Source organism: Panicum virgatum, chromosome 3K (genome assembly GCF_016808335.1).
Source record: "Panicum virgatum strain AP13 chromosome 3K, P.virgatum_v5, whole genome shotgun sequence".
In the NCBI taxonomy this organism is placed as follows: Eukaryota; Viridiplantae; Streptophyta; class Magnoliopsida; order Poales; family Poaceae; genus Panicum; species Panicum virgatum.
The window spans coordinates 37297171-37368859 of record NC_053138.1 but is presented as its reverse complement, the minus strand read 5'-3'; the positions used below and the strand labels follow the sequence as shown (position 1 = coordinate 37368859).

The following is a 71689-nucleotide window of genomic DNA, read 5'->3' as shown; positions in this document are numbered from 1 at the left end:
CAGTTCATCAGATCCGCAGTTTCCTTGGTTTGGCCGGCTATTATCGTAGATTTATTCCGGACTTCTCCAGAATTGCAAAGCCAATGACAAAATTGCTAAAGAAGGATGTAAAATTCAAATGGGATGCGAAATGTGATGAGGCATTCCACACTTTGAGAGCCCATTTAACCACAACACCAGTTTTGGCTCAACCCGACAATAGTAAGCCGTACGATGTATATTGTGATGCATCAGGTACCGGTCTTGGCTATGTTCTTATGCAAGAAAATCGGGTTATTGCAAATGATTCTCGAGCTCTCCGACCTCATGAACTCAATTATCCAACTCATGATCTTGAGCTAGCAGCGGTTATTCATGCTCTCAAGATTTGGAGGCACTATCTTATGGGTACTCATTGCAACATCTACACTGACCATAAGAGTCTCAAATATATTTTTACTCAGAGTGATCTTAATATGAGGCAAAGAAGATGGCTAGAATTAATCAAAGATTATGATCTTGAAGTTCATTATCATCCCGGCAAAGCCAATGTTGTAGCTGATGCTCTTAGCCGAAAAGTTCATTGTAACTGCCTCTCAGTTGAATCACCCAACGAGACATTATGTGCTGAAATGTAGAAGCTAAATTTGGAGATTATTCCTGAAGGGACTTTGAATCATATCTCCATTGAACCAACCTTTTATGATCGAGTCATCATGGCACAAGTACATGATAAAGGTGTTGGGATTATCAAACGGAAAGTGTTAGAAGGTGAACGAAAATACAAGTGTTTTCGTGTAGATCACAAAGGGATTTTGTGGTTTGAAAGTCGCTTGGTCGTTCCTAAAAATCAGGAACTCCAAAAGCAAATTCTTGATGAAGCACATCTCTCCAAATTTTCAATCCATCCTGGTAGCACCAAAATGTACCAAGACCTTCGGCAAAATTTTTGGTGGACACGAATGAAGAGGGAAATTGCTAAATATGTTGCAGAGTGTGACACTTGTCAGAGGGTAAAGGCCAGTCATTTGAAAGTTGCTGGAACCCTTCAACCTCTGCCAATTCCATCTTAGAAATGGGATGACATTAGCATGGATTTTATTGTGGGCTTACCCAACACATCTCAACACCATAATTCTATCTGGGTTATTGTTGATCGGCTCACAAAGACCGCTCATTTTATTCCAGTGCATACTGAATATCAAGCCAAGAAATATGCAGAGATTTATATCGATCGCATCATTTGTCTGCACTGTGTACCCAAAACAATCATCACTGATCGTGGTACTCAGTTTGTGGCAAGGATTTGGGAGCAGCTCCAAGAGGCTCTCGGAACTAAATTAATTCGAAGCTCTTCTTATCATCCACAGACTGACGGGCAGACCGAAAGGGTGAATCAAATCCTAGAAGACATGCTTAGATCATGTGTCATTCATTATGGCAAGAATTGGGACAAATGTTTACCTCTGGCGGAAATTTCGTATAACAACATCTATCAAGCCAGTTTGAAAATGGCACCTTTTGAAGCCTTGTACGGTCACAGGTGTCGAACTCCTTTGAGTTGGTCACAAATAGGCGAGCGTAGAATATTCGGACCTGATTTAGTGGTCGAGGCTAAGGAACAAGTAAAAGTGATACAAAAAAATTTAAGGGCGGCTCAGTCCAGGCAGAAGAGCTATTTTGATAAAAAGGAGGAAGCCTTTGCAATTTAATGTGGGTGATCATGTCTACCTACGGGTTTCTCCAACCAAAGGCATTCAACGCTTTGGAATCAAAGGCAAATTAGCTCCTCGCTATATCGCATCTTATGAGATCATCGAAACGTGTGGACCAGTGGCTTATCGATTGCGACTTCCCTCGCAACTCGACGCAATTCATAATGTGTTTCATGTATCTCAACTAAAGAAATGTGTCCGAGTTCCTACGGAAATTATTGAACAACAAGACATCTTCGTGGAACCCAACCTTTCTTATGATGAACATCCTATCAAGATCCTTGATCAAAAAGAAAGGAATACTTGTTGAAAGGTCATTAAAATGTACCAAATTCAGTGGAATCATCACACTAAAGCAGAAGCCACCTGGGAGACTGAAAGTTATCTCAATCAACACTATCCGGGTTTTCTTCCCTCTACCCCAAGTACCTCCATATCTATCTCCGTTCATTTATCCAATCTCAGGACGAGATTCTTTTTAACGGGGTAGGCTGTGACACCCTAGGTGTTTAAAAGTCAATCAAAATACAAAGCAAACATTTAGTTGAATTAAAGAGAGCAAACAAGTATTAAATGGCAACAAAAGATAAAGGAAATTCAAAGTCAAATATTTGTTTCACTTTTGTGAGGTTACATCAAGGGAGTTACAACTATGTTTCATGTCCAAAATCCCCACACCAAAATATTGTACACAAAATTCTAGTACAATTAGTAACATGTGCTTAAATGGAAGTGGGCCCAAATTCAGCCCAATTAAACAAATCAAATTGAAGCCTTTTATAAAATATTTGAATCTTTTAATTTAACTCACAAACCGTCCCTCAAATGAAAAAAGTGCCTAAAACAAAAGTTGTAGATCTCGAAAAACTGAGCAAGATTGGTATTCAATAGTTTTTCATTTGAGCCCATCTGGGAGGAGAAAGATTGAAATTACAAAACTGAATCTGGAAGTTCAATCTAATTACGAAATTGTCATTGACAGTAGCTCCTCTCTCCCTCACGGCAGACCGTACGCCGCCGGCAGCCAAACCGGCCGGGTTCAGCCATGTGGGCCCGCGCACCCACGGTTTCGCACCCTAGCCATCTCCTCTGGCTGCACGGATGAGGGACACGTGTCCCAGGCCATCTGGACGGTCGCCACGACACCCGTCGGGCGCCACGCCGCCCAAACGGCGTCGCCGCTCGCCGTTGCCGCATTCGCCCCTGCCCGGCCAAATGGTCCTCCCCCAGGAGCTCCTTAGCTTAGCCTCGAAGGCTCTCAAGCCATAAAAGGAACCCTCCCATCCCTCGCGCGCGTAGACCACTGTACGGCCCTCCATTGTCACCGCGCGAGCTGTGCTTGCCGTGGCGCCGCCTCTACAGACCCACATTGCTCCAAATCGGCACCCCATGACCTGCGCCATATGCTCCCGAAGCTAAAACATCCCACCATCGCCCTTGCTCTTCACCAGGACACCGCCGCCGTGGAGCAGAGCTTCCGCCGGCCGCCGTCCGCCGTGGTGCCGCCTCCTCGGTCCATCTCTGCGAGCCCCAAGACCCTCCAGAGGTAGCCCTCAGTCCCCTCTCTTTTTCCCAGCGGAGCCCCCACCTCCAACGACCCTCCTCACCGGGAAACGCCGGCGCCCTTCCCCTATTTCTTCCCCATGCGTCCAGGGACCTACAGTTAAAAGAAACAAAAGTTTCAGGGGTCCAAATGAAAAGTTGTAAATGAACTCAAAACAGCAAACTTTAGAAATGCCTAGAAAATCGTATAAAAATCAGAAAAATGCAAACTAAAATGTTTTGGAATCCGTGCCACAAGATCTACAAGTTCTGTTACATGCACATGTTCAAAATCTGTCTGCAATTTAATCTAAGAAAAAGGTTAGATTAAATAGACTCTAAATGTTCTAGGAGTTGTGCTCAGTAACTATAGCTGGTTTTTGGCTAGGTGATGTCTTGCAATGTTACTAGTACCTGGTAAAAATTTGAACACCTTTTCACACCATTAACTAGGTCAAAGTTCCAAGATTCCTAGATCTACTAGCTTTGTTCCTATATTAATTCTGGTAGAACTGTTAGTGATCTGTGTATGAATCTTTTTTTGTGTATGCAGGTCACTAAATCCTTTCGGTTGCGCAAGTTTGAGAAATTATTGATCTGACTAATTATAAATTTGAGTTAATGCTTGATAAGTAGGCTTTATTTGTGATAAATAGTTCCTTTGCTTAGAAAAATCTGAGAATGTTTGTGGGACTCCATTTTGGTCATATATGAATGTCTAAAAAAGTTGAGATACATTTGATGACAGGACAGTAGATACAAATTGTACATTTTATGCCATGATTAGATTTGTTATTTTTGTTCTGGTAACAATCATGCTTGAATGCTCATAATATTTTCGCCCATGACTAATCAGTATGTCTAGATGCTATGTAAAAAGTTTGACAAGCTTTACTGCAAAGTTCGTAGTTCGAATAATAATGCATGTGTATCCCTTGCTTTATTCCCTGATAAATTTATTGGTGATGAAAATGCTTTATATTTTTACTGAGGCATCATTAGATAGAAACTAAGCTCTGGTAAAAATTTGATGTATAGAAACCTGGTAGAATTCGCTGTAGAAATTAAGTTTGATAAATGCATGTTAATTTTGCCGATTTTATATCTCCTGTTATATGCGCAGATTAAATTTGGAAAAATTAGTACAGCACAAATCGTGTCTAGTTGTTGCTGTTAAATTTTGAGCTCCAGAGCTTGTGTATATTAGGCTGGATAAATACATCTTCATTAGTACATACTCAGTTTTGGATAATTTTCATGGCTAGATGCTTTATTGTTTTTACTTGAAATTTTTACTGTGAGTAGCTGAGTAGATGAAGTACCTTGCATAAAAATTGTAGCTCCAGAAACTAATCCTAACTTATGAAGTTAAATAGTCAAACAACTAGGTGTTTACATTTAATATAAAACCCGCCACACAGCTCTTTTATGAAGTAAAGTGAATTTAAGAACTACTCTATAACGATTGCCCAGTAAATAAAGTTAACTAAGCTCACCACAACAAACACATGCAATGTTGGACTACAACTTTATAGTGAAGGAAAGAATAAGTTATATCATGTTGTAACAATATCATTTCTGCATGCATATAGCAACGGTAAATCTACTCGACGGTGATTATGAGTTGGTTCCCGCGGACACTGCCACTCTGGAGAGTGCCTCTCTTAATTATACTAACTTGAATCAAGACCTAGGCCAAGTCCCAGAAGAGCCAAGGCTAACAGTGCTCAAGAAGGCAAGCCCCGGTGCATTTAAATCCTATTATTTTCGCCTATTCATTCATGTATATATATGTGTTGTAATAATTTATGTCTTTGCACATTTAAGTTTTCAGGTGTTGTTTGCAACCATAGATGCATGTTCCTAGGTTCCGCTGTAATGTTTACCCCGTTTACCTCGACTAGGTGCATGGTTATAGGACCGGTAAAAGTCGAGTAGTTTCCTGCTACTCGCGCGATTATAGGAATTGAAATGCTTTACATTCTGCAATAATATAAGGACCACGGGCAGGGATGCGGTACTTGTGATTCCCTATCTTTGTAGTGGCAAATATGTTAAGGTCGCGGTGTGTGGCACATTTTGTTAAGCTTTTGAAAATACTAGCCACATGCCGAGAAATATGATAATCGGTGAGCTGTAGTACCTGATTGGACCGGCGAGTGGAACGATCATTCATCCTCTTCTGAACTTGTTCAGGGTGGTCGCGCCACGCGGCTACTAGAGTAGACTTACTCTGTAGTCGAGGGGGATGACCCAGATCCACGAACTAGAAAGAAAGGGGAAAATTCATGTGGGTGACTTGGTTCCCATACGTGTGTGTTAGGTTCCCCTGGCCAGGTTAACAAACTCGATTCGAATCGTCCGCCTCTCACGGCATGAGACTGGTTAATAATTTCTGTCACATAGAGTAACAAGTGGAATGGGATGATGATGATATTACTGTTGTATAATTAATGTTTTTCACTACCATGCTTGTTTAGGGATAGATGCTTATCTAGAATGGTTATGTGAATTAGAATATGGCAAAGCTAAAATCTAGAATTAAGGACCTACTCTTAGTTGCTTTTTTAGCAAAACAAACCCCTCTAGCCAAAAAGCCTTGCATATCTAGTTAACGGACTAAGGTATATCCGATGACGGGTAAGCCTTGTTGAGTATTAGTATACTCAACCTTACTTGTGGCACTTTTTTTCAGGTACTGACTTTGAGGATATGATCGCTGGTTTAACTTGGCCTTATACTCTACCTCCGGGTTGGTCTATGGAGTGGGAGGGATCCTCAGCTGGTGCTGACGCTTCTCCTTCCGAGTGATGTCTCGTATGGGCTTTATAGAGATGTCATGTTATCGTTAGTTATCGTGCTTTTACCTTCCGCCGAATAAATGAACTCTGATGGATTGTGTAGATAAGACTTCTGTAGTACTGCTTTACTTTCAGAACTGGTTTGTAATAATTTTAAATTTCCGCTGCAAGACTCTGTGATGTATGAAATGCGTGTTGTTGTACTCTCTAGACTCGCCTTCGTGTGAGGTTTGCTTATTCGATCCCAGTTTTTCGTGGCTTTAATCGAGATTTTACTCGAGGAACCGCTGAGGTACGTGCGAGTTGGATCAGAGTTGCCTTTTGCAACAATGGTTAGCGCACTAATCCAATTTATTTTGGGTGATTCCGCCACAACAAGTGGTCGGTCGAACCCTTTCTATGGCCGTTTGGGCTCATCTCCGGTCAGTGTATTCCTTGTGGGCTCCTTGTGGGGATCGCAAGCTGCATTCATGTAGATATGTTGATTTAGCATGTCATTTGGGCCCTAGGATCCATGTGTGCGTCGCTGTGTTTGTCGGGAGTGTCTTTTCTCTTGGGCTTGGGCTAATTTACTTTAGGATGTGGGCCCTCTAACTCTCATGCTCATGCAGAATGCTCTGATGTGTACTTTTCCCTTTGTATGAGCACGGTTTTCACCTGTATGCAAACATGGCTTCCTGTAAACAGCGATTCACCAAAACTTGTGGAAATGATTAGTATCAAAGTCCTAATTCTAGTTTGGTGTTTGTTTTTGCACAGATCTTTGTAAGAGTTGACGGTCAATTTTAGCACTTAAGGACCGTCAACAAGACCCCCACACTTAGCCCTTTGCTCGTCCTCGAGTAAAGGTTGAAGGTCTAATGTGGATGCAACTCCTTTGAATGCAACCTGCATACAAGTTATTCCAAACTTCTTCCAATCCTTGTGAAACTTTTGAGTGGCTACCATGATATCTTGGGTAATTGAAGAATGGAACAATATAGAATTTAGGTTCCTAGGTCTTCCTGCTTAGAAACTTGGGCTTTTATTTTTTAAAAGAAAGAAAGTCTTGCTCCTCAAATTATTCTCTCGGATCACTCTTTTTGTTTCAAATCCTCACCAAGGCAATGTTGTTGCCTTCTTTTCTCCTCTCATTTAATCAGGCTTATGTGGAGCTCAGGATAGGAGTAAAGGGGCATGTTTGCTTTGCTTATGTTGCTAAGTCAAAGTCTAGATCCAAAAAGAAACTAGTCATAAACCTTGATCATGATGTGCAGGTGTGTGGTGATAATTTTTTTTCTTTTGGGTGGATGGTGTATGAACTCCTTTTCATGAACGATCTCTCTCCTTTGTTTTTCTTGGATGTGGGCTATCTTTTTTTCCCTTTCCTTTTTTTTGACATGCCTTGTGGGCATGTGGCAAACCTTCTTTGGGTATGCATCTTTTTTTTCTCTTTTATTTTTTCATTGTCATGCCTTGTGGGGATGTGGCATACCTTCTTTGGGTATGCATCTTTTATTATTTCTTTTTGTATAGCCCACATCCTTGTTGGTAACTTTAGAGAGAGGGGGTCATGGTGTGACTTGGAGTTTCATTTTGTGGTGGATGGAAATGCTTGCTATCTTCCAATGTAGAAGTATAGCATGTGAGTGGGCGTGTACGTGATCTTGATCGTTGGATTATGAAAAGTTTCTAACATGGGTCTTCAAATTTTGACAAAGCTCAAAGCAAAAGGCAAGCTGCAAAAGGTTTTTCATGATGTTCAAACTTTGGCTCTGGTAGGATTTTATATTAATTTGAGGAGACAAGCTATTGCTGTTTTTTTTAAATAAATCCCAAGTTCTTTGCAAGGAAAAACATGGTTCCCTTCATCCAATCATATCACATTAGTCAATTACATTGATAGCATGGGTTCCCTATGAAGATATTTGCTCACAAGAACTAGAAGGAAAGCGAGGAATAACGAGTATGCAAGATTATTCATGGAAGTGCATGGAGTGCATAGGGAGGATTAGCAAGGTTCATTGAGTTTAGTTTTCATGATCAGCAGAGAAATTATTTAAACACAAGAACTTAGGGAGTTTGAGGGAGTTTGTGAGGGGTGAGTTTCACATACCATCGTTGAAGGAGGAAGAAGCGCGAAACGAAGGGAGTCAGTGGTGGCTTGGTCGAACCAAGGGTTCGACCATCCCTCCCTGGATTCCTTTTGTCCTATTCTTCAGTGTGTTGGATCGTCGATGTTGTGCACCGTAATTGGGGGAGAGATCTCGAACAGGTTAGCAATTGGTGATTTGGAGACATCTCCCCCACACTTATTCTTGTACCTGGCTTTATTCAAAAGAAAAACAAAAGTGGAGACAAGGGACTCTACCGGTTTTGAACACCGGGGAGTCTAAACTTTATTGAATAAAAGAATGCTTTCATTTGGAAAACTAAGGGTTTTTTATTAATTTCAAATCTATTTTTTTATTTTAATATGTATATGTTTTTTCCATGGCAAGCTAAACATGAATGGGTAACTTAGCAAGGTGGAAACATGAGGCAATAATGCACAAGGTGTGTGGGATACTTACCTGGAAGAACTCGCCAAGCAATGAACAAAGAAGCAAGATACATGATGAAAGGATCGATGGACCAAGAGGGGGGGTGAATTGGGCCTTTTTCAATTTCTAAAACACAATAGAGCAACCTTAACCTATGCAATGCTAGTAAGGCACCAATTCACCAACCAGATAACTAAGCTACCTGCACAAGCTATGAGAGAAATAACGAGAAGAAAAGCCTAGCAAGGTAGAGTTAAGTTATGATCTCTAAGTTAAGCACATGAATAAATTGCATGAAAAAAATGCTTGAATAAAGAGAGTGGACAAGAGACGACCGGATTTTTTCCCGTGGTATCGATGTGTTGGCACACACCCCTAATCCATGTTGTGACACTCACAAAGAGTTTTGTCACCTCCCATGTCACCGAGATGTGGGCGCTCACTAAGAGTCTCCGTTCACCATCCCGGCGTGGTGGAGATCAAGCCACGTACAATCTTCTTCTCCGGGCTCCCACAATCCTTGGCAAGCTCCACGAGAAACACCTCGATCACCAAGATCGCCTAGGAGATGCCAATCACCAAGAGTAACAAGCTAGGGCCTTCACTTGAGCAAGAACCGATCACCAAGAACGGATGCACACAAGCTTCTCTCTACTCAAGTCCTTAGCCTTGCTTCTTGAATGATTGAATGATCAATTTAATGGAAGATGAAGCTCAAGGTGGCTCTTGACTATAGTATGAGTGTATGAATGTTGCCTGGTGTCAAGAGTAGCAAAATGACCCATTGGAGGGGTATATATAGACAGCTCACACGGATAGAGCCGTTGGAGAAAAAGCTGCCAGAAAACTGCGTAGCGCCGGTTAATCCGACGTCCCTCCAAAAGTCATCGTCGGTTCAACCGGTGCATGTAACTTGCCCATTTGAAAATCTAGCCGTTACTGTGAGGGCCTGATTGGCCGACGACTCATCGGTTTAACCGGTGAGTGTGATTGTCCTGCTGATCAACTGAAATTCCAACTCACTGGACAACTGCACCGGTGTTAACTCAAATCAAATCGTCGGTTTAACTGGTGAGTATAATCTTGAAATACCCTGGAAAAACCAACTCTCTGGACAACTGCACCGACGTTAATTTTGAACATCGTCGGTTAATCTGGTGTTAATGCTGTCCAGACACTGATCACAGTGTTTAACCGACGTATAGAAAATGGTCAGCGTCGGTTAAACCGGTGTATTGAACTTTTTCTGTTTTTGCCTTTTCTGATTTGAGTCTTGAATGAAATCCAAATATTCTTGAGATATGAGTTGAAAACCACTTATTTGAACTTCTAAGAACCTGAGTGACCATAGTGTGCATCCATTTTTGAAAGATCATGTCCATGCTCAAGTTACCTGGCCTTAACCCCTCTTAATAGTGCGACCTCTACAAAACTATAAAACCTATACTAATCTAAGTGTCATTCTCAACCTTGTGACACTTAGTACTAGAAAGATCCTTAGTCTTGTTATAATCTTGAGTTGAATACCGAGATTGCCTTTTTTGAATAATGAAATTGAGGGGCCTCTTTTGACATATGACCAAATGAGCGATAATGATTCATTAAGTTGCACAAACTCATTAGTCACAATAATGGTTGTCATTAATCACCGAAACATACCTTGAGGGCCTAGATGCTTACAATCTTCCCCTTTTTGGTGATTGATGACAACACAAACATAAATAACGAGAGAGCGAGAAAGATAAAACAGGATAAACACAAGCAAACTCGAAAAAAAAGGACCAAAAAGCTCAACGGCTCAAAACGAAATCCATAGATATGTCTCAAATCACAGCATACGCAAGAGTCAAATGTACATATCCATGAACTAACAACAAATGCGATACAAAATAAGCAAAGTCCTACAACTACGAGCTCTCTCTCTATCTCTACCCTCCCCCTGACTCCAACTCCCCCTAACTCTCTGCCCCTTTGGCAACAAAGCACCAAAAAGGCGAGCTACTGATCCGGCTGTCATGGCACAGCAAGGAAGCGGTCCGGGTCGTCATCGTCATCGTCGTCGGACGGTGAACCCTCGGTGACAGACGGGAGCTGCTGGTCTGAGCCGACTGGAGGTGTAGCTGTCGTGGAGGCTTTCGTGCTGGCACTGCCTGGTAGAGGATCTGTAGAAGTCGTAACCGGGTCAGCAGAAGAAGTGTCGACGTCTGAAGTCGTGACTGCTGAGGCTACCGGCTGCGTCGACTGTGGAAGCAGGGACTCCTCTACTGCTCCTCCCCCTAAAGGTGCTGTCTGAGGCACAATGGGGAGGGCGACTGACTGAACTGCTGACGGTGAGTCCTGGAAGAGCGTAGTCGCTGGCAGTGGTGAGAAAAGTGGACGACCGGCAGACCCAAGGAGTGCAGGACATCGAGAACGTGGTCTCTGGTGTCGTCGAGAAGGCTGGAGCTGCAGTAGTAGCTGGAGGAGGAGCTGGTGTGACTGCAAGCTGAGGTGCTGCAACACCCTGAAGTCCTGGCTGCTGCAGGGCGAGTCCGGTGCGAGAGTAAAGCTATGAGATCATCCCGAACATCACCTTCATGCCCTGCTGCATCTGCTGGAACTGAGCGTCTGTCCTTTGAGAGACTCTATCAATAAGCCCGACAAAACGCTCCTCGGTCGTAGCTCGCTCTCGGGCGGCCTCCCTCTGTATAGCAGCAAGCTGAGCCTCATGGGCTCTCCTGGCCTCCTCCTGTGCAAGCCGGTCCTCTCTCTGCTGAGTCACGAGCTACTGTAGAAGTGCGGTGAGCTCGGACGGCTGAGTCACCTGGGACTCAGAGACTGTAGCAGATGCTGAAGTCGGAGGAGCTGGCTCTCTGGACCCTCCTGCCTCGTGGTCGTGACTGGCTGGGGCAGCAGGAGGAAAGTACTCTACGTCCTCGGAGGTGTCTGACTCAAGCTCAGACCAGTGAATCTCATCGTCTCCTCCAGGAAGCTGTGCCTCGGCTGCTAGGAGTGCCTCGTCCTCCTCTGCTACTCGGGCCTGCACCTCTGGTGACAGTCGAGCAATCGCAGCTCTGTCTGCGTGTCTGCCCCTCCTCCTGTCCTGTGGTGCAGTGGGTCGGTACACAGGGAACCTGGGGGCCTCATCGTGATGGTAAGGAGCGCTGATGGGTGACTCTGCTGGCACAATCATAGAACATATATAGCTGATCCAGTGCGCATAGGGAAACTGTCGCACCACACCCATCCCGTCTGTGATCACATCCTCTATCTCAGCCAGAATAAAGTCAACTATGTCAAACGGCTCGTGAGTGAGGATGTGTAGAAGCAGGAGCTGCTGCAGACCTGTAAACCCCTCTGGGTAGCCACTCCTCGGTAGCAAGGTCCTCCGGAGTGCCATGTGTACTGCGTATGCCTCTGGGGTCAGCAGGCTGGGAACTCTGGCGTAAGAGGCAGGGAACGGCTGGCGGAAGCACTGAGAGATCGCCTCGTGAGAAGGTGCAATCCCGCCAATCATCACCCTGCGGGGTGGATCTGAGTCCCCGTAAACCCTCTCGTGCAGTGAGACGGCAACCAGGTCAACTCCAAGAATGCCTGCAATCGTCGCCCTTGACAGACCAAAATCCTGCCCTCCAAACATGAAGTGCACAGCTCTGCGCTCGGGAGCTATCCAGGCTGTAGCGTAGAACACTCTGACCTAGTCCTCGATCTGTTCTGCTCCATCTTTAGCAACCTGGGCAGACCTTTGAAGTGCGCAAAGTGTGCTCTGATGTCTGCTCCCCGTGCAGCTGTCCTCAGTGAGACCCAGTCAAGAACCCTGTGCGGAAAGATCCGGTGGCCCCTCCTCTGGTAGGTCTCGTAGAAGCTGGCCTGTAACAGAGTCCAGAACCTCCTGTCGACTCTGCTGTCACGTGTCACTGGGAACCAGACCTCCTCCTCAACACTCCACCTGAGCCTCTTGACCTTGGCCGCATTGGCTTTGGAAAAGTTCTGGAGCATCACACCTGGATCCAGACGCACAACAGTGTCCATACGAAACACTACATGCTCGGCCTCTAGACACACAACAGTGTCCATACGGAACACCTGGCTCCAGACGCACAACAGGTCCGCACTTCTGCGAGCTGCTGCTGCTACGGACCTGCGAGGCTCCTGGGACTGGTGTCCTCCTCATGTCCTCGGTCCAGTGCGACGCTCTATCGCTGGCGGGGAACCTCCCTCAGATGACTGCTGCGGAGAACTCTACTCCTCTGACTGTGCTGCATCTGGGTCAGAACTGTCTGAATCTGTCACTGTTGCTGCTACTGTCGCAGCTCTGGTGGCCCTGGCACCTCTGACTCTGTCCATACCCCTGCCTCTGCCTCTGCCTCTGGGGTCCTCCCTGATCTGGAATGGATGAGCACGGCCTGATGCCTGCTCCTCAGCGGCCTTGGCCACCATCTCGGCCCTCTCGGCCTCCTTCTCTGCACGAGTCCACTTGCGAGCGGGCTTCTCGACCACAACCTCCTTCCCCTTCTTCTTCTCACGACCCATCTCGACTGACGGTGGCTAGAGTGGCGTGAGAGAACGAGAACGTGAACGCGGCGCGAAAACAGCACTAAAAGTGGCTCGGGCAAAACGTCGAGCACTTGGCGGAGTCGGGAAAAATGAAGGCAAAACAGGGAAGTGAAGCCGGCGGCGCGGGGGCAAGAGAGATATATGACAGGTGGACCCCGCGAATTTTCTTATCGCCGGTTGATCCGACGCTTAGGGTCTGAACGCCGGTTGATTGTGTCGGTGTAGTTTACCTGAGACTCCACCAGATCTGCATCTGAATGCCGGTTGAACCGATGCTCCGACAAATAAACTCGCCGGTTGATCGATTCAAACGCCGGTTGATTACTAGGTCAGATCTGTACTAGCGTTCACCGGTTGATCCGATGATTTGGCTTTTGTATACGCTGGTTGAACGCCTGAAACATGACTGAGCTGAGACAAAACTTAGTAACGCCGGTTGAACCGATGATGAAGCATCATAGAACGTCGGTTTAACCGGTGAACCCGAAAAAACCCCACTCAGCTCACTCTTCCATGCTAAGTCCAATAAACTTATAAGATTCGACTAAAACAAAGTTAATGGACTTGCATAGGCGACTTTACCCCTCAAAATACTTAGGATGGCACACAAGTCTAGTAGTTTTTCTTTTCAAACACAAGGAAAAAGCCGCGGAGCGAGACAAAGCACCAAATAAAATGTATGAGCCATGTCTTAGGAATATTGAAGATAGAGAGCTTCAAACTCATTATGACATGACTCACTAGGCAATAACGCACCTAACACTTTGCTCTTTTCACTTTTCATGAATTAAGATCTTGCATATGAAACAAGTCTCATTTTCATCAAGTGTAACACTCGGTTTATAAAAGGACATAAACCGAGCAATCATATACGTGCCAGGATCAAGTCACACGTATATACAACAGAATGAACAATATATCACAGCACATATCACATAAAAAGATATAATAAAGCGAATACGAATGTTATTTATTACATTAATGACAAAAATGTCTGATACAGCGGAAGCAAAGTACAAATACGATAAAAACTCTCCGAAGCTGAGCAGGGCGCCACAGGGACGTCGACTGGGAGACGAATGCCTAGAAGTCCTCGTAGTCCTGGTAGCGCTGTGCGAACTCCCTCGCGTCGGCAGGAACTGAGCAGCAGTAGAGTATCCAAGAGGAAAAAGTAGAGAGGAGGCAAGAGTGAGTACACAACTTGTACTCAACAAGTATAACACAAACTATGAGGCTCTAAGGTTGGCTGACTGACTGCATTAGCTTTTAAGTCTTGGCAAAATTTTATTAAAGCTATTTACTACAAGTTGATGAATTACCATAAACCCAGTTACATAGTAATTAATAAGAATTAATCATGTTACTACTGAGAACCAAACTGAAACCACCAAGGTAGCCCCGAGAGGCACCCCCCTCGTCGGAAGGGGATAACCCCACTAATCAAAAGGAGGATCTGGGCCGCTCATAACCGTGAGCACGGCTAGTATACCAGTTTTACACTCTGCAGAGGTTGCACATCTTTACCCACAAGTCGTGAGCTATGCTAGTTGTTCATCACACTTCCTTAGGTGAGATGACTAGCAAACTCACTACGAGGCCGTTACAAAGGACATGTTGGTAAGGTATAACCGCTAAGGAATCAGGTTCCGCAACGATGGTAACCACCTCGAGGGGTACGCAGACCCAGCCTCGTAGCCTGGCCACCATTGAAGCTCACCACCCCCCATGCCCCGTCGGTAAGTTACTCCCGAACCAAAATGGCCTAATTAGTAAGCCAAGACCGTCCCATTCCAGTCAGCGCTGTTGTCCCAGGTTGTCGCTCTATGAACCGGTCCTTATGGAGAGTGGCCAACCAGGCAGTAAGCACCGTGCTGGCCCCCTAAACCATGTTTCTAACAAAACCAATTTTTAACGAGACGTGAGCCACTCAAGCCACACAGAGGGCCACTCTCAGAATTAAGTTGCATATACCATTAATCAATTTAATTAAAGAGGACCAAGTGTGTTATAGCGCGGCACCTAGCACAACTAACCAAAATGCAACCCAAAGGATATATAAAGGATATAAAGTGGCTAGGAGAATCCTTATAGGCATACAGTATTAAAATGCAGTATGAAAATGTATATAAAAGTGATAGGTTGTTCATGTTATACTTGCCTTTAATCCAAACAATAACTGCTCAGTGTCTTCAGCTATTGTTCTTGCATCTCTTCATCTTTCAGTTCTCAAACTGCATTCCTTCTACTCGCGACAAGCATCGAGACAAACATACAAGAAACAAGTAAACAAGCAAAACTAAGAACAAGCATCAAACACAAGAAAGCTATAAAGGAACGCACTAAAGGATGAGGCTCGAGGCTAAGATCACAAGAGCACAAGAAACATTTAATTCAAACTTAAAATGAGGAAGATAGGCTTAGGTAAATCTCATCGGACAAGGAGAATGTTTTAGATATCGCACTTGAGATGATGATACAAGGATAAATCATTAGAACCTATCACTTTTAAATACATTTTCATACTGCATTTTAATATTGTATGCCTATAAGGATTTCCTAGCCACTTTATATCCTTTATATATATCCTTTGGGTTGCATTTTGGTTAGTTGTGCTAGGTGCCGCGCTATAACACATAATGGTCCTTTTTAATTAATTTGATTAATGGTATATGCAACTTAATTCTGAGAGTGGCCCTCTGTGTGGCTTGAGTGGCTCACATCTCGTTAAAATTGGTTTTGTTAGAAACATGGTTTAGGGGGCCAGCACGGTGCTTACTGACTGGTTGGCCACTCTCCATAAGGACCGGTTCATAGAGCGACAACCTGGGACAACAGCGCTACCACAAGACTGGAATGGGACGGTCTTGGCGTAATAATTAGGTCTTTTTGGTTTGGAGTAACTTACCTGCGGGGCAAGGGTGGTAAGCTTCTATGTCCCTCGTACTGAGTGGCCTCGTCTGTGGTATTCTTGACGCCCACTAGACCTGCTCCATAGTCGCCGATCCAACCCTCGCGGTTATTCCTTACCAACGAGATTCTTTGTAAAGGCCTCGTAGTGAGTCGCTAGTCATCTCACCTAAGGAAGTGTGATGAACAACTGGCGTAGCTCACGACTTGTGGATAAAGATGTGCAACCTCTGCAGAGTGTAAAACTGGTATACTAGCCGTGCTCACGGTCATGAGCGGCCCAGATCTTCCTTTTGATTAGTGGGGTTATCTCCTTCCGACGAGGGAGGTGCCTCTCAGGGTTACCTTGGTGGTTTCGGTTTGGTTCTCAGTAGTAACATGATAAATTTTGATTAATTACTATGTAACTGGGTTTATGGTAATTCATCAACTTGTAGTGAATAGCTTTAATAAAATTTTGCCAAGACTTAAAAGCTAATGCAGTCAGTCAGCCAACCTAGAGCCTCAGTTTGTGTTATACTTGTTGAGTACAAGTTGTGTACTCACTCTTGCCTACTCTACTCTTTTTCCTCTTGGGGATACTCTACTGCTGCTCAGTTCCTGCCGACGCGAGGGAGTTCGCTCAGCGCTACCAGGACTACGAGGACTTCTAGGCGTTCGTCTCCCAGTCGACATCCCTGTGGCGCCCTGCTTCCGAGAGCTTCTCGTATATGTTTTTACGCTTCCGCATACTCTGTATCAGACATTTTGTCATTAATGTAATAAATAACATTCGTACTCGCTTTATTATATCTTTTTACGTGATATGTGCTTTGATATACTGTTCATTCTGTTGTATATATGTGTGACTTGATCCTGGCACGTATATGATTGCTCGGTTTATGTCCTTTTATAAACCGGGTGTTACACATGTTCTTTCTAATTCAAAGTCTTGGAGCTTTTAAAATACCAAAAACAAGGAAACTCTCATTCACTTTCAATCTTTCAAAAGTCATATCCAGAGCCATACATGACTAGAGTTGAGCCCACATAGCTATCTTTTGATATTTTGAGCTTGATCAAACTTCGTTGTCTTTCGAGAAATGTCATGACCATCTAGTACGTTGGTCACTCACCACGCACATTCATCAATAAAGTCCATCGAAAGTGGTTCATCGGAAGCTCTCCACCCCCACTGAAAAAAGAGAAAAAAAGGAAAACGAGTGAGGAGACACTCTTACTTGAGCAAAAAAAAAAAGAGGACAAAGGGGAAGGATGGAGAAGCTAAGATCAAACACCACTCAAAAGGACATTCATCCATCACATGACCAAGTTCTAAAGATGACATGATTTCTCAAAGACAAGATTTTTGATCTTGCAAAATAAATGAGGAAGATATGCACTTTTATCCCTACCTTGAGCTACATAAAAGCCTAGTTAAAAGTAGGAGAGGTTTCTCAAAAGGCCTTAGTGAGGTTCAAACACAAAATGAGGGACCAAGAGTGAGTTGAAGGAGATGAGAGCATGCCTCCTTTTTCGAAATATCTTGCAAAACCTCCTAGTATAGAGAAAAGGAAATGAATCATGCTCTCCATCAAGTTGTTCTGGGGATCAATATTCAAAGGTAAAGGTGTTAGCCACCTGGAATCCAAGGTATGAGGAAAGCTTAGAAATAATTCTTATGCATTCTTTGAGTTCATGACCCCAGGCTTTGCTTGATCCTCTGAGTTCAGTTCGACCTTTTTGCTCGGAACGAGCAAAGTCTAGGTGTGGGGGTGTGTTGGCGGTCGATTTCGATGATCTTTACCGCCAACATTTCTCAAGAATTCTTGTTTACAAGACCATAAACTTGAGTTAAACTAATGAGTTCCACAAGTTTTGTGCCCAACATGTTTTGCAACGAATACAGGTAATATGGTGCACAAATACCATTTTTTGGAGAAGTAGTAGTTGAGGCCATACAAATGATGGTTTATTCAAACATCTTGGCACAAATGACACTTGGACATGGTATAAAATTTACTCAAATCATATATTTGACTGCACCATGTTGAAGAGCTCTCCGAGATGATCGAATGACACTTGGATCACCCAATTCGGAGTCTAGACGGAAAAGTTATACCTCCGGGAAAATCACCGACGCGGCCCTATTAGGCCGGTCGGCCTGACATAGGCCGACCGGCCTGGCACCTCCCTCAAAACACTCTCCACTCAGTATCATGGCCTTGGAGACTCACCAATGGTCCCCTAACACATGGGAGGCAAACCAGAAGTGAAACTAAGACCGAAAGGACTCATATGTCCCTCCAATGGGCTTCCAAAGTGACCAAACTAACTATCAAGACCCAAATCAACTAGAGCAGGAACACACAACCATTGATGGACACGTCGGTGCAATGGAGGGCCGAGAGGAGCCAACTCGTGGCCGGTCGTCCTAGGAGAGGCCGGCCGGCCTACTAACTACCACGCTTCAAACCAGCGCAACCACTACCAACCTCTAGGAGTGATCTGGAGCGTCCACGAAAAGGCAGTGCAGATTTGGCGGAGATTCCAGGCTGGCCGGCCTAGGGGAGGCCGACCAGCCTCACTTTGTCACGCCACGTGCCCATCTTTCGCGTGGAAGCTAAGCAGCCGACCTACTTGTGTAAGGTGCACACGCTAGCTTCAGCACCACCATGGAAGAAGCTATAAAAGGCAGCCCATACCTCCACTGTCAACACACCATTTGGAGAGAAGAAGAGTCTCAAGCAAGATGTAGTGCATCTTTAGTAAGAATAGGGAGAGTGTGAGGTGAGAGCTTTGGTGAAAGCCAAGCTAAAGGAGTGGTACCGAGTTCTCTCGGCCTTACTCCACTTTTGTAAGCCACCTCAGAGGAATGAAGTATCTTTGGAGCAAAGTTCCTCGTCTCTCATCGGTACGTCGCTAGTCTTTCTCTTTACCTCAGTTTCTTGTTTACTTTCTATCATTGATCTGCGCGGGATCCCTAGTCTGCGTAAGTAGGAAGTTCTACTTATTTGAGAGTGCTCTCTGCCTTGCCGGGAGGTAGGAGTACGTAACTCGATAGTTCTAGGAGTGGTGCCTAGGCTTGGTTAGTTACCTCGGGTTGTGTTCCACCCCACGGAACCGTTGTGGTAGGCAGCAGGTGGTGACAGCCTTGTTCGTCCTTTGTAGTCCACCACGTTCGGGTGTTGTCATAGCAGTAGTTGCAGGTTGATGTTGGACTCCCCTCTCACCCCTTTCTGAAGTCCTTCCTCTTTCAGCCGTCGAAGCAGATCAAGATAGTTTAGTTGCAAGTCTTCTGGGTAACGAGTTGGCTAACCGACGTTAGGCCCTCTACCCACTTACCTCTCTTCCCCTGGTGGGCCCGGTTGAACTAGTTCTAGACCTAGTCGATGCTTATTGTTCCTTGGGTTCGATGTCCCAGGTATACTCCCTGGTGAAAGCTATATCGGTCTCTGTGCGCTTGTAGAGTAATTCGTATAGGCTAAGGAGTGCCAACAGTTAGCAAAACTTCTCTTGTAAAAGTGATGAATGATAAAGAGTGGATTGAACTTGTGGAGTCACGGAAGGCTCCCAAAAAGATGGTATTTTTTACTAAAAACCCAAACTCTTTCCTAGTACATGATAATATTTGTTGTGCCTTACATGTATTTTCTTTTGATGTAGGAGGCATGTCAAAAGAAAAAAGACAACTGAGGCAATGTATAGTTCCATCAAACCACCAGCTCCTGTAGCTACGAGGTTGCTGTAGAAAATTTGTTAAGTTGGCCATGTTGATGTGCAGTCCATTTGTTATGCTACTATCTAGCTTAATGTTCCATAGCCCATTTTGTTATGCTACTATCAAAAGCCTTGGTTTCTTTGAGGGTCTATAGCTGCTGTACTGAATTTCTATTTAGCCTGAGAGCGGATGATCCTCAGCCCATTTTGTTCATAACTGTCATATTTAACTTGTCATACTACTTTGGTCATAACCGATATTTTCACTTGCTGTTTGAACTTGTGTCATATTTCACTTGCTGGAAGTAAATGTCAAAATCACTTGTCATGTGTCATATTTTCACTTGTTTCAACTTGTGTCATAATTTAATTGATGTTTACCTGAACATGTTGTTACTCATGTTTTAGCAAATGATATTTCTAGTTCCTACTAGACATCTAGACCATCAGCTCTTGCTGCACCAGTATGTCTACTTGTTGTTCTTGAATTTTTTGTTGTACTGTTGAATATAAATTCTCTAGTTGTGACCAATATGAAGTGTTGTAACCAAATATACTAATTTGCATCATATAATGTTGTTTGCAGGGAGACGAATACAAGGATAAAGAATCAGATGCCTTTGATCTGTTCAAGATCTGCCATTACAGCAAGAAAAAGAAAGGATACACGTCTATTGTACAATCAACTATTGTAAGACAACTTTCTAAGTGCTCTTCAGATATTCTTATTTTCAACTATCTTGTGATCATGAACTAGTTCTCTAATGTTGTTTCTTACTTCCTTGCTTGCTAGACTCAGATGGAAAACCAGCTGGCTACACCAACAGATGGTGAACAACCCAACTCTACAACTGAAGTTGTAGCTGACGTGCTTGACATGGGTACAAAAAAACAGTCACTTCCTTCAGAATGTGGGCATCCAGATTGTGAAGCGTAGGTCCAGTCTACAGAATTTTCAAGCACAACTGGAAGTGGGGAGGAGGACAAATGCTGAGCTTCAATAAATTGTCAACAACCAGCATGAACTAATGAATGATTTGTCAAAGCAAATACATGAGATAGAACAAGCAAGGATCAAAGACCAAGAGGAAAATAATCGGAAGAAGCAAGCTGAGTTGGAGGCAAAACTTGAGTTTCTGCTAGGCCAAAGTCGACAAAGCTAAGCAACAAGATGGTATGTTAGCTTCTAGAACTTCAAAATTTTGCAGGAACACAACTTTGCTGGTAGTTGTTTCTGGTGAAACCTTTGGTTGGTTGTTGTTTTTGTTGTTCTGGTCCTGGAAAGTTGGTCCTGGAATGTTGTTTCTGGTGAAGTTGCAGCTTGATGCTGTTTCAGTAGGATGAATGCTGGGTTGGATGGTGAAACTGTATGTGATTTTAGTGTATACTGGAGAGTAGGAAGTATTGTTGGGTTGGATGGAGAAATTATATGTGATTTTGATGTATGCTGGGCTAGCATTTGCAGCTGTGACTGTTCTTTTCCTATATGGCCTTTGAAAACTTGTGGGCTATTTTTTTATATGGGCTGAGTTTTGTCAAATTATTTTGTTAGCCGGTAATATATGCTGGCCTAAATCTGGCCCATTTTAGTGGTCAGGCCCGTACACAAATGGGTTGTGGTGTCATCGCCATGTCATATCCACATTATCACCATGTCAGCTACCATGTCATCGTCACATCGCCACCACATCATCGCCACATCATCTGCCACATTAGCTACCACGTCAGTGGCCATGTCATCTATGAGTGACATGGCAATGGAATATGTGACGTTTATTGTCGTCATAAACAATAGTCTTGGCTGAGCTGTGTGGGCCTGAGACTATTTTATGATGCTTTCAGATAATCATGGGATTTGTAATTTGTGATGATTTTGATGAAAATATCACGAGGTATAATTTGTGACGCTCAATACATGAAGAATTTTGAAGTCGTCACAAATACTGTTTTATGACGTTTTTTTTTGTTGATCCGTGACGAAATTGCAGCATCATGGATCAACAGATTTCTTGTAGTGTAGTCAACCAAATCCACTATTTCATGTAATTTATTGAATTCAAACTCTCTTTTTGTAATTTGAATTTCAAACTTTATATTTGATCTTCTTTTAGTTTCTTCTGTTGTTGACACTCTTCCTTGAGTTTGACATTCAAACATTTCAAATTTGACCTCTCTTCTTCTCTTCTTTACACAACTTTAACTCTAGTTTCATCAAATGGTGGATCATCACATCTAGAAGGAAAATGAGGGGTAGTAGGTTTAGCTGACATGTTGAAACCAAACTTCAGTTGGTTGTTTCCAATTAGCTTTGTAATATCTGACAAAGCAGTTCATGTCGTTGCCGATTAACATCACACAACTTTTCTATTATTTTTTATTTCTGTGTTCCAGAATCGATAACATATTCAGACGGTCTAGTGGCGTTCATTTTGCTTGTATATGTCTTTGTTCCAAGTTCCACTTCCACATGGTAGTTTCTGTGCTAGCTGTCTATATTGCCTGAATCGTTTGATTTAGATGGGCATATATGAACACCCCTTAATAATCTGAAATTGCAAAACTCTTGTCCCAGTATCCCCGCTAAGGGCATGTTTGGATTGTGCCTGGTGGCCAGCTCACCCACCCAGGTAGCGATCGTGGCCCTAAGCGACCGAAATTGGATGCTTGGGCTCGTTGCCTGCACCAGGCAGCTTTGCCAGGGCTGCAAGCAAATAAACACTTTTTCCTTTGCAGTTTGTAGTCCTGCCCGGAGATAAAACCACAAATATTTCGCAATGATGAATTCCATGACCAGCCCACATGATCCAAACAATGAAGGAAAACAACACATACTAGCAGGTACCCCCGTGCGAAGCGGGGCACCAAGCTGGAAGTATAGCGCATTATATGATTATAAATAGAAGCAATTGAAGAATACATAAAAAATAACTGAGTTCTATAGTGGCTGCATCTTTTCGGAATAGATACATTAAAAAGATATAGGGCTACATATACATATGCCAGTAGAAGGATCGTGTAATGTCCAGAGTCAGTTTCGAGAAAATAGTTCCATGAGATTGTTATGTTATGTAGTAACGGAAAGAAAAATGAAGTGCAGAAAGATGTAGAAACCACATGCTTAGCTTTGTCTATGTGACTGTTCAAGCCAAAATACAACCCATATGTGTCATTGTACTCCTGCACGTAATCCCTGTATGTGGAAAAGAATATAATCAATGGGTTGTATGTATCAAGAACAAAAGTTATTTTATTTAAAGTACAGCAACAAAAGCTATTTGGAATTAGAAGCCTGATAGTAAGAGGTTGAACATTCTGCATTTAAAGAACAATGAAATTATACGGACACCTTATTGAAATGTAGGAATGATCGCACTACCTATAGTATTGTAGACTCAACGGGCAAAATAAAGAGCTTGCAGAAAATACCTCAAACATTGGGACAGTGTTCAATGTGTAAACAGTTTAAGAGTGGGTGGGGGGAGGTCATCAGAGGTATTATAAATTTATATAGTGCTGCTGATATAATTAAATCATCCTCAGATTTGTAGAAGTACAAATATGTAGAAGATAAGCTGTACTGCGAGGGAACCCAAAAACAGAAGCATATTGTAGTCTCATAATTGAAGATGTGTAGGAATGCCCAAGATCATATGAAATAGCTAGAGAGCAGGATAAGTCAGTTTATCAACATACCTATAGCATGAAAGTTAAGGAAAAGTAAATGCACTAAACAAAATACTTGGAGACATAAAACTGACATTGTGCAGGATATTGGAACTTATTGTATCTAAAGGCATTGAGCGGCAACAGCAAGGTGTAACACATAAGTCCATCCATAAGAGCAGTAGGATACATTAGATGCTGCTGAAGCATTGAGCAAAAAGTTTTTTTTTCTAGTTAACACTATACCTGCAAATGAAAAGAGATGCTTAAGCATTGACCAAAAAGTTTCTTTTTTAGTTAACACTATATCTGCAAATGAGAAGAGATGCTTTGTTGTAGTCGAGTAAGGTCATATACTCCCTCCGTCTCTAAATAACTGTTGTTCTCGCTTCCCGAGAAATGACTTTGATTAATTTTATATAAAAAAGTATTAATATTTATGATACATAATTGATATCATTAGATAGATCTTTTCATCTAGTTTTTTAATAAATTTATTTGGACATACAAATGTTACACATATTTTCTACAAATGGAGTCAGACTTGTGGCACACACCCCAAAAACGACAGATAAAAAGGGACAGAGGGAGTATGTAACAATTGTAGTTGAACTCTAATATTGCAGGAACACATATTACTTTACATCGTAACTTTACATCCAAAATACAAACTTCAGTGTCGAAGAAGGGCTATGTGAAGCTGAGCAGGTCAGAACCTAGAATAATGACTCAGCCAATCAAAATGGTCTGTTTCGTATGTTTAATTGAGTTCAGTTTGAAAATAATAAATGTATGTATGGAATAGAGACCATAAGAATTCAGAATGAAGGGCACATACAGTTAATTCGTCAACTAAAAAGTTTCACTGTACTATAAAAAATATACATGGAAAACAAAGTAATGTCTTACAGTTAGAAGCTAAAATAGGATATTTGTCATAACAGCTTCAATTGTAGAAGTACGGAAATATAGCACTAACAAATGAGTAGCCTCCAATCATAGGAAAGGCGAAAATAGCTGTCACAAAATACAACATTTATATACCATTGTTGACTTGGTTCAGAGAACAGAGATAAATATGTGGTATGCAGGCAGGCTCATGTAAAAATGTACCAAAATAATATGGAAATGCCCTTGCATTTCGTAGGCTGAGCACCTATGTGGAGTTACAGGCAGCACTCTACCACTGTGCCAATTAGAAGAGAAGACAATATCAAAAACCATTCTATTATACATAAGAAATAATATCTGCAATTATTGGTTCACAATTTGGATGCTTTGTTTGGCACATCAATACAGTACATGTGCATGTGCGAAAAAGGTTTTTCAATGCTCGACAACACTGAAGACAATGTGATTTTCAAGTTGGATGCATGGATCATAATAATATCATTTAGTGGCAGTCCAAATTACCGGTGGGGAGAGGGAGAGGCAAGACGCGCCGCCAGTTGAGCCAGACGCTGGGAAGGCTGGCCGGGAAGTGGAGCCGTAGGGATATGGAGAGATGGTGCACCGAGTAGATCCGCCAGCACGGCCGGACGGCGAGTGCATCGCCGACCAGGACCAATGGAGAGGAAGGGCCGACGAAGTAGAGTCGGAAGAAGCGATGCGCCGCGAGCCTGCGGCCTCAGGGCGGTGCCGCGCTGCGCGTCTGGCATCGCAGGCCGCCGAGGTTACAGCAATGGCAGAGGCCACGGTGGTGCCGCGAGGGAGAGCGGGCGGGCGTCGGCGCCGGCGCAATGCTGACCTTGGACGGACACGACGCCGAGCGGAAGCAGGTGCGGTGCGAGGAAGAGGCAAAGCAGGCGGTGGAGGCATGGGGGCGCGAGGGAGAGAGGCAGGGTAAGCAGAGGGCGGCGGATGCACGCCTCGTGCCGCGCTCGACAGTGGCGGAAGCGGAAGCGGAAGGGGCAGCGGATTGAGATTCAGGTTGTGGGTCGCGGAGGACCATTTTTTTTTTGTTTTTTGTTTTTTTTTTGCCGTAGGGGAACGGGGACTGATGGGCCTAGGGGTTTTTTTTTACCGACCGGTGAGGTCAAGCCACCGGCCTCCGGTTCCGGTTTACCAGTCTGGTTTGATCGGAAATCGGTAACAACCAGCTAAATTCAAATTTCGAACTATAGACGCCAGTTTAATCGGTTTCCACCTGTTAGCCGACCGGTTTGACCGGTAAAACGGTCCGGTTTATGTGGAAACCGGTCCGTTGAACAAAAAAAAATCGACTTTACTTCAAATGAACCCTCCAACCATCCTAATATAATGTATGCACATTTTTTTGTTTAACTTCAAATATCCGCAAAGTATACTAAATGAACGAATATTTGAAAAAATTTGAGACCATTAGATTCGTCGCAACTTAAAGTATTTTTAGGAACATTTTGGGATTTTTTTCATTATTTTAAATTCAAATTTGAATTTAAAATTTGGACTGGTTTAAAACCGCTCCAAACCGGAACCGGTCCGGACCGGTTTGACCGGTTACCACGGGATCCGGACCGGTTCCGGTCGGTAATTTAACCCTGGATGGGCCACCAAGATGGTGGAAGTTTCGTTGGAGGCGGCGATCTGCAGACCGTGGATGCAAAATCAAAGGGCCAAGCAAAACATGCGACGTGGCTAGCTGTGGGAAGAGTTTTGGTATACAGAAATAGAAAATATGGATGGTGAGAGCTTTTACAATGTTTGGAAATACTTTCTAACACCTCTTAACGCCTACGTAAAATAACTATTTTAGTTGATTTAATTCATCGAAGGGCAGTATAGTCATTTTGCATTAATAAAAACCCAACCCCCACCTCCGCGCGCCGTTGTCCTCTGCATCGCATGCCGCCGCCGTCCGCCCTCTCGCACGCCCACGCCCTCGCCCTCTCGCACGCCGCCGTCCCCTCACTCTGCCCTCGCACGCCGCCGCCGCCGCACTGCCCTCGCTGTCGCCTGCCGCGGCGGCCTCCCTCCGTCGTCCCCACCGCCCTCCGTCGCCTCCCGCACTCCCAGCTCCACCGTCGTCCCCACCCCTACCCACGGCGTGCCGCCCTCATCCGTGTCGCTGCGTCCCTCTCTCGCCGTCTCCCTCCGCCGCCGACGCCGCGAAGCCCGCGCCACCTCCGACGTCTTCCGCCACGCCGATAATAGAAGGTACTCAATTCGTTCCCCTCTCTGATCCGTTTTTCAGAAATTCGATTCATCTTGTGTTCCAATTGATTGCGTGAGGGAGCGCGGCCTCTAGCACACATTCAGAATTGTTTTGCTTGCTTGCTTACCTTAATTTGCTTCATTTTTTTATGATTGCTACTACTGCTTAAACAACTTCGTTGATCAAATCAGACAGCCTAGATTTCCAACAAGGAAGCAACTCAGAACCATATTCAGTTTTGTTTGATGCTGGTTGAATGAAGAACACAAGTGATCTCACAAGTGTGCCAATTAAAATGCAGTCATATTACATTTTGAAATATCACTAATGATAAAGCTATGACTGCCACTGCACGCTTTTGGGAACTATATATATGCCCCCTGGTGGTCACAGCCCAATTACAGACAATTTTTCCTTGATTCAATGCTATCATAAGACAAACAAATTAAGTTAAGATGTGTCCTTGCTCCATCTTTTTTTCTGTTTTGTTGTGGTTATATCACCGTACATGCAATTCAACATTCTCTTCTGTTGGCTAATTACAGTTGCGATTAATGTAAGAATGATGTCTTTGAATGTACATTGCACTGGAAGGCGAAGCTCATGTTTCTATTTCAAATATCGTTGCTACTGTAGTTGGCATTTTTTTTTTGTGATGCAATATTATTTTGCTTGTAGCCCTTAATAAGAGTCTTCATTTTTATTACCCCTTTTTTAACTCTGGTTGACAAGGTACCGTTAATTGACCACAATTCAAGATAAGCCTATAGTAATTCTCACCTAGAGTTGGTAATTATTTTCCTTTACTGATGATTGCTTGTAGACAAATAACCTATTATGCATAAGAAATCTTCTAGGATGATGCAACTTTTTGGTTGTGGTACTAATGTCTGTTTTTTAATTGATGCAGGAGGGAATGCCGGGTGCTGAGTACAATGTAATTGTTAGAAAGGTGTTTGATGATGAAGAAGAAGGATATGAATTTTATAACAACTACGCTAAGGGGAAGGATTTAGTGTCAGAAAAGACTATTGTGAGTGGGACATTGGCCACAATGAGAGGACTCTTCGGCATTTTGTTTGCAGTGTCAAGGTTTCCGCGAAGAGAAGGAGCTGAAGAGGGAGAATAAGAAGCGGAAGCTGCAGAATATTACTCGGTTTGGATGCCCTGCTAAGCTTGTTATTGCACGGGATCAGAACACTGGTCAGTGGCATGTGAAGGATTTCATCTGCGAACACAACCATCTGATGGTGGAACAAGATCTTGCTTGTCTTCTGCGGTCACATAGAAGAAACAGAGATGAGCAGAAAGCTGATATTGTGGTGATGCAGATTTCTGGGATCCGCAAACACCAGATAATGGATATCAAGGAAATGCTTTATGGTGGGTATGATAAGATTGGATTTACAAGAAGGGACCTGTATATTTCTATCATCGCAATAAGGTGGACACAGTGGCTGCTGGCGATGCTCAAACAGTCACCAGTTACCTGACAGAATGCAGACGTAGGGATCCTGATTTCTTCTTTGACTACAAAGACTGATTAGAAGGGACACCTCTCTCTTTCTGCACGCGCCACGCCATGCCTTGCGATCCCCAAACCCTAGGCGCCAGGCCGCCATTGGAGCCGATCTCCAACCAGCCCGCGCCAGCGCCGCACGCTTCAGCCGCCGCCGCCCGCAGTCCTCGCTATCTAGAGCCATTGCAGGACGCCCAGAGAACCAAGGTTAGCAGGAGATTGATGCTATACTCAACTACCGTCGCATTGCATTTTGGATTTGTGTTTGAAAAAATCGCCAACCTGTCTCATATCCTAGTGCATACCTTTTAATCTTGGTCACCATCTACAGATGAAGCCAGGAAAAGCATCGGATGCGAACAATATCGTCGGGGGCGTCAAAAAGTTGTCCTCCTTCCCTGGAAAGAAGCAGCGCCCTCTCCGATTCAAAGAAGGTCGATGTGGACAATTGAGTTCGAGTTCCGACGATTAAGTGGCGGAAGAACAGGTAGAGAATTTTTGTTATCATTGCTCTTTGTTGATAAGATCCAATGTCATTTCGGTTAACATGATTTATTGTTTATCGAATTGGATCTTTCTGATTGCAACCAACTTGATTATGGCTAACATTTAAAGTTGTGTATGAATTAGATAATGTACTGGTTGTGCTCCTATAGGACTTCATGAATTAGATAATGTATGAATTCGATCCTTCTGATTGCAACCAACTTGAAACACTAGTTGCATGAAAAAAACTCATTAAACTGTGCCTATTGATGGTAGTCTATGACAAGTATATTATTGCATCTGAATATTTTATGTTAATCAAAGTTCAAAAATTCCTAATTTTGCATGACAGATTTCATATCAGATACCTTTTGCAGAACATGAAGTCTATTCCCTTAACTTTAGCTAAAATTCTTTGTTTAGTACAATTTGAGCATCTTCCCACCCCCTATTGCATTGCACAATGTGATCTCATTTACCTCAGTGTTGCCTTTTAGGATTTAGTACCATTTATTTCACTCTTATGGCGAAACTGAACTTTATCTCAACAGTCCATCCTGATTCATGAATGCACTTTATATTCCACAGCTACCGCAGAACCGACTCCATATTGAACTGATGATCGATGAGATCAAAGAGCAGATCGATGCCATGGAAAGGGACATCGAGAACCTCAGAAAGATGGTGGGGAGAGTGGCTAAGGCGATCCAGAAGCTCTAAAACCTAGTTGAAGCCAACATTGCCGAGATTTAGAAGCATTACAAGTCATGCTTAGTTTGATTTAATTTCCTTGTGGCTGCATTCTTGCAGTTTCTGAATAATGTGCCCAGACTTGTATGGATGCTCCTTTTATCATCATAATCCTTGTATGGATTGTGTCTTTTTTTTTACCATGTGTAACATAATTCTGCAATTATCATCACTTCTTCCATTGAAACACTTTCAGGGAGAAACAACATGTATATGCAGGATGCCCCACTTGTTTAGTTCAACATAGTTTCAATCAAATTTTCCACAACTGTTGATGACTCGATGTGTGAACCGTCAAATTGCCTGTGATGTGTCCAGATTAATACTATTATTTGTAACAAAAACACCTATGATCATAGGACATACAGCCATGAACAAACCCTCATTCATTTTCTCAAAAGTTTTCAGCAGAAACACTAATGAATTGGCACGGGATCTTCTGAAAACTTCAGTAGCAAGTAGCCACCCAACCCAAACTATGCATATTCTCTGCTCCCATGCCAGATGGTATATATGCAGCATGAATCCGATAAAAGATTGTTGTCTTATACTGTCTGCATCACTTGCATACAAATGCTTTGATAAGACACGTTACATGGATATGTCACATGGCACCTAACATCAGGCCAAAGAACAAGCCAACCAGTAACATTACAAAGCCACAACAGAATAAACTACAGCTACTCCTTGAACTGATCTTGTTAGCCAGGAGTGCCAATTGCTGACTCCTCTCTTCCAGGTCCTTCTGCTGTGCCATTACGACTAAAACCTTCTCTTTATTCTCACTGGACAGCAAGTCATTGATTTCCTTCAGCTCAGCAATCTCCTCCGCTTTGCTCCTCAATTCCCAAACAGCATTACGGAGATCCAAAAGTAAGTTCTTCATAAATGTTGTGTGGTCAGGATCATACCACACATAGAAGCCACAGTCTCCATCAGTCTATACAACAGATAACAGACAAATCAGATGCCAAGTAAAATTGGACATGCACTGAAGTAAAATAAGCTAATTTCTTACCCTTGCTTGGCTGCATCTATAGTACCTCCGACCTGGATTATCATCACTCCACGAAATCCACCGTGGTGCCTTTCTGTTGCACACGCACACCACGGTGGGCTCATAAGCAAGAGGGCCTTCTCTGTAGGGCACCAGTGGTCGCGACCTCAGAAGCCCACAGACACCACGGCTGCCTGCACTTATCCTGGAACCTTGCGAGCTCAACGCTACCATGTCTGCAATAGAAATAAGGAGACTCGGTGAGTTTTCAAAGCTACCGTAACAAAAGGCATCGAATTGTCATCTCATTGTATCCGCAGCAAAGATACTTTTCATTCTTGAAGGTATGACTAATGTCATTCTGAAACTGAGAAGCCAATTCAAACCAGATATGGTCAGCAGAACCATGAAGCCTACAATACCAAAAACAGGTCTTGCTTGAATTAGCTGAAGCTATCAGAACAAAACAAGTACTTTTCAATTTCAGAATAGATGTATTTCCATGCCTTTATCAGAAATCTTGCTCTCGGTAACAAGCTAACTACATTGGTTAACAGTTTTCACAAGTTCAACATAAGATCTCAGTAACAAGCTAAGTAGATTGGTTAACAGGTGAAAAAACAAAAATGTCTGCATAGTGAGGCTAGCAGTACAACTAAATTTTCTGAAATAATGTGGCAATGAGTCTGAATTAGAAGTGGCATGAATTTTCTGATAAAAAATGTCTGCACAGTGAGGCGGAGTAGTAGCAGTACAACTGAATTTTCTGAAATAATGTGGCAATGAAATAATGTCTGCACACTGACGGTAGAAGTTAAATGCATCCATATTGTTTACTTCAAAGAAACAAAGATTAGCACATATCAATGGTGGTATCGAATATCACAATGCAATGGATTGAACAGCAATATCTGATGTCATGATGCAAATATTAGTATGTTTGAATTGTCTCCTTGGTTAGGTCCACTCCATTATGCAGTATCTACAATGACAGACCCTTGGTTGAATTCTTTAGTGCTCTGAATCAGTTCTTTCTGAGAGCATTTTTCTTAACCAAATGTTTAGAACAAACTACAAAGTATGCCGCTGGGATGATGATGTTATCATTCCATAAAACAATATCATGCTCACCAGAACAGAAAGCTTCCCCTTTCTGTGGTCCACTCAAAATCATGCATATATTTCTCCGCAAACATTTCAAATAACTCATATACTCATAGAACTCGTAAACATCATTTTTGGAGCTGTTCTGCGTCAATAATTTCTCAAGTTTTCCATTATTTGACAAGGGGTCCCTATTCAAGAATATTTTTCTTGACTGGGGCTATGGCTTTGATTTTTTTTTTGAACCGGAAGGCTATGGCTTTGAATTGTCTATGTCTTCTTCTTTGGAGACAACTGGGAACCTTGCTGTTGCCTAGGTATACCTGTCACCACTAGAAAATACATACTTGTAGATTCACCCACTATTATCCACTACTTTAGACTGGTCATTACAAGAAAAATTTTATGCCTTTCTGGATGCAAAATAGATTGTCTGAAATTGACTACTAACCTAAACAAAGGATCAGGACAGCGGGCACAGACACTTGAGATCTTATCATGATCTGAACAAAATCTTTTAACTGAACTCTACTTGACTGCTTCGGCAGTATCACTCTGTTCTGGTTCCATGTTGAAGTATTTCTGCTGTTCTGTAGGGATGAAAACGGTCGGAAACGATCGGCGAAAGGCTCCACTACTTTCACTTTCACATTTTTTTCATCGGAAACGAAAACGAAACGATATTATAAAAAATGAAAACGACATCGGTAATGCGGTAATTTCGGAAACGAAAATATACGGTCGAGGACACGTCGAAAATGATCGAAACCCATCGAAACGATATTTTGAAAACCAATAAATATGTCAAACCATAGAGCACAACGCTGACCATATGATTTGACATATTTCATACACAAGTACTGATGGTTAAGATATTAGTCCAAGTATCAGTCCATCCATGACATATATCTCATTTTATAATACTAATTTTAGACATTAATCTCGTCATCCATGAAACTATATATAGTCCTATGAATTCACGTCGCTAGGTTGTGATTTAGGGTTAGGATAATGAGTCATGCCTCTTTAAAAATATAGATATGACATTCTAAAAATATAGATAGCAGGGTGTGCTGGCATTTTACGTGAATACGGTATTTCTATTGGTAAAATATGGTAGAATACCGCAAAAATACGATATTTCTCGAAAACGATCGGAAGATGCTCAAATCACTTTCGTTTTCATTTTCATATTTTTCTACCATTTTCATTTTCATTTTTTCGATAATTGTTTTTATTTTCGTTTAGCCTTAAAAGTCGGTAAAATCTCGAAAACGATTATCAGAATTCGGTAACTACCATTTTCGTTTTCATCCCTGCTGTTCTGCATACTATATGAGGATTATATCACTCTGTTCTATTACCATAATATAATATAGGACTGAATTTCTGCAGCAGTTAAACGGTGAAGCCAGTTTCATTCAAGTGCATCACTCTGATCTATGTGCAAAGCAATGTGAATGACGCAAGAAAGACAAACTTTGACCAAGACTTGTGAGCTGGTCATCAGACTCACAGTCACACTGACGGTAGCAGGAAGGTTACAGTTCAAAAAAATGGTAGCAGGAAGGTAGGGCAAACTCACCGGAATTGGACGAGAAGTAGATGCGCTTCCTGCCTCTGGGGATGACCGCGGCAGCTCGGCGACGACGGCCGAGGCAGGAGGGGCGGGGAGGGCAGGATCAAGTCGGCGGCGACGGGCGAGGGGAGGGGCCAAGCCAGTGGGGCGGCGACGGGTGCCGCAGATCAAATTGCATGTTGGGCGTCGGCGACTGGCGATGAGGATCGAATCGGCGGGGACGGGCGAGGGGAGGTCGCTGCCGGGGTCAACCAGCGTGCGCGTGCGCCGACGGCGACGGCGGCGGTCGGGGGACCCTAAGAATGATCATCCTTTTCTTTTTCTTTAAACAAATATTCATCTTACTGCATTAAAATTATGAGTTTACTCTTTTACCCTTTATTAAAAAATATAACTACAAAAGCAATTGGCATGGAATTCCTAATCCTCTAAACTTTGAGGTACTAGGAAGCGTTGGAAAGCATATCTACGGGCCCACAGACTATATACACAACTAATACCTCCCGACGCCTTCTTATTGACGCCTCCCAACGCTTGTACTTAATTAGGTCCACAAGTTATAGACACATGAAATAACTCCCAACACCTCTCCCAGCAATATAAAAAAGTTAATGGTAGATACCCAATTTGCCCTCTCGAGAGTAAGAACTATTGTCCGTGGGAGATTTTTACATGTCTACTTTTATGTTAAATGTTCTTGACCTCCATATCCTTATTTTTTCAGTCGCACTTGTATGTCATGTCGCCAACTTATCTTTACTCATATACCCTTTTGGACGGAATAAGCATTAACAGAGGTAGAAAAAGATGGTTGTACCGTTCTATCCATGGATCTGCTGACATATGGGCCTGCCCTCCGTTTCTTCCCCAACTGAGCTCCCCACCATGCCCAGCAGCGACGCAGAGGCGCAGGGGCGGCACTGTCAGCCCTGAGCGTGGCAGCGGCATGGCAATGAACGGAGGGCAGGGCGGCGGCGGCGCTGCTATCCCAGAGCGCGGGGGCGGCGTGCCCTCTGCGTCACTGTTGTGCTCCGAGCCGGCGCGCGCCCTGCCCTCTGCTCTGCCGCCGCCGCAGTCTAGGCCGCCGCCACGCCGCTACCCTCCTCGCCGCGCCCCTGCCCTCCGCGCCGCCGCCGCCGCAGTCTGGGCCGCCGTTGCGCCCCTGCCCTCCGTGCCGCGACACGTTCCTCGGGCACGGGCAGAATGCGGTGAGGATGTACGATGGCAAGGACGCCAACGAGGCAGCGCGCGGCAGCGGCGCGTGGGCGCGCGACAGCGGCATGCGGGTGGGCAGCTGAGTGGGTGGCCGCGACGGCAGCCCCCTGCCATTTTTTTCTTTTTTGACTTGGGGAATATGGATATAGAGCACATAGGTAATATGGTTATTTCCATTGCTCAGAACCACTTGTGCTCCCGTTAACTACTAACCGAACCTAGACGGAAGGGTATACGGGTAAAGATAAGTTGACGACAGCATATACATGTGCGACAAAAAAAATAGAGATATATAGATCAAAAGTATTTAACATAAGAATATATAGGTAAAAGTCTATGTCCGTGGTGTGTAGCTATGGGAGAAATCAGAGATGTAATCATCAAGATGAAGATTGCAATTAGAGAATTACCAAGGGGTCTGACTCCAACTTTCTTCGCTTTATTTTCTGGTAGGCGGTAGCCGCCGGCCGCCGCGTAGGAGCCGCGTCAAACTCCGCCAGCCGCCCAGCCCGCGTCCACACCAGTCAATTCCGAGTTTCCGACGCCAATCGCGAACGACTGTTCCGTTCTTGAAGTCTCCCCCTTTCCTGGCAGCAGCATGTCTTCATGTCTTCGCCATTAATCAAAGCAAATCCGGGCAGAAGAGAAGCGAGGAGGGAGCGGAGAAGGGAGGGCGGGCGGGCGGCACAGGGGAATCCCATATCTGGAAAGGCCATTTGGATCCCTGGATCCAGATAGAAAAAAAAGGAAACGAGGTCTGATTTCTTCCAGCGCGGCGGCTGCGCATCCGTCCTCTGTCTCCCCCCGTTCTCCTCCCTCCGAACAACCCGACCCCCCCACGCCCCCTCGTTATTAGTTTTTTTAGTTCCCCCATTCGGCAGGCTCGCATTCCGCCATCTGATTTCTCTCTCTCTCCCTTCCCTTCCTCTGCTGCCGGGGAGGCGGAGGAGAGGAAAGAGGCGAAGGGCGCACCAGGAAGGAGGACCTGGAGGAGGGACAACGGGAGCAATCCTCTTGCTGGCGGAGTTCTCTCCCCTCCTTGTTGGCTCCGATTCCGGGTGCAATAAATCCAGCGCTGCCGGCGGCCACCGGCAGCCATGTCGCCCTTCTACCTTGCTCGCAGTGCTTCCAAGGTCCGTGTGGTTTTTGGGTTAGATTTATTGTTTACGGGCCTCCCGTCGAGAGGCTTCACCAGATTATGTTGAGAGGCTTGACTTGGGATTTTGGGGATCGGTTTGCCATGCAGCTAGTGAGGAGGATCACCTCGGAGGTATCGGTCGAGCTCAAGATCCTCTCTGAGAAATGGCGCCTTCTTCTCGCAGGCCTCGTTTTCCAGGTACAGCCCCAGTAATTTTTGTCTGTGTGATTATTCCCTCCCAAGGGAATTATATATTTGCAGGATCATTCAACCCGTCTGCAGTTGCAAATTCAGCCTCAAGAAGAAAGTGCTGTAGAATTTGTATTCTAAATGGTCACTAAAGGAGCGGCGGCTTCTGCATTTGCTTTTTTGTTATTAACGTTTTTCTCACGGCAGATCAAATTCTGGTGGAGCAAATTGATAGTGACCAGCTGGGCATTTGCTATTTACATTCACATGTAGTTATTCTTGTTTATTTTTGGAATAAACAGTACATTCATGGTTTGGCCGCGCGAGGGGTACATTATTTGCACCAGCCAGGGCCTACCCTTCAAGATCTAGGCTTCATGATTCTTCCGGTGTGTACAACACATGCCCTAGCTTCCAATCTTGTCTATGTATGGATTGATTGAGGACCAATGTGTAACATCTAATACTTGAATTCAATACTGGAATGCTTTCTTATTTGTATTTTTGATCTGCTGAATTTCTTGTAGGAACTTGGAAAAGAAAGGGGTTACATCAGTGAGACATTGTTTACGTTCATATTCCTCTCCTTTGTATTGGTAATACACATCTTTTATACTGCCTTTCCTTTCCCTTTCTGTGGCAGCTTATGGGCTAGTTGATCACAAACCTGATCATTGCACATTTGGAAGATTGACTATTTGTTTTGAGTGAACTGACAATTCTGCAATGTATAGCTGACCCATAGCTATGACAAGCTTTATACACAAAGTACACATTACTCATACTTGCCTGATTTCAAGCTCTTAGCACACTTATATTTTCCCCTATCTTCTCCCTGTTCTTTTACTGAAATAGATCAATATTGCTCGTATCATGATTTCTATTGGCTGTCCTTCTGAAATGTACCAATTTTGCTCCTGTGTGCAAGTTTAGCCTTGCCTTGCTGAATTTTAACACCGTCGCTTTTGCCTTGCAGTGGACATTTCATCCTTTCATGCTTCATACCAAGCGCTTCTACACTGTTCTCATCTGGCGCAGGGTGCTTGCCTTCTTATGTGTGAGTGTTCCTTGGTTTGCTTTTTTTATGTAATTTTGCCATTAGCTGATATCTACGTGTGTACTCAGCAACTTACAAGGAATTATTTTTCTTTTGGGTGTTTGTTCAGGCTTCTCAATTTCTACGGATAATAACGTTCTATTCCACGCAGCTTCCAGGACCCAATTATCATTGTCGCGAGGTATGGTGGCTTGTTGAAGCTAGTTCGTCTTTTGGTGTTAGATTTTGTTATAAGTTGGTTACTATGCGTTATGATTATGATTTGTGAATATTTCATTAATCTCATACTGCAGGGCTCACCTCTGGCCAGATTACCACCACCCCAGAATGCAGCAGAGGTTCTTCTGATTAATTGTAAGATGCAGCTCCTCTATGTTTCAAACTATTCTGCTATTCCTTTTGTTGGGCCAAATAACTTAAACTAGCTCTGTCATTTGACTACAGTCCCACGGGGAGTGATATATGGCTGTGGTGACTTGATATTTTCATCCCACATGATTTTTACTCTAGTCTTTGTCATAACATACCAGAAGTATGGAAGCATAAGGTGAAGATATCTTCTTCAATTCATTTCTTCTTGTTTATGTCAGTCCAACTACACAAGATATCCTAATTATTATTTATTCTTGCCAGGTTTGTTAAGATGATTGCCTGGTGCATTGCTATTGCTCAAAGTCTTCTTATTATTTCTTCTCGCAAGCATTATAGTGTTGATGTTGTTGTTGCATGGTTAGTACATATTTATTGCACCATGGAATTATTACCATGCTTCTTTTTCCCTTTGTTGATGTATATTTCCTACGCAGGTATACTGTGAATTTGGTTGTTTTCTTTGTGGATAAGAAGCTTACAGGTGGGGAAATGATTCCTTCCTAGTGTTGGTAAATTCTATTTTTTAGCAGTTCCATTTGTTGCTAACCGTTGAAATTCATTCTGCAGAACTTCCCGATCGATCAGCAGGGTCTGCACCAATACTGCCTGTGAGTACAAAGGACAAGGATACCAAGTTGAAAGAAGAGAACACGAGATCGCTGAATAGTAACTCTGGGGATTCAGCTGACCGGGTATGAAATACCAAGTGTATATCATGACATGATGGCTACATTTTTTAAACTACCCTGTATATTTTTTGAACTGAGCAGTCGTATTATGTTGCGGTGCAGAGACCACGAACACAGATGAATGCGAAGCACGTTGAGAATGAAAGCCATGTTGATAATGAAAGTGTGAAAACATGATGAATGCTAATGGAATGATTTTTATTAGTTAAACGTCCTATTGAACTAAGGAATATGGGATGCAACGTGCTTTGGTGCCTAGCTTCTTGATCGCTTCATGACATAGCTATGAAGGATGTTGTTTTAGACCTCACGATCCTAGGCGAAACGAGTTTTGTTCGTAAAACAGTTTATGTGTTCATCTCAGCTGTCTCATTGTGACCCAACAATTTTTTCTCGTTCCTTTTTTTTTGTTTTCCAGATTGGAATTCCGATTATCTATGCAAATTGTGTATAGTTAGCACAGCTCTGAGATCCATTGCAAGTGTAACCACCTGGACAATATGAGATTGTCTTGGTTAAGTACCTACTTCTGAAAGTTCACATGGTTCGTGTGTTCACATGTGGCAGAAAAATTATGGATATTTTTGCTGCCGCGTCTGATTTTGAGCGCCTGCGGTCTGTGCATCCTCAACAGTGATGCGCTACATGATACCGTTCGTTAAGAGCACGATAAAACATGTATATGTATTTTCAAGGATCTGTCTACGGGGAGCCAAGAGGTCATTAGCTTGTTCGGCTCACAACTAGGTCGGCTTTGCGCTTTTCTAGCGTGAGCTGCTCGCAAGTAGGAGTGATAAAAAATTGAGTAAATTCCTTCAGTGCTATAAAAATTTTTGATGTCTTCAGTGCGTTCAGCTTCCTTGTGTGCTATAGAATTTTTTTAGTTCCTCTTAGTACCATTGAATCTAGGATTTATTCCATCAATGCCAAAAGGGAGCTGTTATGGTATAGTTAAATGATCATGAAAAAGATTCACTCCCCCCTCCAAAAGAACAAAACATAATTTGACTCAGCTCCCTTATATTCCATTTCGTGTTCATACCACAATCAAATTTGTGACAATCCAGGTTTTATGGGGTAAAAATATAGCTTTTATCTTTTTAAACCATGATTTCTATAGCAAGGGTATTTTTGTAATTTTTACAAAATAGTTTTGCAAAAGGCAAAATTTCAAAATTTATGAGGGGTTAAAATGCATATTTTTTTCACTTTTACCCTAAAAAAAACATATATTTATGCTTAAGTCTACCCTTGCAATTTTAAAACTTAAATTGTGTTCTTTTGCATTTTAAAAGATTTGACGGATTTGAAAATATTTCAAAATCCTTTAATCTAGTGAAAATTTGCACAACAGTAAATTTGTAGATCTTAAAAAGTTACACAACTTTCATGTTGAACACTTTTTCATTTGAGCTCTAGATCAATGGGAAATTTTATGTTTTCAGTTAGGCCCCTGGAATTTTGGAAAATTACAAATCAGTCCACCATAGTTCCTCTTCCTCTGCCCACTGGAAACAGAGCGCTGCCGTCCTTGCCATCGTTTCTCGCCGCTGTCGGTTTTCCTGCCCCCAGGCTCGACGCGCCGCCTCGAAGCATCGCCTTTGGAGCCCCACGCGTCGCCTACAAGACCCCGCCGCCGCCCAAGCCACCCCTGCTGTCCTTTCCTGCTCGCGTCACGCCGTCGTACCCCGCCATGACCGCCGGTCCGTCGCTGGACAACCTCCCCCACCACCAGTTTCGCCCCTCCTGGTCGAGTTCATCTTTGAGCCCCCTCCCTCGCTTATCTTCGCTCCTCTACACTCTATAAATCGCCCAGGTCGAACCCTCCCTGCTCGCACAAGGCCGCTGGCCACCATGTGCGCCGCCACTCGCCGGCCCACACGCGGAGCCCCCTCTCCACCCCATCCCGACTAAAATAGCGAGCGTAGACTCCTTCCTCTCAGCTCCCTGAAGCTTCCCCGCTCGACCCTCCTCTATTTGCCTCACCAGAGTGCCGCCGCCACGACAAAACACCGCCGCAGGCTACCTACTCCCGCGGCGAGCCCGCCACCGGCCACCCCGAGCCCTCGACTCCCTCTTGCTCTTCCCTCACTTTCCCCTCACCGCCATGGCCTTCCCTCGCCGGAATTTGGCCGGAACCGAGCTTCTCTGCCGCCGGCCATGCAAGGGACCTGATTGTTTTGTTTTTATTGTTTCTAGGGTCCTTTCTACAAGTAGTCAGCAGCTCTTTTCTTTTAAACTTGTGAACTTTAAAAAATCCTAGAAAAACGTAGAAAAATCAGAAAAATACCAAATTAATTTTGTTGTTTTCCTCTTGCCTAGCTTTATAACTTTGGCTACTAAAGTTTGTTTGAAACCTTATATTGTGTGCTCTAGTTTAATTGTTAGCAAATGAGTGTTTTATTTATATCTTTTTAACCATAGCTTTGTTATGCTTGATTTTTGGAACCTAGCATCCTTTTGCCATGTATAGTCTTGTGTGAAATTTGTGGCCCCAATGCTTGAATTTTGCTTGTTATTTCATGTGTTTTATTCTAAATGCTTACAAATTCATGCTTTATTTATATCTCATGTTCCAATAATGTGTTGTTTGCGATCTTTGAACCATGTGTTGTCCATGCTATGAATAGGACTGTATAAATTTTGTAGGCCCAATACTAGCCTCTAGCATGGGTTTTAAAATATTTTTGATATATGATGCTTGATTCATGTTTAGTTTGTGAGGCTTGTTCCTGTTAATTTTTGTAGCTGAAATTTATTTATGTTTACTTTTACTCTATAAATGATTGCCCAGTAAAGTAACACTTTTAAGCTTGGTCTTAAATGTTTACTATATTGGATAACAACTTTTTAGTGAAGAAAAGATATACTTAAGCACTTCACTAAATCCAACTATTGCATTGCATATAGAAGCAACATTGTTAGCTAACGGTACTCACGAAATGCTACCCAAGCTGGTGAACTAGCAACCCGAAGCGGAGATAAACTTGATGGAAGATAACGAAGACCTAAACGTGACCCCAAAGTCCGAGAGTGAACTACATGAAGTCCAGGCCAACATTGTGAAATTAAGTGAAGTCCCGAACCCAGATTCGGAAGAACCAAAGTCCACTGACTCTATAGATTCTACTAAAGGCAAGCCCCGGTGCATAATCCTATTATTTTAAATTATGCTATTTATGGTTTCTATTTACTTGTGCATTTAAGTTATTGGAGTTGAATGAAAAACTTAGATGCATAATCCTAGGTACCTATTGATTGAACACTAGAATCTGAGTTCGAATAGATGCTATGCTAATAGGGCTGGTAAAAGTCGAGTGATTGCCTGTCACTCGCAAGCTTTATAGGAGTTGATTGTTTACTTTCTTGTAATCACTATAAGGACCACGGACCGCCTGTGTAGATAAATTTGCTAAGGCCGCAGTGTGTGGTAGTGTTGATTAAGCGTTTGAAAGTACTAGCCACATGCCGTAAATATGGTACGCGGCAAGGCTAGTAACCAAATGGCCCGGTAAGTGGACATATCTTCCACTCTCTCTTAGGGATAGGATGAATAAAATGGATGTGGGACGAGGTTGGTGCCCAATTAAATAGTGTAGCGCTACAACTACGACTATGAGGGACGAGGTGGGTGCCCTATAGTCGGGGAGAGTGGCTCTGTCCATGAACCGGAATGAAAGGCTAAAGGTTGCTTGGGAGTGACTCAACAGTGCTACAAGTGTGTGTGTTAGGTTTACCTTGCAAGGATTGAAATTCGGTTCGAACTATTCCGCCTCTCACGGATATTGAGACTGCTTAATCTCTTTGCCACATAGAGTAAGAAGTGAAACAAAGATTATACTATGTAACATCCGGTTTATAAAAGGACATAAACCGAGTAATCATATACGTGCCAGGATCAAGTCACACGTATATACAACAAAATGAACAGTATATCACATCACATATCACGTAAAAAGATATAATAAAGTCGTATATACACGAATATTATTTATTACATGAATGATAAAATGTCTGATACAGTAGAAGCGTAAAAAATACATATACGAAAACTCTCGTAAGCTGGGCGCCACAGGGACGTCGATTGGGAGACGAACGCCTAGAAGTCCTCGTACTCCTGGTAGCTCCGGGTGAACTCCCTCGCGTCGGCAGGAACTGAGCAGCAGTAGAGTATCCCAAAACAGAATAAGAGGAAAAAGAGTAGAGAAGGCAAGTGTGAGTACACAACTTGTACTCAACAAGTATAACACAAACTATGAGGCTCTAAGGTTGGCTGACTTAACTGCATTAGCTTTTAATCTTGGCAAAATTTTATTAAAGCTATTTACTACAAGTGGATGAATTACCATAAACCCAGTTACATAGAAATTAATCAAAATTAATTATGATACTACTGAGAACCAAACCAAACCACCCGGGGAACCCCCCTAATCAAAGGAAGATAACCCCACTAATCAAAAGGAGGATCTGGGCCGCTCATGACCATGAGCGTATACCAGTTTTACACTCTGCAGAGGTTGTACATCTTTACCCACAAGTCGTGAGCTACGCTAGTTGTTCATCACACTTCCTTAGGTGAGATGGCTAGCAAGCACACTACTAGGCCGTTACAAAGAATCTCGTTGGTAAGGCGTAACTGCGAAGAGTTGGATTAGCGACGATGGGGCCCACCTCACAGGGGTACAAGACACAAAAGCACAGACCAAGCCAGAGGAGCAGGGACCATTGAAGCTTACCACCCTTGCCCCGTCGGTAAGTTACTCCAAACCAAAAAGACCTAATTAGTAAGCCAAGACCGTCCCATTCCAGTCTTGTGGTAGCGCTGTTGTCCCAGGTTGTTGCTCTATGAACCGGTCCTTAGGGAGAGTGGCCAACCAAGAAGTAAGCACCGTGCTGGCCGCCTAAACCATGTTTCTAACAAAACATACTTTTAATGAGACGTGAGCCACTCAGAGGGCCACTCCCAGAATTAAGTTGCATATACCATTAATCAAATTAATTAAAAAGGACCATTATGTGTGAGAGCACAGCAACCTAGCATAACTAACCAAAATGCAACCCAAGGGATATATAAAGGATATAAAGTGGCTAGAGAAGTCCTTATAGGCATACAATATTAAAATTCAGTATGAAATTCTATTTAAAGGTGATAGGTGTTGTTCATGTTATACTTGCCTTCCTCAAAGTTCTTCTGCTGCTCAAACTGCTCTGAAGGTGACTCCTGGTACTCCTCCGAAGGATCAATGTCTACTCACGATCGCAATGCCAAAAACAAGTCCAGCACATACACATACATGCAAACAAAGGCAAACACTAAGAAACAGTACAACAATACATAAAAACCACAAACTAAACTAAGCTAGAACTATTCTACGCATTACAACGATCGCGTGGACATAAAAAAATGCTTAAAACGGAGCTAGAACGCGAAAACTAGGGCTAAAACAGGGTCCAGGGTTCTATCTGCAAGAAAACTGAAGTTCCAGGGGGTTCTGCGCAAAAACTAAGGGCTTAAACATAATTAATGGGTAGATCTAGGGTCTAACGCGCAAAAACAATAGGTCTAGACCGCGGGTTCTAAAAGAGAAAAGCGCAGGGGCCTAATTGCTAAAAACAGGGTCAAACTGGAATTTCTTTTGAACTAACCAGGACTGCGGGTTAATTTCAAAAGAGTTCGGGGACTCTTTAGCAAAAATGCTGAGCCGAACCGGTAAGGGTGATTCTTGGCCATTGGATCACGATCACGTGGATCAGATCAGATTTGGACGCGATCTAATCCTGCGCGTTGCCTGTGGATCAGGCGATCCAGGTTCATCGGCTCGTGGGGACGGCGGCGCTGTCGCCGGACTTGAGCTACCCGAGGCGGTGCTCCTCGATTCCTCGTCGGATTTCATCGAATTCGATGCTCCGAGGGTCATTTCGACCAAGGTTTGGGTCAGGGGTGCTCGGTGCGGTACGCGTAATCCACCTGAGCACTCATTTGGGCTCGGGGGGTGCCCTGAGATGCGGTTGCACAGGCGGCGGCGGGTCTACGTGGCGTGACTCGCCGGCATGCGCGTTCACGCGCAACTCTGAGCACGGGAACGGGGGCAACGGTCGGGTGCGCGTGCGTTAACCTAGAGCAAGCCAAAACGGGGATGGTGCGGGCCGGAGAGATGCTATAACGTGCCCGCCACGGCGGGGTTGCGCAAGCGCGGCGGCGGAGGTGGGCTACGGCCTACAGAAGCTAACACAAAAAGACCAGGGGAGGACGCGGGGGCTCACTGAGGCTCGAATCGAGCGGGGAGGCCATGCAGAGGGCGCGACGGCGATGTCCAGCGGCGGGGCTGGTGCGGAGCTCTGGGAGGTGGCGCTGCAGGAGTGCTCCGGTCCTTCTGACCCACGGGGAAGGTCGATGCGGCCCTGTGAAGGTGTGATGGGGGTCAGGGGGAACTCAGGGGTCGCCGACTGTGAGAAATCTGGCGACGTTCCGATTACCTGCGGCGGCGCTCTGGGGAAATCCCGTGCATGCAAGGGTCGAAGTCAGGGAAGGAGGGCTCGAGGAGGCTCCTGGCACCAAGGAGGAGCTCATGCGGTGGCTCTTAGAGGCTAGGGGCAGCGGAGCGGTGATGGCATGGCGGCGGGGTGCTCTGCTCCGAGCAGAGGCCAGGTGAGGCGACTGCGGCTAGGGTTTGGTGGTGGCGGCTACGGATGGGAGGAGGGCGCAGCGGTCGCGGGGCGCCTGATAAAGGAGGAGGTCGGGGATCACGGCGCATACGCTCGGGAAGGAAGGCCGGCGCTCTCGGCGGTGATGCCGCGCGGACGTTGTGTTGCGGGGGAAGAAGGGCCTGACCGGTGGGATAGGGTTGTTAGCCTCGGGTGAATGGGTGTTCGGGCGCGTGGCGTTGGGGAAGATGGCGCCAACATGTGGGGCCGGGCGGTCGGAGACGGAGCGAGCGCGCGGGTGAACGGGCTGAAACGGAAATGGGCCGCTGAGTGAGGGAGCGCTGGGCCGCTGCGGGATTGGGCCGTCCGTGGGGGAAGAGGGAAGTGGGGTCGCGGGCCGGACGCGGGGAGCGGGCCCAGGGAAAGGAGGCCGCGGGCTGAGGGAAAGGGTGGGCCGCCGGGTTGGCTGCTGGGCTACTTCCTGGGTTTGGGTTTGATTGGGTTTCTTTTTTTCCTTTCCTTTTCTATTTCCAAACAACTCAAATCTATTTGAATTCATATGAATTTGAACTCAAACTCCTATGCAATCAAGCAAAATAAAACCATGCACCAGCATGAATGCAACAACGAGTTTAACCTAGAAAATTTTTTAATTACTTGTGAGAGAAAATTAATTTAAATGCAAGTCTAAGCATATAAAACCTTAGACAATTGAATAAAGCTAATTAAATTTATTATTAAATATTGAAATTTAAATTTAGGGTGTTACGTACTCAATCTTGTTGAATGCAAATAATTTCTCTACCATGCTTGTATAGATAGGAGCAAACCTAGAAGAATTAATGAAACTAGAACTTGAAAGCTAAAATTTAAAATTAAGGACCTACTCTTTGTTGCTTTTCAGCAAAAGAAAACCCAGAGCCTTCACAAGCCTTGCATGTCTAGTTAAAGGGATATTATATACTCTTAGTCGGGTCAGCCTTGCTGAGTATTAGTATACTCAGTCTAGCTTGTGACCTTGTTTTCAGGTAATTCCTGGAATATTTGGTGAGATTGACGTCATGTACGGGCTTCATCATGATGTCATATATCGTCGCTAGATATCGTTTTCTTTTCGCTATTTATAAACTCTGAAGAACTTATCTACTTTCAAATTTCTAAGGTACCCTGTTCGAACTCTCAAAACTCAGTTTATAATAACATTTATTATTGAAGTTTGCATTGTAATCTCTGGGCTCACCTTCGAGTGAGGTATGTTGTTATGATCCGATATTTAGTGGTTTTATTGGGATTTTACCCGACAGATTGTCATATTACTCCATTTGAAGTGCGTAGTAATTTTTTTTATCTATAATAGTTAGGTTTAACGCTCTTTAGCCGGATTAATTTTGGCGGTTCTGTCACAGCTGGTATCAGAGCCGAAACATACACACCAGAGGTTACGAGGAACTTTAAAACTACTTTTGGAATAAAAGATGTGCTCAACAAAGTGTTTATAAAACTACGTTGGATTCGTTAAGGACTGTGCTTAGACCGTAAAGCCCTAGAGTGATCTTATGGGTATTATAAGGTGGCTATTAATATATATATATATGCTATATATTTTCTGTAGGTACACTAACCATGATTCGGTAGGTTAAGAACAGTTAGGATCTATCGGTTAGCTATATAGGGAGAGACGTCTGCCACCGAAACTAACCACGTAAGGCCAAAAGTATTTGACAGTTATTTTTTATTGTAAGGACGATAGAATGTGCATGCATTGTTAAAACTTGAATGCTTTAATTCTTGTTTAAATGAGTAAATGTTTTGAGCATCTTTCTAAGGATCTTTAGAGTGCTTTATCTTGTTTGATTGGTTAGTGATATTTTGATGAGTGCCTTGTTTTAAAACCTTGAGTTTGTTGATCTTAGAAAAAGGTAAACTAGTTGTGTTTAGCTATCTTAGGTAGAGCCTTTGTATCCTTAATCTTTTATTCAAGGAATTTCAAATGATCAACTAGCCTTGTTTGTAGTTTGATCATGTCTGGATTCTTATAAAACCCCATGTTTCAATGATCTCTTGAATTTCAAGAGTCTTTTTTTACCATCCTGCCATTTGATCCCCTGAATTAGATGGCAGAACTTTGTTTTTGTAACACCCTGATTTAAATTTCAGCATTTATTAATAAATTTAATTGGCTTTATTAAATTTTCTAGGTTTATTATGTTTAGTATGGCATTTAATTCAATTTTGTTTCACAAGTAATTAAAATTTGACTAAGTTTAAAATTTTGTGTTGCATTCATGCTGGTGCATACTTTTATTTGAGTGTGGTTTGAATTCAAATTCATATTTGAATTCAAACTTTGTATGAATTAGAAAGAGGGAAATAGAAAGCAAACCCACACCCAAAGTCAACCCAGCCCAAACCCAGTGACCCACCCCAGCCCAAGCCGGCCCAGCGCGGCCCAGGTCTCACTTCTCCCTCTCCCTTCCCGGGCGGCCCAGCCCGCACGTCACCCCTTCAGCCCGCAAGCGCGCCACTCCTCCACCTCGGCCCAGCACGCGCGCTCGCGCCAGCGCGGGCCCGCAAGCCAGCCACTCGCACGCGCGACGCTAGTGCTCTTCCGCTGACCGCTCTGGCCCACCCGCCAGCGCCCCTTCCTCCACCTTCCTTCTTCCACCTCGCGCCCGAGTCCCTCTGCTCCGCGTTGCTCGCTGCCCGTGGCCCCGCTCCGCCCGTGCGCACGCCCGAGGCCCACTGGCCGGCCATCCAGAGCTTCCCCTCCTTCTAGAAGCCTCTCCCTAGGGACCGGATCAAGCCAGGCCGTTGGGGCGATCCGCTATCTCCGCGCTACGCCAATCCCGGCCGCGCATCTCGCTGGCCTTCCCGTCGTGGCACGCACGCCAAGAGACCCGGAGTCCCTTTAATTGACGCCGCGGCCGTACCCCGGAACTCCCCCATCCCGCAGCCTCCACCTCTGCCTCACATCACCGCCACCGAAAGGCTCCGCCGCGGAGAGGCCTCCACGCCGGTGAGCATCTCCGCTACCCCAATTCATCGCCGCCAGTGGCTTTCAGCCCATCCTAACCCCCGTGACGTCTTCACAGCACGACGCCGCGCCTACCCGTGGGGATCCGGAGCCCAGGGCATCCCCGCACCGACCCGTCACCGAACGCCGCCGCGACTCGCCGCCGGTCTTCGCCGCCGGACCCCCTGCACGACCCCCACGCTCGTTTCGAGTCTCGGTGAGGACCTCCTCCACCCGCTCTTCCTTTTCGACCTGCTAGTGTAGCCTATAGCGCACCCCAGCAGCCCCTGCGCGCGCACGCCAGCGATGCACCGCCGCGCCGTCCGCCCCTCGCCGTGGCGAGCCCTGCCCAGGCCCGGCCGAGCCCCGCTCCTGCCTCTAGTGCTTTGCGCATACCGCGGGCATGCTCCCAGGCCCAATCCCGGGTTAAATCAACCCCCGGAGTGCCGGATTAGCGAACTCCGGCGAGTCTTTCCCCGCGCGCCGCCGCGGGAGCGTGCCGCCGGCGCGTTCCGCCGCCGCCCCACACCCAAACCCTCTTGAACCGTCCGATCCGAAGCAAGCGGCCGCGATTAGATCAAGGTTACTTTAGATCTAGGCCGTCAGATCTAAATCCTGCGGCTGGAAATCGAAGATACCGGTTCGGCCGATCTTTTTGCATAAGAGACCCCCACCTTCCTTGAAATCAACCCGCGGTCCATCGGTATAGAAAAATATTTACGCAGAGGCCCTGTTTTTAGCACTTAGCCCCCTGAGCTCTTTAGAAATAGTGGCCGCCGTCCAGCATTGAAGTTTTTGCGAGTTAGACCCTGAAGTTAGTGTTTAATTACGTCTAGGTCCTCGGTTTTTGCAGAAACCCCCCTGGAACTTAGTTTTTATTACAAATAAGCCCCTAGAACTTGTTTTTAGCCTAGATTATGCGTTTTAGCTCTGTTTTTAGCGTTCTTTATGTCCACGCGATCGTTGTAACGCGTAGAATAGTTTTAGCTTAGTTTTTCTTGCTATTTTTATGTATTGATGTACTGTTTCTTAGTTTTTGTTAGTATTTGCTTGTATGCTTATTATTGTGCATTGTTTTGGCCATGTGTTCGTGAGTAGACGCTGAGCTATCTGAGGAGCCCCAGTACCAGTACCCGGAGCAGCCGTCTTCGGAGCAGTTTGAGCAGCAGCCAGAGCAGTACGAGGAAGGCAAGTGTAACATGAACAACCTATCACTTTAATTACATTTTTCATACTGCATTTAATTCTGTATGCCTATAAGGATTTCCTAGCCACTTTATATCCTTTATATGTACCTTTGGGTTGCATTTTGGTTAGTTGTGCTAGGTTGCTGTGCTACAACACACTCTGGTCCTTTATAATTAATTTGGTTAATGGTTTACTTGAACTTAATTCTGAGAGTGGCCCTCTGTGTGGATGAGTGGCTCACGTCTCGTTAAAAGATGTTTTTGTAGAAACATGGTTTAGGGGGCCAGCACGGTGCTTAGTGCTTGGTTGGCCACTCTCCATAAGGACCGGTTCATAGAGCGACAACCTGGGACAACAGCGCTACCACAAGGCTAGAATGGGATAGACTTGGCTTACTAATTAGGTCTTTTTGGTTTGGAGTAACTTACCTGCGGGGCAAGAGTAGTAAGCTTCAATGGTCCCTGCTCCTCCGGCTAGTCTGTGCTTGGTTTGCGTACCTGTGCTTGTACCCCCGTGAGGTGGGCCCCATCATCGCTGACCTAACTCTCGCGGTTACGCCTTACCAACGAGATTCTTTGTAACGGCCTCGTAGTGAGTCGCTAGTCATCTCACCTAAGGAAGTGTGATGAACCTCTGGCGTAGCTCACGACTTGTGGGTAAAGATGTGCAACCTCTGCAGAGTGTAAAACTGGTATACTAGCCGTGCTCACGGTTATGAGCGGCCCAGATCCTCCTTTTGATTAGTGAAGTTATCTCCTTCCGACGAGGGAGGTGCTTCTCGGGGTTACCTTGGTGGCTTGGTTTTGGTTTGGTTTTTCAGTAGATACATGATTAAACTTGATTAATAACTATGTAACTGGGTTAAGGGTAATTCATCAACTCGTAGTAAATAGCTTTAATAAAATTTTGCCAACGCTTAAAAGCTAATGCAGTTGAGTCAGCCAGCCTAGAGCCTCATAGTTTGTGTTATACTTGTTGAGTACAAGTTATGTGCTCACTCTTGCCTCTTCTCTACTTTTTCCTCTCAGCTACGCTACTGCTACTCAGTTCCTGCCGACACGAGGGAGTTCGTCCAGCGCTACCAGGACTACGAGGACTTCTAGGTGTTCGTCTCCTAGTCGACGTCCCTGTGGCGCCCTGCTTCAGCTTCGGAGAGCTTTATCGTATTTTGTACTTCGCTTCCGCTGTATCAGACATTTTTGTCATTATTGTAATAAATAACATTCGTATTCGCTTTATTATGTCTTTTACGTGATATGTGCTATGATATACTGTTCATTCTGTTGTATATACGTGTGACTTGATCCTGGCACGTATATGATTGCTCGGTTTATGTTCTTTTATAAACCGGGTGTTACAGAGTGGTATCAGAGCCGTATCGACTGTAGGACGAAGCCTAGATAGAACTGGTCGAGTTTTAGGACTTCTTCTCACCAATCCTTGACTGCTGAAACTATTTCACTATTATACCCCTTGACTTCTATGACTTTTACCCTTATTGCCTTGATTTCTTTCTCTAAAGAATAGTTTTCGTAGATTTTGGCCTGAATCAGTCATCTGACCACCATGAGTATTAGCTAGGTGACCCTTTTATAATAATACGATAGCACGTTCTGCGACGCGTTGTGTTAGTCGAGTCTTTTGCTAAACTCGGCTAAGTTGTGAAAAATTGTCTGCTTGTTATTATGCTACATGTTTGATTTGGATTTTTGACTAATTGCATAGCTTAGTTGTTTAAATTTGTTTAAAGAAAATCACTCAGGTGTTAAAGATAACTAATTAATAAAAATGAGTTAGATCGTTGGGGGTAAAACAGTCCACTCTATCCTGTCTACTTTATCATGGCTGAATCTTTTTCCGCAAAGAGTTATCATATCCATCTGAATTATTTCTGCAATATCCTTACTCGTGAAATCTTTTGTCCAAAATCAGATGGTGAACACCAGGCGTGGTTCTGACCAGCAGGGGCAGAACAACCAGGGTCAGAACACCCAGGGGACCGGGATCCCGATGCCGCCACCTTTGACTCCGGAGCAGTACTTCCAGCTCCAGATGCAGATGATGGCCACCCTGAACAACACTGTTCAGGCTCTTCAGCAGGCTCACACTCAGCCTCCGCCTCCTCCACCGCCGCAGCCTCGCGACAGGCGTGCTGAGTTCCTGAGGGGTCACCCGCCGACGTTTTCTCACACGTCCGACCCTCTTCAGGCTGACGACTGGCTCCGTGCAGTGGAGCGTCAGCTGGACATCGCCCAGTGCGATGATCGGGAGCGAGTTCTGTACGCAGCAGGACAGCTGCGAGGGGCAGCTTTGGACTGGTGGGAGTCCCACCCAGTTCACGACCGCGAGGCTCTCACTTGGCTCCAGTTCAGGGAGCATTTCCGCAGCCACAACGTCCCCGCGGGCGTTATGAAGATGAAGCAGAAGGAGTTCCTTGCACTAAAGCAGGTAATCTTAAGTATAATCATTCAGCGTTTTCTTTTGAGCTAATGCCCCCTTGTTCTATCCTTATGAATCTTGAGTTAATCTTCCGATATCTATCTGTCTTTGTGAATTCAGGGGACTATGTCGGTCACGGAGTATCGTGATCGCTTTCTGCAGCTTGCTCGCTACGCCCCTGCTGATGTTGCGGATGACCGCAAGAAGCAGGAGCACTTCATGGAGGGTCTGGAGGACTACCTCCAGTACGCGCTGCTCAACCTCCGCTTCGACGACTTCAACCATCTAGGTTGACAGCGCGCTCAACACTGGGCGCAAGCACCTGGAGATGGAGGACAAGAAGAGGAAGGTTGTCCCCGTTGCTATCCGGCAGCAACACTCGTCCTCGCCTCCAGCTGCCCCAGCAGTACCTAGCAGCAGTACCGGCCTCCTCAGCAGTACCAGCAGAGGCCACCGCAGCAGTACCTGCCTCGACAGCAGCAGCAGCAGGCAGGGCAGGGCCAGAGGTTACCGGCACCTCCGGCTCGTGCTCCACCAGCTCCACCGGCACCGCAGACTCCACGTCCGGCAGCTCCTACCGGACAGCAGGCTCAGGGACCCCCTCGCACTTGCTTTCACTGCGGCCAGCCGGGGCACTACGCCAACGCTTGCCCCCGGAAGGCGCAGGCGGGACAGCAGGGGCGCCCAGCTCAGCCCAGGGCGCCACTTCAGGGCAGAGTGAACCACGTGACTGGCCGAGTCAGCGGCCGAGGCTCCCAACGTGGTTATTGGTACGTTCATGGTTAATTCATATCCAGCTACAGTGTTTTTTGATACTGGTGCTACGCATTCCTTCATTACTCAGTCTTTTGTAGAGCATCATGGTATTCATACTAGCACATTAAAGAGGTGCCTGTTAGTATCTTCACCGGGAGGACAGTTGAGGTCTCACACTTACTGCCCGAGAGTCAGTGTTTCTTTGAGGGGAGTAGAGTTCTGTACTGATCTGATGGTGCTAGACACCAAGGGCATTGATGTCATTCTAGGAATGGAGACTCTGGCCAAGTGGGGAGTTCGGATAGATTGTGCTCAGAGGACAGTCTTGCTATCAGCTTCCAGTGGCCAAGAGGTTGTTATCAGTGCAGTAGAGCCTTTGGGATTTCTTCATCAGATGGAGGCTAGACCCACGAACGGTATTCGCGTGGTGTCTGAATTCCCGAATGTCTTTCCGGATGATCTGCCAGGTATGCCGCCTGAACGCGCCATTGAGTTTTGTATTGATCTCTTGCCTGGCACAGCTCCTATTGCAAAGCGGCCCTACCATATGGCACCTATAGAGCATGAAGAAGTCAAGAAGACTATTGATGAGTTGCTAGCCAAGGGCTATATCCATCGCAGCTTCTCTCCTTGGGCTTTTCCATTATTGCTGGTAGATAAGAAGGATGGCTCGAAGAGAATGTGTGTTGATTATCGGGAGCTGAATGCAGTCACTATCAAGAACAAACATCCGCTGCCCCGTATTGAGGATCTCTTCGATCTGCTTCGAGGTGCTCGTATATTCTCGAAGATTGATCTTCGTTCGGGTTATTTTTCAGCTGAGGATCCGTCCTGGGGATATTCCGAAGACAGCATTCACCTGCAAGTACGGGCTATATGAGTATACGGTCATGTCCTTCGGCTTGACTAATGCCCCGGCTTTCTTCATGCATTTGATGAACATGGTCTTCATGGATTACCTGGATGTCTTTGTGGTGATTTTCATTGATGATATTCTGATCTTCTCCAAGATAGAAGAAGAGCATGAGGAGCATCTGAGACTCGTGTTGCAGAGGCTGAGAGAACATCAGTTGTATGCTAAGTTCAGCAAGTGCGAGTTCTGGATTGACGAGGTTCCATTCCTCGGTCATGTTATCTCTCAGGGAGGCATTGCTGTTGATCCGAGCAAGGTGAAGGATGTGCTCGAGTGGGAGACACCGCAGACAGTAAAGGAAGTCAGGTCTTTCTTGGGCTTAGCTGGATATTATCGGAGGTTCATTGAGAATTTCTCCAAGATCGCGAAGCCTTTGACTTCTTTGCTGGAGAAAAATGTGGCTTTCGTGTGGACTGATGAGCGTCAGAGGGCCTTTGATGAGCTGAAGAAGAGGTTGACTACGGCGTCAGTCCAGACTCTGCCAGACCAGACCAAGAGGTTCACGGTATATTGTGATGCTTCGAAGGATGGTCTTGGGTGTGTTCTGATGCAGGAGGGCAGAGTAATTGCTTATGCTTCACGGCAGTTACGTCGGCATGAGCTGAACTATCCCACTCATGATCTTGAGTTAGCCGCAGTTGTGCATGCTCTGAATGATTTGGAGGCACTACTTGTATGGGCAGCGTTGTGATATCTATACTGATCACAAGAGCCTCAAGTACATTTTCACGCAGAATGAGCTGAACATGCGGCAGAGAAGATGGCTAGAGTTAGTCAAGGATTATGACCTGGAGATTCACTATCATCCGGGCAAGGCCAATGTTGTAGCAGATGCTCTGAGCAGAAGAAGTTATGTCAACATGGCCGTGGCTTTCCAGATGCCTCCAGAGTTATGTGAGGAGTCCGAGCAGTTGAGTCTGGGCTTCTTGCATCATACTTCCAGTGCAGCATTTGAGGCAGTACCGACTCTAGAGTCAGAGATCCCGCAGCATCAGAAAGATGATGAGAAGCTGCAGGAGATTCATGAGTTGGTCAAGAAGGGCAAGGCTCCTCATTTCAGAGAGGATGATCAGGGTACTTTGTGGTACAAGAACCGGATCTGTGTGCCAGATGTGAAGGATCTCCGGAAGTTGATTCTGAGTGAGGCCCATGATACAGCATACTCTATTCATCCGGGCAGCACGAAGATGTACTATGATCTGAAGGAACGTTTCTGGTGGTATGGGATGAAGCGTTCAGTGGCAGAGTATGTGGCTATTTGTGACACCTGCCAGCGTGTCAAGGCTGAGCATCAGAGGCCAGCAGGTCTATTACAGCCTTTGAAGATTCCAGAGTGGAAATGGGAGGAAATCACTATGGACTTCATTGTTGGTTTGCCTCGTACTCAGAAAGGGTACAACTCCATTTGGGTAGTAGTGGATCGATTGACGAAGGTTGCTCACTTCATTCTAGTGAACACTACTTACTCCGGTGCTAGACTTGCAGAGTTGTACATCTCTCGGATTGTCTGCTTGCATGGTGTGCCCAAGAAGATTATATCTGACAGAGGGTCTCAGTTCACTTCTCGGTTCTGGGAGCAGCTCCATGATTCGTTGGATACGAAGCTGCGTTTCAGTACGGCTTATCACCCTCAGACAGATGGGCAGACAGAGAGGACCAACCAAGTGTTGGAGGATATGCTGAGGGCTTGTGCTATTCAGTATGGTACTAGTTGGGATAAGTGCCTGTCATATGCTGAGTTCTCTTATAACAACAGCTATCAGGCCAGTCTGAAGAAGTCTCCCTTCGAGGCATTGTATGGCAGAAAGTGCAGGACACCTCTCTATTGGGATCAGATTGATGAAAAGCAGCTCTTTGGCCCTGAGATCATAGATGATGCAGAGCAGATGGTTCAGGCTGTGCGAGAGAATCTGAGGATTGCACAGAGCAGACAAAAGAGCTATGCTGATGGCAAACGGAGAGACCTGACTTTCAGTGTTGGTGATTATGTGTACCTGAAGGTGTCTCCGATGAGAGGAATCCGCAGATTTAATGTCAAAGGAAAGTTAGCACCTCGGTATGTGGGGCCATTCAAGGTGCTAGAGCGGAAAGGCGAAGTTGCTTATCGCCTGGAGTTACCTCTCAGCCTCTCGGGAGTTCATGATGTCTTCCATATATCTCAGCTGAAGAGGTGTCTGCGAGTACCCGAGGAGCAGGCACCCCTGGATGGAGTCGATGTCCAGGAAGATTTGACTTATACTGAGCATCCGGTGAAGATTCTGGAGACATCAGAGAGGGTTACTCGGAACAAGCGCATCAAGATGTGCAGAGTTCAGTGGAGTCACCACAGTGAAGCTGAGGCTACTTGGGAGCGAGAAGATGAGCTGAAGAAGACATATCCAGATCTCTTTGCTAGCCAGCCCAGCTAAATCTCGGGGACGAGATTTCTTTAAGGGGGTAGGGTCTGTAACACCCTGATTTAAATTTCAGCATTTATTAATAAATTTAATTGGCTTTATTAAATTTTCTAAGGTTTATTATGTTTAGTATGGCATTTAATTCAATTTTGTTTCACAAGTAATTAAAATTTGACTAAGTTTAAAATTTTGTGTTGCATTCATGCTGGTGCATACTTTTATTTGAGTATGGTTTGAATTCAAATTCATATTTGAATTCAAACTTTGTTTGAATTAGAAAGAGGGAAATAGAAAGCAAACCCACACCCAAAGTCAACCCAGCCCAAACCCAGTGACCCATCCCCAGCCCAAGCCGGCCCAGCGCGGCCCAGGTCTCACTTCTCCCTCTCCCTTCCCGGGCGGCCCAGCCCGCACGTCACCCCTTCAGCCCGCAAGCGCGCCACTCCTCCACCTCGGCCCAGCATGCGCGCTCGCGCCAGCGCGGGCCCGCAAGCCAGCCACTCGCCCGCGCGACGCTAGTGCTCTTCCGCTGACCGCTCTGGCCCACCCGCCAGCGCCCCTTCCTCCACCTTCCTTCTTCCACCTCGTGCCCGAGTCCCTCTGCTCCGCGTTGCTCGCTGCCCGTGGCCCCGCTCCTCCCGTGCGCACGCCCAAGGCCCACTGGCCAGCCATCCAGAGCTTCCCCTCCTTCTAGAAGCCTCGCCCTAGGACCGGATCAAGCCAGGCCGTTGGGGCGATCCGCTATCTCCGCGCTACGCCAATCCCGGCCGCGCATCTCGCTGGCCTTCCCGTCGTGGCACGCACGCCAAGAGACCCGGAGTCCCTTTAATTGACGCCGCGGCCGTACCCCGGAACTCCCCCATCCCGCAGCCTCCACCTCTGCCTCACATCACCGCCACCGAAAGGCTCTGCCGTGGAGAGGCCTCCACGCCGGTGAGCATCTCCGCTACCCCAATTCATCGCCGCCAGTGGCTTTCAGCCCATCCTAACCCCCGTGACGTCTTCACAGCACGACGCCGCGCCTACCCGTGGGGATCCGGAGCCCAGGGCATCCCCGCACCGACCCGTCACCGAACGCCGCCGCGACTCGCCGCCGGTCTTCGCCGCCGGACCCCCTGCACGACCCCCACGCTCGTTTCGAGTCTCGGTGAGGACCTCCTCCACCCGCTCTTCCTTTTCGACCTGCTAGTGTAGCCTATAGCGCACCCCAGCAGCCCCTGCGCGCGCACGCCGGCGATGCGCCGCCGCGCCGTCCGCCCCTCGCCGTGGCGAGCCCTGCCCAGGCCCGGCCGAGCCCCGCTCCTGCCTCTAGTGCTTTGCGCATACCGCGGGCATGCTCCCAGGCCCAATCCCGGGTCAAATCAACCCCAGGAGTGCCGGATTAGCGAACTCCGGCGAGTCTTTCACCGCGCGCCGCCGTGGGAGCATGCCGCCGGCGCGTTCCGCCGCCGCCCCACACCCAAACCCTCTTGAACCGTCCGATCCGAAGCAAGCGGCCGCGATTAGATCAAGGTTACTTTAGATCTAGGCCGTCAGATCTAAATCCTGCAGCTGGAAATCGAAGATACCGGTTCGGCCGATCTTTTTGCATAAGAGACCCCCACCTTCCTTGAAATCAACCCGCGGTCCATCGGTATAGAAAAATATTTACGCAGAGGCCCTGTTTTTAGCACTTAGCCCCCTGAGCTCTTTAGAAATAGTGGCCGCCGTCCAGCCTTGAAGTTTTTGCGAGTTAGACCCTGAAGTTAGTGTTTAATTACGTCTAGGTCCTCTGTTTTTGCAGAAAACCCCCTGGAACTTAGTTTTTATTACAAATAAGCCCCTAGAACTTGTTTTTAGCCTAGATTATGCGTTTTAGCTCCGTTTTTAGCGTTCTTTATGTCCACGCGATCAGTTGTAACGCGTAGAATAGTTTTATCTTAGTTTTTCTTGCTGTTTTTATGTATTGATGTACTGTTTCTTAGTTTTTGTTAGTATTTGCTTGTATGCTTATTATTGTGCATTGTTTTGGCCATGTGTTCGTGAGTAGACGCTGAGCTATCTGAGGAGCCCCAGTACCAGTACCCGGAGCAGCCGTCTTCGGAGCAGTTTGAGCAGCAGCCAGAGCAGTACGAGGAAGGCAAGTGTAACATGAACAACCTATCACTTTAATTACATTTTTCATACTGCATTTAATTCTGTATGCCTATAAGGATTTCCTAGCCACTTTATATCCTTTATATGTACCTTTGGGTTGCATTTTGGTTAGTTGTGCTAGGTTGCTGCGCTACAACACACTCTGGTCCTTTTTAACTAATTTGGTTAATGGTTTACTTGAACTTAATTCTAAAAGTGGCCCTCTGTGTGGATGAGTGGCTCACGTCTCGTTAAAAGATGTTTTTGTAGAAACATGGTTTAGGGGGCCAGCACGGTGCTTAGTGCTTGGTTGGCCACTCTCCATAAGGACCGGTTCATAGAGCGACAACCTGGGACAACAGCGCTACCACAAGGCTAGAATGGGATAGACTTGGCTTACTAATTAGGTCTTTTTGATTTGGAGTAACTTACCTGCGGGGCAAGAGTAGTAAGCTTCAATGGTCCCTGCTCCTCCGGCTGGTCTGTGCTTGGATTGCGCTCCTGTGCTTGTACCCCCGTGAGGTGGGCCCCATCGTCGCTGACCTAACTCTCGCGGTTACTCCTTACCAACGAGATTCTTTGTAACGGCCTCGTAGTGAGTCGCTAGTCATCTCACCTAAGGAAGTGTGATGAACCTCTGGCGTAGCTCACGACTTGTGGGTAAAGATGTGCAACCTCTGCAGAGTGTAAAACTGGTATACTAGCCGTGCTCACGGTTATGAGCGGCCCAGATCCTCCTTTTGATTAGTGAAGTTATCTCCTTCCGACGAGGGAGGTGCTTCTCGGGGTTACCTTGGTGGCTTGGTTTTGGTTTGGTTTTTCAGTAGATACATGATTAAACTTGATTAATAACTATGTAACTGGGTTAAGGGTAATTCATCAACTCGTAGTAAATAGCTTTAATAAAATTTTGCCAACGCTTAAAAGCTAATGCAGTTGAGTCAGCCAGCCTAGAGCCTCATAGTTTTTGTTATACTTGTTGAGTACAAGTTGTGTGCTCACTCTTGCCTCTTCTCTACTTTTTCCTCTCGGCTATGCTACTGCTGCTCAGTTCCTGCCGACACGAGGGAGTTCGTCCAGCGCTACCAGGACTACGAGGACTTCTAGGTGTTCGTCTCCCAGTCGACGTCCCTGTGGCGCCCTGCTTCAGCTTCGGAGAGCTTTATCGTATTTTGTACTTCGCTTCCGCTGTATCAGACATTTTTGTCATTATTGTAATAAATAACATTCGTATTCGCTTTATTATGTCTTTTACGTGATATGTGCTATGATATACTGTTCATTCTGTTGTATATACGTGTGACTTGATCCTGGCACGTATATGATTGCTCGGTTTATGTTCTTTTATAAACCGGGTGTTACAGTTTTCAAAATGATCATTGTTACAACATTCCTGTTATACACATATCCAATCTTCCAGCCCATTTCTACTCTTGAATCTCGGGACGAAATTCTTTTTAGGGGGGGAGGCTGTGACAATCCAAGTTTTATGGGGTAAAAATATAGCTTTTATCTTTTTAAACCATGATTTCTATAACAAGGGTATTTTTGTAATTTTGGAAAAACACAAAGTCCTTTTTACAAAATAGTTTTGCAAAAGGCAAAATTTCAAAATTTATGAGGGGTTAAAATACATATTTTGTTTTTCACTTTTACCCTCATAAAAACATATATTTATGTTTAAGTCTACCCTTGCAATTTTAAAACTTAAATTGTGTTCTTTTGCATTTTTAAAGATTTGACGGATTTGAAAATATTTCAAAATCCTTTGATCTAGTAAAAATTTGCACAACAGTAAATTTGTAGATCTTAAAAAGTTACACAACTTTCATGTTGAACACTTTTTCATTTGAGCCCTAGATCAATGAAAAATTTTATGTTTTTAGTTAGACCCTTGGAATTTTAGAAAATTACAAATCAGTCCACCCACAGTTCTTCTTCCTCCTCTGCCCACTGGAAACAGAGCGCCGCCATCCTTGCCGTCGGTTCTCACCCCCGCCGGTTTTCCCGCCCCCAGGCTCGCCACGCGCCTCGAAGCACCGCCTTTGGAGCCCCACGTGTCGCCTACAAGACCCCGCTGCAGCCCCAGCCGCCCCTGCTGTCCCTTCCTGCTCGCGCCGTGCCGCCGCACCCTGCCACGACCGCCGGCCCGTCGCTGGACAACCTCCCCCGCCAACAGTTTCGCACCTCCTCGTCGAGTTCATCTTTGAGCCCCCTCCCTCGCTTATCTTCGCTCCTCTGCACACTATAAATCGCCCTGGTCGAACCCTCCCTGCTCGCACAAGGCTGCCGGCCACCATGTGTGCCGCCGCACGTCGGACCGCACGTGGAGCCCCCTCTCCACCCCATCCCGACCCAAATAGCGAGCATGGACAACTTCCTCTTAGCTCCGTGAAGCTTCCCAACTCGACCCTCCTCTCTCTCCCTCACCAGAGTGCCGCAGCCACGACGAAGCGCCGCCGCAGGCTACCTGCTCCCGCGGCGAGCCCGCCACCGGCCACCCCGAGCCCCCAAACCACCACCTACTGGTTGCCCTCAACTCCCTCTTGCTCTTCCCTCACTTTCGCCTCACTGCCGTGGCCTTCCCTAGCCAGAATTTGGCCGGAACCGAGCTTCTCTGCCGCCGGCCATGCTAGGGACCTGATTGCTTTGTTTTTATTGTTTCTAGGGTCCTTTCTGCAAGTAGTCAGCAGCTCTTTTCTTTTAAACTTGTGAACTTTGAAAAATCCTAGAAATATGTAGAAAAATCAGAAAAATACCAAATTAATTTTTTTGTTTTCCTCTTGCCTAGCTTTATAACTTTAGCTACTAAAGTTTGTTTGAAACATTATATTGTATGCTCTAGTTTAATTGTTAGCAAATGAGTGTTTTATTTATATCTTTTTAACCATAGTTTTGTTATGCTTGATTTTTGGAACCTAGCATCCTTTTGCCATGTATAGTCTTGTGTGAAATTTGTGGCCCCAATGCTTGACTTTTGCTTGTTATTTTATGTGTTTTATTCTAAATGCTTAGAAATTCATGCTTTATTTATATCTCATGTTCCAATAATGTGTTGTTTGCGATCTTTGAGCCATGTGTTGGCCATGCTATCAGTAGGACTGTATAAATTTTGTAGGCCCAATACTAGCCTCTAGCATGGGTTTTAAAATATTTTTGATATATGATGCTTGATTCAAGTTTAGTTTGTGAGGCTTGTTCCTGTTAATTTTTGTAGCTGAAATTTATTTTTGTTTACTTTTACTCTATAAACGATTGCCTAGTAAAGCAATACTTTTAAGCTTGGTCTTAAATATTTACTTTATTGGATAACAACTTTTTAGTGAAGGAAAGCTATACTTAAGTACTTCACTAAATCCAACTATTGCATTGCATATAGAAGCAACGTTGTTAGCTAACGGTACGCACGAATTGCCACCCAAGCTGGTGAACGAGCAACCCGAAGCGCAGATAAACTTGATGGAAGATAACGAAGACCTGAACGTGACCCCGAAGTCCGAGAGTGAACTACATGAAGTCTAGGCCAACATTGTGAAATTAACTGAAGTCCCGAACCCAGATTCGGAAGAATCAAAGTCCACTGACTCTATAGATTCTACTATAGGCAAGCCCCGGTGCATAATCCTATTATTTTAAATTATGCCATTTATAGTTTCTATTTACTTGTGCATTTAAGTTATTGGAGTTGAATGAAAAACTTAGATGCATAATCCTAGGTACCTATTGATTGAACACTAGAATCTGAGTTCGAATAGATGCTATGCTAATAGGGCCGGTAAAAGTCGAGTGATTGCCTGTCACTCGCTAGCTTTATAGGAGTTGATTGTTTACTTTCTTGCAATCACTATACAGACCACGGGCGGGATTTGGTTACGAGATTCATGGTTATATGCCGCCTGTGTAGATAAATTTGCTAAGGCCGTAGTGTGTGGTAGTGTTGATTCAGCATTTGAAAGTGCTAGCCACATACCGTAAATATGGTACGCGGCAAGCCTAGTAACCAATCGGCCCGACAAGTGGACATACCTTCCACTCTCTCTTAGGGATAGGATGAATAAAATGGATGTGGGATGAGGTTGGTGCCCTATTAAATAGTGTAGCGCTACAACTACAACTATGAGGGACGAGGTGGGTGCCCTATAGCCGGGGAGAGTGGCTCTGTCCATGAACTAGAATGAAAGGCAAAAGGTTGCTTGGGAGTGACTCAACATTTCTCCAAGTGTGTGTGTTAGGTTTACCTTGCAAGGATTGAAATTCGGTTCGAACTGTTCCGCCTTTCACGGATATTGAGACTGCTTAATCTCTTTCCACATAGAGTAAGAAGTGAAACAAAGATGATACTCAATCTTGTTGAATGCAAATAATTTCTCTACCATGCTGGTATAGATAGGTGCAAACCTAGAAGAATTAATGAAACTAGAACCTAAAAGCTAAAATTTGAAATTAAGGAACTACTCTTTGTTGCTTTTCAGCAAAAGAAAACCCCAGAGCCTTCGCAAGCCTTTCATGTCTAGTTAAAGGGATATTATATACGCTTAGTCGGGTCAACCTTGTTGAGTATTAGTATACTCAGTCTTGCTTGTGACCTTGTTTTCAAGTAATTCCTGGAATGTTTGGTGAGATTGACGTCATGTACGGGCTTCATCATGATGTCATATATCATCGCTAGATATCGTTTTCTTTCTTCTATTTATGAACTCTGAAGAACTTATCTACTTTCAAATTTCTGAGGTACCCTGTTCGAACTCTCAAAACTCACTTTATAATAACATTTATTATTGAAGTTTGCATTGTAATCTCTAGGCTCACCTTCGAGTGAGGTATGTTGTTACGATCCGATATTTAGTGGTTTTATTGGGATTTTACCCGACAGACTGTCATATTACTCCGTTTGAAGTACATATTAATTTTTTTCATCTATAATAGTTAGGTTTAACGCACTTTAGCCGGATTAATTTTGGCGGTTCTGCCACAAATTTGATTATCCTAAATTAAGTCAAAATGATGTCTCACATAGAGATGGAAGAAGTTATATATATTACATATAAATTTAAGAGACTAGCAAATTAATTTGGTTTTTGCCGTAAAGATCAAATACGAATAAGCTACAAAATTCTAGCACTACCCTGTCTCCAACGCTTAAAGGGCTAGTTTGGGAGGAGCGGGGAAGCTTGCCTAGGGAAGGTAATTCCCTACGGGGATTATCCTCTCCCTCCTATTCTATATGTGTGTTGACGCAAAATCTAGTCACACACTCGAATGCGCTAGAACTCACAGCAAGATCGTCAAAACGATCAACACCCGTGAAACCCTTGGCAGGCCGGTCCGGCCGCCGACCGGTCTGACTGGTTCAGGCAGGGCTCGCTGGAAACCTAGAGCAGAGAGCTCGTGAAGTCGGCAGGCCACTCAGAACTCTTCAAACGTCGTCGAGATGAGAGAAGAAAGCATTCTAGGGTTGGAAAAGGGTAGGGTTTGAGAGACAAAAAGTAATGCAATTTTTTGATTGATTCGATTGGGAATAACCTCAATCAGCCTTAACCTTTATATTTATAGGCCGGGTAAGATGTACCCCTTCGCGAGTAGTATTACAAAAAGACTCTTTATAAAAAACCTAATTCTACTCGGACTGTACAGACCGGTCGGCCTCTGCAGGTGCCAAATTTGGCTGTCAAATGCCCCCTACTTTTTAGTGAGTTTACAAGCTAAAAAGCAAAGAACAGAAATATGCTATACAACACTAGGGCCTAGAAATATTGTTAAGGGCGATCTTCATAAATCAGCCATTTTCTCCTTCATGCATCTTGCCACACTTTGGGGTAGTATTTCTTCAAGTATCTCCCATTGATAGCTCTTAGTAGACGATCTCCTTGCAGTGTCTCCATCATATAAGAATTTTCGAAGATAACTTTAATAATCCTATATGGACGCTCCCAACTTGGCGACCATTTACCAAACTTATTGCTTTTCATCCCAATATGCAATATTGTCTTCCAAACTAGATCTCCAACCTAAAAAGATTTACCTTTTACCTTCTTGTTGTAAGATCTAGCAACCCGAAGCTTGTCCTTTTCAATCTCTTTCAAAGCCTTCATTCGCTTGTCGGTCACCTCATCAATATTATCCATCATTGAATTATAATAATCAATGGCAGAAAGATCATTTTGCTTAGCTAATCTATAAGCATCCAGATTTACCTCAACGGGTAAAATGACCTCTTGTCCATACACAAGCTCAAAAGGAGTAACTTTAGTAGCACCATAACGAGATATACGATGAGCCCACAATGCTTTGGATAATACTTCATGCCACTTCTTTGGATTTTCTTCTTGATAAGCTTGATCAAAATCTTATTACTTGACTCGGCCTGTCCATTGGCCTGAGCTTAATATGGAGATGAATTGAGCAACTTGGTCTTGTAGGATTCGATAAATGTGCGCACCTCCTTTGATATAAATGAAGAACCTTGATCCGTAGTCAAAGTTTGGGGAATACCGAATCTATGAATAATATGTTCAGTTATGAACTCAATCACCTCTCTATGTGTCATATTCTTCAAAGGAACTGTTTCGGTCCATTTAGTGAAATAATCCATAGCAACCAACACAAAGCAATGTCCCTTTGAAGATGGAGGATTAATTTGTCCAATAAAATCCAACCCCCAACCTCAGAACGGCCATGGTTTAATAATAGGATGCATTAATGAAGCGGGTACCAATTGCAAATCAACAAACCGTTGACATTCTCCACACCCCTTATGATATCTAAAGCAATCCAAAATCATTGAAGGCCAATAAAAACCGGCTCTACTAAGTAACCACTTCATCTTAGGAGCCGATTGATGAGTACCACAAATGCCTTCATGAACTTCACTCGTAGCAACTATGGCCTGATCCGAGTCCAAACACTTAAGAAGAAAATCTTCGGCGGTTCGACGATAGAGTTCATCATCAATTAAAATATATTTGAACGCTGCACGCCAAATATTTCTCTTTGCACCACGACCAGGATATTTGAGATAAGAGATTATAGAGACTTTCCAATCCTAATTTTCGGTCTTCTTCGCAATCAAATCGGTGTTTTCTGCTGACTGGGTGGTCAGACCGGTCTTTGGACTGGTCAGATCAGTCTGGGCGGTCAGACCGGTCGCTGCAACCGGTCAGACCAGTTCGTCCAGAACCTGCAACTCGGCTTTAACTCGCATCGGTTTTTTAATGCTGAAATTTTTCTTCGTGGCACTATAACTAGATGCTTGTTGAGCCAGAGCATTGGCCTGTCCATTTTCTTCTCTTCACAAATGTCTTATAACAAAATCATCAAAAGAAGAAATAATGTCGAGGCACTTATCAAGATATGCATTTAATGAGCCATTATAACATTGGCATACCTTAGATACTTGCTGCACAATGAGAAGCGAATCACCAAAAGCTTCAACATGCTTCACGCCCATGGATTGCAAAATCTCCAAGCCAAATAGAAGTGATTCATACTCAACTTGGTTATTTGTACAATATTCCTCTAATCGGTTTGAGAACTTAAAAATAGAACCACTTGGAGATATAAGAACATCACCAATTCCTCTACCATCATCACAAACCGATCCATGAAAGTAAAGTTTCCATGATGTGCAAATAATATAGCCGACTTCCAAATCATGCTCGTCATTAATCCGATGCTCGATAATAAAATCTGCTACAATTTGGCCTTTCATAGATTTTGATGGTTCACAAGCCAAATCATATTCTATCAAAGCATATGCCCACTTGCCGATTCTACCACTCAAAATCGGTTTTTGTAACATATTATCACATCGGTTTGATACACTACTATGGAAGTACTAGATATTAGATAATGCCTCAATTTAGTACAAGCATAATATAAAGATAAGCACAACTTCTCAATAAAAGTATACCTTGTTTCTGCATCAATAGTCATCGGCCAATGTAAGTTACAACATACTCCTTGCCTTCGGTCTCTTGAGTCAAAACAGCCCCAATAACTTTATCTTCGGCCGCTATGTAAAGTTTAAAAGGAACACCCCTCCTAGGCGCTTTAAGAACCGGCGGTGAAGACAAATAATATTTGATTTTGTCAAACGCCTCTTGCTGTTTTGCCCCCCTAATAAATTTGGCTTCATTCTTTAACCGAAGAATAGGTGTAAAAGCATCGATTTTTTCCGGACAAGTTAGAAAAAATCTTCTCAAGTAATTTACCTTGCCTAGAAACTTTTGCAAATCTTTTTTCCAAGTAGGAGCCTCAACTCTCTTCATGGCTTCAATTCTTTTAGGATCAATCTCTATGCCCTTCTCATAAATAATGAAATCAAGAAACTTTCCAGCCGATACTCCAAAAGCACATTTGAGTGGATTCATCTTCAAACCATACCGACGCATCCTTTCAAGAGCAAGTATCAAATTGGCTAAATGGTGATCTAAACTAACCGATTTAATAAGAATATCATCAGTATAAACTTCCAATATGACACCAAGCAAATCATGAAAGATCAAATTCATAGCTCTTTGATAAGTTGCACCAGTATTTTTCAAACCAAAAGTCATAACCACTCACTCAAACAAACCAACAAATCTGGGACATACAAAGGCCGTTTTAGACGTATCTTCTTCGGCCATAAATATAACCCGTGTTATCATCAAGAAAACTAATAACACGATGTCCCGAGGCTTCATTAATCAACATATCGGCTATACGCATAGGATACTCATCCTTGGAAGTAGCTTTATTGAGATCTCTAAAATCAATGCAAACACGAATCTTACCCGAATCTTTTTTTTCAATGGGCACCAACATTAAAGATCTAATCTGCATATCGACAAGACCGAATAAAACCAGCATCTAGCAATCGATTAATCTCCTCTTTAATTCGGTCATAAATACTAGGATTGAAACGCCTAGCCAATTGTTTATAAGGTTTAAAACCGGCTTTGATTGGCAAATGATGTTCAACAAGATCACGACTTAATCCCGACATTTCAGAATACTCCCAAGCAAAACAATCGCTGTATTCTTTTAACAACTTTATTAAATCGGCTTTATACTCAGCCGATAAATTCTTATTTACAAAAGTCGGCCTAGGAATAGAACCATCACCTAGATCTACCTTTTTAAAAGGATTAGCCGACGTAAAACCTTGGCCCTGCTTGTCCATGTGCTCTGACTCCTTAATAGTTTCACACATATCGTTCGTATGCGCCCGATAGTGTTCAATACGCTGCTGGAGCCACTCTGTGTTGGACTGGTCTGATCCATCGGTCTGACCGGTCTGACCAGTCGGCTCTGGCGGCCGATCTGAAGAAGACCAGTCTGGCCGGTCATGGGACCCGGTCTGACCGGTTGCGCCTGAGTTGCCTGCTTGATGCATTTTTATAGCATCAAATGATTTAGCCGATTTTCCATTGGCTTTAGAGTAGCAGGGACGAATCCCTCCTTAGTGCAACTGATCTGCTCATAATCGGACAGGTCCAAACCTGATAAGCACTTGATGTTGTCATTGGCACCAATAGAGTTGGAATCGGCGGTAGCAATGAAGGAGGAAGTGTCACAATGCACTATCTCAACTTCATCGCCGATCCACTGAATGAGAAACTGATGCAAGGTGGATGGAACACATTGATCGGCATGAATCCAATCATGACCAAGTATTAAACTAAAGTTACCTTGCACCTCCGAGATGAAGAAGGCTGTGGCAAGCTGATAAGTCCGGCCCAGGTGGAGTTGGATGAAAAGCCCGAAGCACCGATTCGGATTCCCCAAATCCCACAATCTTAGCACCGGCATCCGAAATTCCAAGGCACCGATCCGGCCTACAACACCACTATGTCCTCTTGTTGTGCCTCGGCAATCTTAGGACCGCATTCCGACGCACCCACTCAGGGAAAGATCCAATTCTCTAAAAGACTAGTCTGATAGAGGAAGGGTGACTTTCTCTTTTAAGGTGGCTTCCTCCTCCCAAGCTAAGCAAGGTGGGATTATTCAGAGGCTCAGATGGTCTCCGCCCGACTACAATTGGGCCACCTGGCCCATTTTTTGTTATGTTTTTGCCAGCAGGTAATAGTGGAGGATGTCCTCATCATTCTCACCCCCTTAAACAAGGGCCTAGCTCTGATACCAAATGATAAGTTCGACCCAGGTGGGGTTGGATGAAAAGCCTGACGCACCGATCCGGATTTCCCGAATCCCGCAATCTTAGCACCAGCATCCGAAATTACGACGCATCGATCTGGCCTATAATGCCACTAGGGCCTCTTGTTGTGCCTCGGCAATCTTAGGACAGCACTCCAGCACACCCACTCAGGGAAAGGCCCAATCTCTCTAAAAGACTAGTCTGATAGGGGAAGAGTGGCTCTCTCTTTTAAGGTGGCTTCCTCCTCCCAAGCTAAACAAGGTGAGATTATTCAAAGGCTCACACAGTCGCCACCCGACTACAACTTGGCCACTTGGCCCATTTTTTGTTGGTCGTTACCAGCGGGTAAAGTGGAGGATGTCCTCATCACAAGTGTCATGATTCCAACGGTCAACTCCATGGATGCAACCCCCTTGGTACCAATGGGATCACCTCCACCCACGTCGCTGACTGTCATGTTGGTCTTGATCAACTCCTCATACTTGGCACCAAGCTTCTTGTAGTAGGGCATAAGATTTACAATGGCCCCACCATCCACGAGCATACGAGAAATCGGCTTCCCATTAACATGCCCCCTCATGTAGAGGGCTTTCAAATGGTTGTCCGATTCTTTGGGCTTCTGGAACATAGCATCATGAGGCCCAAACCGAAGATGAGCCACCTCCTCTTCGGTAACTATGAAGTAATCTGAAGACATATGCACAATATTAATTTCCAAATTGCTGCGCTCCGGAGATGGTTCATAATCCACCAACTCTTCATCTTCCTTTGCTGGAGGAGCTGGTTGCACTTCATCAACACGAGAAGCCGAAACAAGCACTGTTGCTTCGGCTGTGCTTTCTGCACTAGGCTCGACCGGTCTGATCGGTTGCTCAGGGCGGTCTGACCGGTCAGGCATACCGGTCTGACCGGTCACTGGGGTCGGTCTGACCGATTCTACTGCTGGTTGATCTGTCACCTTGGCTTGCCACACCTTGCCTTGACGGATCATGGGCCTGTATTTGTTGAAATATTCATCCCTCGCCTTTTCTGCTTCCTGCTCCCTCTTCTCTTTATTGCGAAGGCGTTGGAGCTTTCTCTTTTGGGTATGTGTCAACCCCTCCGGACACCAATGGGGTTGATGATACTTGTCTGCCACTTTGCTGCCGCTAGCCTCATGATTATTGGCAATAAAGGGCCTCTGAACAGGAGGAGCAGAAGAAGTAGCCGATTTGTCAATCACCATCGGCTCTTTACCCTTGTCTTGTACAACCACCTTGATTTCGCCGATCTGAACAACAGTATCGGCTTTAGCCTTCTCTGAAGTAGCATCTGGTTGCACCTCTTGTTTCCTCTCCTTCACGCGGTATTCCACCCATGGAGGAACAAACTGCGCCGACCTCTGCTGAGACCGGTCTGACCGGTTATAGGGGACCGGTCTGACCAGTCGGGGCTGTGGTGCCGGACCAGATTGGCGTAGCCCCAATCGGTCATGCACTGGTGTCCTGGATCCTTCTTTCCTCTGATATGGTGGTGGATATAGCATTGGGAAGAACTGGAGCCAAATCCCTTCATGTTCCCACACCGGATTAACCGCATTTAATGCCGGTGGAGACCAAGGCATGGTAGCATAGGTTTTCTGCGAGGGAAAAACGTAACATCACACCTGCGCCTGTTGAATTCTCTCCTCGGAGGTGAAGCATTGCCTTGACGTGGTGGTGAGCGAGGTCTCTTTTTTAAGGGCTGATCTTGTTGAATGGCCTTTGTGTACTTGTTCAGCAACTGCCCAAAGGTAGGTTGTTGACGGCTGTTAAGTCCTAAAACCAGCCGTCAACTCCTGCAGCTTTTCATAACATTTCATCACCAAACTTAGTTGTAGGGCTTATATCTAATCAAGTTCCATGAGTATTGGTGAATCATGGTCTGCAGGCACCCACAGTCAAAATGCAAGGGAAAAGACAAGTGAATGCAGAAGAAATGCACAGATGATCCAGTCCTGTGTTACACTTACAAAAAGGGCCCACAAACCATAGGAAACGGGCGTGCCAAGCAAGATGCAACCAAGGGATAAGGTTGGGGCTCACCTGCCATCTAGCCAGAGGAAGGAGGGCCTAGGGGAGTGCCGTCTGGGGCCGGCTGATCCCTAGGGTCGCCCGAACGCAGACGGGCACCCGTCCAGGTGCGTCTTGGGGAGGAGTAGTGCCTACTCAACCTTGATTCTTTCCATATATGCATAAGGCGGGAACCGACCTCCTCAGGCTATAAAAGGGGACCTCCCTCAGCCCTCATTTCACACACCATCCAAGGGAGTAGAGTAGTGCCACATTGCAAAGGCAACGCGCTAGTTCGCTAGTGTTTAGAATAAAGGAGGAGAGTGAGGAGTAGTTCGGGGAAGCGCCGGCCTGTCGGTGTTCTTCTTCAAGCTTGTACCTCTACAGATACTAGCTTCTTTCAGAGTAAAGTAAGTTAGTATTAGTGATTCTCTGTTCTTGCATAGTACTTATCTTTGAGTGAGATCAGTTCTCTTACTCGCGGGTTCGTCGCTCTGTTTTATACAAAGTGTCATAGTTTGCTACGGGGTACCAAATGTAGTTAGACTACGGTAGTAATCAGTAGCATAGACGTGGTGTCTAGGCTAAGGGTTACCTTCGTTTGCCTTATATCCCACGATCTGTGAGGTAGTCCACAGGTGGTGAGAGTCCTGTTGGTCCTTAGTAGCCCTCCACGTTCGGATATAGCGTAGAGCCGTTGGCCGGAGTCTCCTGACCATTTCAGGGGTAAGCCGGTGCTCGAAGTGACTATCTAGCCCGAGAGATCGACCTTAACTCATCCTTAGTACTACCTCAGGAATCCTCTCTATCCCCGCCACTTATCTTGGTGTGTCCTTGGACCGACTTAGTAAGAAGTTAGTGCACACACATTCCTTGTGGATACGATACCCTTGAATACTCACGGGTGAAAGCTACAATGGTATCCGTACGCTTGCGGATTTATTCGCATCGTTAAAATACCCAACAAGCTTTCTGGCGCCGTTGCCGGGGAGCAGTTGCTGTTCTGACTTCGAACCTAGTTGGTCCTCGTATATTTTCAAAAGCAAAAAAAAAATCTATTTTCTTTTTCTTTTCTTCTACCTTTACCCCCTCTACCCATGGAGAAGCCATCCTTTCAAAGCCTCTCTGCCTCAAGGGGCGAGTTCAACGAGCCACCATCCTCTTCCATATCTAGCTATGAACCTTGTCCCGACCTTATCGCAATGGTTCGAAAGTTTCCCTTCTCTGGGTTAAGTAGCGAGAACCCAGACCACCATATGCGGGAGTTCGAGCAGCTTTGTTCACGCTTTGCCTCTGCAAGCATGAAATAAGATGCCCTCCGGTGGAAGTTGTTTCCCTTCTCTCTTAAAGAGAAGGCGGAGAAATGGTACACATCTTATATGTATACCGGTAAGGGCAGCTGGGACTCCTTGAAGACGAGTTTCTCTATCGTCTTCTTTCAGCAGAATGAGAAGGAAACTTTAGGCGCAGCCTGGGCCAGATTTTCGCTTCTAGTGAAGTCTGACCCTACCATATCGACACTCAATCCTTTAGTCCTTTGGAAATTTAAGAGGAGTCTCGATAAAGAATCCGCCAATCATCTCAACTCAATCACCGGAGGAGTACCCCTCAAAAAGTTCCCGGTTGAGGTTAATAAAATCTTAGATTATATTGCCGAGTATACCTCCTTGTCAGCCGAGTCTAATCCTCTCCAAGAGGAGTGTGAGTAGACCCATGAGGATCTTCTAGCGGCTGAACCCAATCCTTCATTTCCCATATCCTCAGATTCAGCTGTAGAACCCTCACCCGAACCAGGAACATCGGAGGAAGAAGAAATTCAACCCTCGAAGTTCCAATACCGATTCGAGGATGATCCGTTTGGAACCCAAAAATACACCTCGAATCTCATAAATGCCCAAGTTGGGGAGGAACTTTCTTCTGTCCATGCCAATCAATCTAAAAATTCCTTGACAGAACCTCCCCTTAGGCCTACGGCACCTCCTTCTCCTCCTGATGCCCATAATAAAGCACCTCTCGAGGAAGCCATGAAGGAGGATTGGTTAGATGGAGAGAAACACTTTTCTGAAGCAATTTGGATTAGCTCACCCTCCACGATCACTCCTTGCTCAATAAGGGGAACCACCGTAGAAGCCCACATTAACCCCATCATGGAGGTTAATGTTTTGCCATGGCACTTAGCGTACACACTTTTGGGCAATGTTACGCTAAAACCATCCGACATGCTCTTAAAAAGTTGTCCCTCGGGACACATCCTCGAATGTCGGGGGGTTGCAAGTGCCATGCCGCTCATAATAGACAAAATTGAGGTCAACTTAGATTTCCATATCTTCGATATCCTCGATTTTGATCTTCTCCTAGGCTCCCCATTTGAAAATTTTCTCACATCTCAAGGGAGTCTAGATAAAAAGCTTACGAAAACCGCTTCTACCACTGTCTCTTGCTTAGAAAATTCTATGGCGAAGCA

The 71689-nt window shown here is 44.9% G+C and overlaps 2 protein-coding genes and 1 long non-coding RNA gene across 5 annotated transcripts; 2 read left to right on the top strand and 1 right to left on the bottom strand.

Annotated features, from left to right (window-relative positions):
- Window positions 1-26170: 26170 nt before the first annotated feature.
- LOC120699140 lies at window positions 26171-29530 on the top strand. The gene is made up of 4 exons (XR_005685244.1): window positions 26171-26499; window positions 27408-28223; window positions 28348-28503; window positions 29091-29530. It is a non-coding gene; the product is annotated as an uncharacterized LOC120699140 (long non-coding RNA).
- A 93-nt stretch (window positions 29531-29623) lies between these two features.
- On the bottom strand, window positions 29624-33027 carry LOC120699139. Its single transcript, XM_039983013.1, has 3 exons — window positions 32939-33027; window positions 30271-30485; window positions 29624-30192 (listed from the first exon to the last, which is right to left on the bottom strand). Exons 2-3 carry the CDS (start codon window positions 30481-30483, stop codon window positions 29857-29859), a joined length of 549 nt encoding a protein of 182 aa, XP_039838947.1. The 5' UTR covers window positions 30484-30485; window positions 32939-33027; the 3' UTR covers window positions 29624-29856.
- A 1536-nt stretch (window positions 33028-34563) lies between these two features.
- LOC120699138 (phosphatidylinositol:ceramide inositolphosphotransferase-like) lies at window positions 34564-38147 on the top strand. Of its 3 annotated transcripts, none has more exons than XM_039983011.1 (12): window positions 34564-35280; window positions 35394-35483; window positions 35777-35863; window positions 36002-36070; window positions 36451-36531; window positions 36641-36712; window positions 36825-36885; window positions 36976-37078; window positions 37165-37260; window positions 37338-37384; window positions 37471-37595; window positions 37695-38147. In XM_039983011.1, exons 1-12 carry the CDS (start codon window positions 35245-35247, stop codon window positions 37767-37769), a joined length of 942 nt encoding a protein of 313 aa, XP_039838945.1. In that variant the 5' UTR covers window positions 34564-35244; the 3' UTR covers window positions 37770-38147. The 3 variants fall into 3 exon arrangements, with proteins under 3 accessions (XP_039838945.1, XP_039838943.1, XP_039838946.1); XM_039983009.1 differs by having other exon boundaries at window positions 34641-35280; window positions 35777-35902; XM_039983012.1 differs by having other exon boundaries at window positions 34644-35280; window positions 35398-35483; window positions 35777-35902.
- The last annotated feature ends 33542 nt before the right edge of the window (window positions 38148-71689 follow it).

Excerpts from the sequence above, each read along its gene's own strand:
- LOC120699139 (XM_039983013.1), bottom strand. The coding sequence starts at position 30,483 with ATGGTAGCGTTGAGCTCGCAAGGTTCCAGGATAAGTGCAGGCAGCCGT. Across the intron at positions 30,193-30,270 it reads ATAGATGCAGCCAAGCAAGG|ACTGATGGAGACTGTGGCTT; the intron begins GTAAGAAATTAG and ends TCTGTTGTATAG.
- LOC120699138 (XM_039983009.1), top strand. The coding sequence starts at position 35,245 with ATGTCGCCCTTCTACCTTGCTCGCAGTGCTTCCAAG. Across the intron at positions 36,532-36,640 it reads GGGTGCTTGCCTTCTTATGT|GCTTCTCAATTTCTACGGAT; the intron begins GTGAGTGTTCCT and ends GTGTTTGTTCAG. Across the intron at positions 36,713-36,824 it reads CCAATTATCATTGTCGCGAG|GGCTCACCTCTGGCCAGATT; the intron begins GTATGGTGGCTT and ends CTCATACTGCAG.